The sequence below is a fragment of the Atractosteus spatula genome, chromosome 14 (assembly GCF_055471065.1).
Source record: "Atractosteus spatula isolate fAtrSpa1 chromosome 14, fAtrSpa1.hap1, whole genome shotgun sequence".
NCBI lineage: Eukaryota > Metazoa > Chordata > Actinopteri > Semionotiformes > Lepisosteidae > Atractosteus > Atractosteus spatula.
Window position 1 is genome coordinate 1,243,140 of NC_142719.1, and position 72,089 is coordinate 1,315,228.

General features: G+C 46.8%; 1 protein-coding gene across 1 annotated transcript; it reads right to left on the reverse strand.

The window, feature by feature from the left end:
• Positions 1–1,149: 1,149 nt before the first annotated feature.
• LOC148820358 (adhesion G protein-coupled receptor B1-like) lies at positions 1,150–54,520 on the reverse strand. The gene is made up of 8 exons (XM_088932400.1): positions 53,782–54,520; positions 13,254–14,016; positions 9,268–9,389; positions 9,017–9,080; positions 4,832–4,985; positions 3,721–3,877; positions 2,690–2,778; positions 1,150–1,222 (listed from the first exon to the last, which is right to left on the reverse strand). The coding sequence occupies exons 2-8, from the start codon at positions 13,999–14,001 to the stop codon at positions 1,150–1,152; spliced, it is 1,407 nt and encodes a 468-aa protein (XP_088788526.1). The 5' UTR covers positions 14,002–14,016; positions 53,782–54,520.
• Positions 54,521–72,089: the final 17,569 nt, after the last annotated feature.

Genomic DNA, 72,089 nt, shown 5'->3' on the forward strand with positions numbered 1-72,089 from the left:
CTCCACTCCAGCCCTGTCCCTGGACATATTTAAGCTGCAGATGAACCTGTCAGGATGTGTCTTTGATACCAGAGATACTCGAGGAGCACCTCTCCAGACTCAAACACCCCAGACCAATTTTCCTTCTCAGACACAGCTGGACACAGACGGCTCAGGGAGGATCGCCTCCTCGCCGCACGCGGTGCTGCAGGTTCCGCAGGCTTGACAGGCTGTTTTATTACGGAGGGTTAATGAATCCCAAGGATCCTGGCACATCCCAAAGGAAAGAATAAAATGATAACAGCAACTCAAATTTATTGATGAGTGCTTTTCAAAGAACTGTACAAAAGCACTAAAGAAAAATACTGCCTGGATTCGTTCCAGAAGAAATGAAGAGGATTGCTTCTCTAAAGAAGGGCAGCAGGCACAGGGTATACAGACATGCGCTGCCGCTCACCCCCAGAAAGACTCTCCGTGACCAAGATGGGACATTCCTTAGCTAAGGAGAAAATGGACGTCTTCCATCTGCTTGTGGAGCAATCTGCATTTTTAATTACAATAAAAAAAACCGGCGTGGAAATACAGGATGACAGTGATTTAAAAGAGTTCCAACTTCAACATTGGTTCCTGATGGAGACACTTTCATTTGCATTTAAAAAAAGAAAAAAAAATCAGATTTCCCATCACAGGAAAAAAGATCAGACCGGGGTAGACAGTATAACAAGCAAGTGGCTCTTTAAGGGAGAGAGCGTGGGCGATGAGTGGCACAATCCTGGCTGGCAGGGTGATTGAAGGAAGGGCAAAGGTCAGCAGACCTCTGCTGCAATTAGAGAGACGCTTCCTGCCATTCATCCTTGTTAAATAGCCACTGGGGACAACCCAGAGCCGACGGGGCTCTCAACCCCAGCAGGGCTGGTACGCAGACCTGGAGGGGGTTCGATCTGTCTTACTCCTGCTCCCTGCTCCCCCCCCTGCAGGCTGGAGGATCAGCGGTGCGGGGGGAGGGAGGGGGGCTGGCAGGGCACGCACGAACTTGATCACACGGATCGGATCGGATCGCTCCAATGTAGCTGGTCACAGCACAGTGCGAACCTGGAGCATCAGGACCTCCCCTGCTCCCCTCGTGCAGCTGCCAAAGGCCTGTCTGCGGACACACACAGGGGGCAGAATTCACACCTCGAACTGCCCCGCGGGCGGGAATGAGCTGCCAACCTGCAGCTGGTGTTTCGTTTCGTAGCAGCCCCTGGGTGAAGAGATTGCGAGTTAAATGGACTCTAAACCGATTGAATCAAGTATTAGCCCCCCAGGGTGGCCCTGACCGATCCCAAAAGGTAACCAATGCAAGGCCTGCCACAATCTCAGACCGCTACACCAATGCCCGCCGCGGACAGACTCTGGGCACATGCGATTTTAATCAGCAGAGCTAGCACGCCGCTCAGGGTGAGTGGGAGAGTCTGGGCCTATCATAGCACTCTCTTTCAGCCACAGCCCTCACAGAGATACAGAAGCAAGCAAGCTAGAGCCCGGTATGTTGCCTCTTCTATAAATTCAGTTCACAGCGGCCGTGGTCTTGTCCAGTCTCAAAACTCTCGTTCAGGCTCAGACTCAGCCCTCAGATCAGCGGAGGACACCCAGATGGGCAGGCTGTCCCGTCCAGCGCACATCAAGGCCAATTTTCATCTCAAGAGTAACAAAACCAGATTACGAGGACACATGCCTGGGAGGCTGAAGGGTCTATTAAGTGTCTAAGATACGTGTGCACAAGATGACACAGTGGTTTGTCATCTAAGCACTGCCACTTCCACCTCCAGGGTCCTGGGTTCAAATCTGGTCTGGGGTGGAATTTCTCCCACCACTCAAAGACTTGAACCCCAGCTCATGATTCTGCTCTGTCACTGATGTATGCATACTTTCACTGATGTACGCATACAGTACATACATTGCAGAGAGAAGGCCAGTGCCAACAAGAACAGGATAGTTATATATACAGGCGTAGACAGAAAAGAGGAGGGATGCTTCACTTCTTTAAAACATCTCACGGGAAAGTGCTGAAAACTTCTTTGCTGCCAGATTGAACTTTTCCAAACCTTCCAAAATATCTGCGGAGCGCCTCCTAACGGTGAGTGATCAAACCCATTCTGACCGAGAGTAGAGAGGGGTCTTTACTCTCCATGAGACCCTCATTGAACTCCTTCCTGAGCCTTGTTGGAAATGCACTTCCTCTAAGACAAAACAACAAACACCTCTCAACACCTCCCACGGTGAAAAACCAGCTCCCATCAGCGTGTCCCGGCCTTCTGAAGAAACAGGGATCGACACCCACTTCCTGTTTCTCGCCCAGTGTAGTATCGGCTGTTCCCCTTCCCCTCTGTACCCTAATAATATACTGGGGTGGGTCCTCAAGTCACTGGCTTCGAATTGCTCTTCTGTCTCGTGCAGTAGCCCCAAACAACAGAACCCTTCCCAGAAGCAAAACTTGGCGCTCTATACATTTCCAAGCTACATGGATCACCAGGCTTAGTGAACCAATATCAAATAAGCCAAAGGCAGAAACAACAGCAAAAATAACAACAACACAGCATTATTCCTTTGAAACACAACACACTTCAGCTGCAGTTCAAACTAGGCATTACCACAGCTGAAGTAAGACAGTCAAAACCTGTGTAACACTACACTCCTTTGAGCCATGTTCCCCTGCCTTCTACAGGACCCAGCCTGGAAAAATGACTCATTCCCCCTCTTCAGGTTGTAATTAAACAGGTTTCCAATAGGCCTGCGTGCTGCTTTTGGTACTTGAACCTGAGCGTTAAGTGAGGAAAAGAGAGCAAATTCATTCAATCAGAGAAAGAAAGGCTCAAGAATCGAAAACCCATGCACACTGGAAAATCGCTCGTTAGCGGTGCAGGGGCTTGTCTGCAGTAGAGCTCGGATCCTCTCCGCGGTCAGGAAGGCCTTTCTTGACTTTGAAAACCTGCTCGGTATTATGATAAATAGCACTGTCAATCAGGGAGTGCTCTGGGTAGCAAACAGATTGGGAAAAATCCACTTAATGTCAGAATAAATGAACATAAACGAGCTGCTAAAACTGCACGACCTGAGTGTGAGTCCAACAGATGTGACTGCGGTGAAGGACGCTGCCTGACCTGCTGAGACTTCAGACTGACGGCGGAATTAAAAAATGACTACATTCTGAAAACTGTGCCTGGTATACGATGCAGGGTCTGTATCAGGTAGATTGGCAGGCTTGACGTGTAGATGCCATTGGTGGAAGAAAAATTTTAAAGGAACAAAGTCCAAGAAAACATGCAAGCATTCAGCGTTGAAATCGATTAATCAAAATGTAATGTTGTCCTATTCACCAGGTCCTTTTTTCTTATAATGGACCATGAGATACCATATCCAATTCAGAATAAACCTTTAATCTGCTTTAATTCCAGAAACACTGTACTTTTATATTTGCTTAGCCTTGAAAATAATGAGTTTGTCGCTTTGAAAGGAAAACTCCTACGCACAGGCACTGTGGAATAAGATATTTTCTCAGAGTGGGATTAACATTTATTGTGCTGAACGTTCATCCCTTTTATGTTGTTATTTTAAAATTTGTTTAAAGCATGTACATGGCTTAGGACAAGTGCGCAGCAGTAGTGCTACAGGGAATTAATATGTTGTTACTGTTGTTGATGACAATAACGATCTGAATTTTCAGCACAAGGCAGAGAGATGTGATCTGTAAACCCCCACCGTCTGTGAACACGCGGTGAAGGTGTTCACTCCAGGTCGACAGCGTGGCGGAGGTCTTGGGGACCTGTCCCCAGTGAGTCCAGCAGCCTGCTCCTCAGCCAGGGGGCTTCTCTTCCCAGCACACAGCGTGTGAGTGTGCAGGAAACTCTCTGTCCCTCTGCAGCGTCAGAAACCAAGGACCGTGTAGTGGGGCGGCAGCTGTACAGTAGCCCAGCTGTAGAAATAACGACGCCTGCCGAGCGTGGGGCTATAATCCCAACACTTTGAGAGCAAGGCACGTGGCCAGAAAAAAAGTTCCAGGGCTGCATTCTGCAATATACTTCACCCAGCCCATTGAAAACACTGCAGGGAGGGAGTGTTATTATTTCATAAAATTTTTCATGGATGCACACCGGAATGAGAATGTCAGGCAAAGGACGGAGAAAAATCATGTAATGTTCTCCTGGCACAAAGAAATCTCTGTAGTTTCCACAGAGGAAACATGCTGTTCTGAAGCAGTTTTCGAAGTAATCCCCTTGCAACAGGCACTGTAATCCAATCCCAGCTGCCTACCTTTCAATGTTCAAGCAGAAAAGCTCCTCTCACTCTCAGATGTTCATTTTCTCCCCTTTCCTTGCCCTCTGTTTGCTGTGTTTTGAAATGCAGCTGTGGGCTCTTTTAGGATTTATTAAAAGGCAAGGAGAAACACGAGAGTCTCTCCGCAATGCCCAGACCCGTTTTGCCAGAAGAACCGATCAATAGCCTAGAGGTTTGCAACAGCTCTGAATCTGCAGTTGGCTGCTTGAAATCTTCATTAACTCTGGATGAATTGAATAAAAATGTAAATGTTAAGGCAGCTCCTCTGAGTGCGTGGTCACATATTCCTTGTTTCATCCTACAAATGAAATGGAACATTGCTGTTCATTAAGGAGTGGTGCCGTAACTTTACAGTTTGGAAATTTGTTTCAGGAATAGGAAGTGATTACAGTGTGGAATTGAATATTTCAAGGCACTTTTTGAGGGTTTAGTCAGGTTCTGTCAGGTCGTTAACCTTCCTGTCGAGGTTGGTGCCCTTCGTACCAGTAAAACTGAACCCCCTCTGTAGCACGCCACCGGAGAGACGCCACCGCACAACTCGAAGCAGGGAGCCACAGCGGTGCTGTGCAGGCTGTCCTGGCGTGCAGGCCAGGCCTGAGCGGGCCTGACCGGGACGGGCAGGTGGACGGGGCTGCCCCAGCTCTTACAGTCTCCTGGCCTTGAGGGATCAAAGCCTCTGCACTGGAACCCTGGGAAGGCCGAGGCTTGCGAAAATGAAAGCGCCTCATAAACCCTCTCAGCACTGAGCAGGGTATGGAAGGGACAGCGAGGAAAGGCGACGCCGGGTGAATACTAATCCAGGTTGCCAAGAGCAATCAAAAGCACCAGCACTTTCTTCATCTCGACTCCCTTTGTGAGACTCTCGCCTCCTTTCTCAGCTCCCCTCTCTCCCTCCTTGGCAGACAAGCATTCCCCCGATCAGCTTGGATACTGACGAGAACAAGAAACCTGGTTTTAAATTCCCCGTCAGCTAATGTTCCCCCAGATCAAACAGAGCAGAGCTCTGCAATTTCCACAATACTGTTTGTGCATAATTTACTTCAGGTGCTAATAGCACTAATGGCAAAATGTCAGAGGCCTTAGATCCGGCTTTCCTCGAAAGAGTAGAGACTTTATAGAATTGCCTTGTTTTGCATCTGCATAAAGAGGCTATAGATCACCAGAAAAGCTCTTTGTGTTCTTCATTTGAAGTGAGACTGGATCGTACTGCATATGGGATCCTCCAATGCCTGTTGCCAAAGAACAGAGCCTACGCTCAAAGAAAAATCTTTATTAAAAAAGTCAGTGGAGAGAAGGAGTAGCATTAAAGACGTACATGAAAAAAGTCACGCGTGATATAAAATTTTCAAGAGAGCACTGGGACTACGAGCTGTTCTAGAAATGCTGGTAAAAATTACCTACCTCAGCTGAACAAAATTAACTTTATTACTCATATCATTGCTCTGTGCTGCTTAGAGACGACAAAAAGATGCAAGCTATTTATATGAAAACAATGCACAAATGTGCTCCTGCTTCCATTTCATTGCGTATTCATGCCCGTTGATTGCAGCCATTTCATATTTTTTTACATCAAAAGGGTGGATGTGTAAAATCAGAGAGCGTGTAATTGAGAGAGTGCAGGCTGAGGGCTGCAGCGTGTCAGCTAGGACTGTAAATGAGGATTGATTATTGTTTCTCTTGTTCGGTAGCAATCACAGTGCACAACGCCAGGTGCAAGGCTGGCTCCACAGGCCAGGCTACTGCGTAAACACGCTCAACAACAGGAAAATAATCTCACGGCTGGCCCAGGACGTCTTCCAGACACAACTTCAGTGTCTTTCCAGCGCATCGTGCCGGCATCCAAGAAAAAAGATTTTTTGAACAAAATGATATTTATGCAGGCAGACTCTGAGCTTGGAAACTATTGATTTAGTAAGTGAGCTGATCCCCAAACGTGCTCCTTTTCATTGTTGTACTGGACATCTTCTCAGGACACTGTTCCACAGAGGACCTGCACCTCAGACCCTTCACATACTGTACACTGCGGTGCAACATTGTCGACAATCAATTCATTCACCGCGAACTGAGCCCAACAGCTTAAGTAAACAGCACAGGAGCTGCCCAGCTGACCCACAGGCAGTGGTTCCTCATCAGTGACATCATCTGGCTCAACAGAGTTGTGTTTCTGTACGCAGATGGAAACAGTGCAGAACAAGAGAGAATCTCTAAAAGCTCTACACTGCCGTGTGCATGCAGAAAAATAAATTAGGAAGCAGAAAACTGAAGTCAACCCTCCTACTGCTGCTACAGCCAACCATTTGTCTTGCTCAGACCCTGGGCAGTTAGTACCGTGTGGGTCTCTAGCTGTGATTTATATCCATCCCAGGGTGAACGCCTCTAAACTTGTCTTCTTTATGCACCAGACCCCATTTCATAGCAAAACGGCCACCAACTGCTTAAATTTACGAACTGTTTATCTAAGAGCGCCTTGAACTGTGAAATGGACTGTAAATCACACACGTTGTTCTGGATCTGGGAGTGTGTGTGTCGTAACCACTGTCCCCCAGTACACACTGAACAGACTGACTCACTGGATGGCTTTTAGCTCCTGTCCTTCTTCTCTTCTGCCCTTTGCTATTGTCATCAATCCCTGTGCAGAGAAGTTAATTTGTTTGTTAATTACGCCAGTTTGGGGCACTTTACTTCAAGGTGTAAAGCCCAGCGAAACAAGCAGGTTTAGAAGGCAGTAATATCAGGCACTGGAAAAGCATGGCTTCAGGGCCCTTAGCACTGCTGTCTCACAGCCCCAGGATCCTGGGTCCAATTTATGCCCTCTGTGCCTGTCTGTGTGGAGTCTGCATGCCCCTCGGGTGTCCGCTATGTGCCCTCGTTCCCCTCCGCCTTGCAGGGTGATTGGCTACAGGAAGCCTGGGGTCTCTCCTCCATGAGAAAGGAGGAGACCCCACAGGCAGGAGACCCCACAGCTGGTACTTGAACTCCCAGGTGTCCCACCTACCAGGAGAACCACAACACCTCCCTCTGCACCTCACTGCTCTCTGGGCTTTTGCAAAGCTAAGCAGCACATCGATCAAATCACAGCTTTGAGTCGCCCATTTGCTGCCAAATACCAGCAGCTCAGTGATCAAGGGGTTCCAGGAGGACAGACAAACAAAGACACCCACACTCTTCCTTTGTTTTCCTTGCAATCTCTTCTGGTGTGAATGTAAGGGAAGGATAATGGCCTCAGACGCTGTACGTTGATTTCTCAGCATCTCAGCTTATTCGCTTCTGTATATTAATTAATAAAAAAAAACACTGGTTACGGACAGGCTCCGAAGGGAGTGGCTCACGAGTCTCAGCAAGGCTTCTGTAACTGGTATCTCAAGGGACACTGGCCATCCTGCCTGTCTGGTGGCCGAGCTGATGCCCTCCTGCAGAAAGCAACCCAGAGCTGGGTCACACCAGCATTTCGCCAGCAAGAGAATTTTGTTTGATTGGTTGATGGATGTTTTCCTACCTGAGCCCTTCACAGCAAAGAAAAAAAAACACCCAGCACAAAACAGAGCAGATACAAACTCCTCCTGATACACTAGCTCAGCCATGTGCAGCACACAGGGACTGAAACGCAAGGTCGGGCAGAAGAGGCATGCACTGTTACCACAGGGGCAGAAACAGGGGGCAAATACGGATGGCCCCACAGCTGTGAGAGGGCAGAGGTGCTCTGTTGATACGAGTATGTCAGGGATGTACAACAGCAATAAAAACGGACATAATTTAGAAATAGGAGTAATTAACAAATTAGTGCAGGCGTTTTATCTGTTTTACACCGTTGCTGAGGGGGTGCTCACATCCACCGTAGTAGGTAAAAACTAGTCCAGCTGCCGAGACCAGAACGAAAGGAATGAATAAAAACAGGCTTTTTGCACGAGGCGCTTTAGTCTCCGCACAGCAGCACACAGAGGTCCACACCGGCTCTCCGCTCAACAAGATCCCTCGACACTCTCTGCACATACTGCAGGCAGCCATCCCCCGACAAGCCAGCTCACAGTCAAAGAATGATATTAAAATCTGCAACACCAAAGAAAACGTGGCGGGCGGGAGGAGTGGAAACATCAAGGACAGATACAGTAACTCTGCCCTGCTTAGAAAACTTCAAAGAAAAAGAGCTTTCAAGTGTTTGTGGCTGGTTTGATTTTAGGTCTGTTTAATGCAGTGGAACAAATGCTGACTACAGGGAAATAGATCAGACTACAATTGCAGGGCACTGTCCATCTATTTTGGGTTTTGCCAACTGTTGGTTCTTATATAAGCCAACACCAAGGACTGGGTAGTCATGAAGTTAAAATACTACTATATATTTTGTTGTTTTGCTTCCTCTGTGCAGTTTGTACAAGAGCACTGCATCTGGTAAAGCACAAGAGGGAACTGACTGCTGTGCATCTTCCTCCCATCAATACATCCCAACACAAGGAAGGAAGCAGGAGCTCCTGGGGGACTCAGTGTTCGTCCATCCAGTCCACTCCTGTGTGAACTGTCTTCCTTCACAGGACAGGTGCTGCAGTGGACCAGGACATCGGAAACAGTAACTATACTGTAATTGCAAGTAAGCGAATGAAACATGAGAAAAAAACACGATGGGCAGCAACATGGCCAAGCTCTTGGGGGAGATTGCTTTCATCTCTCGCACTTCGCAGGGCTGAATCAATAGAGGTAATAAAACAACAATTCTCTGCTTGGTTACGTGCGCTCGGAGCTCCCCTGGGGGGCTCGGGACCTCCGCTGTTCCTCACAGCCTCGAGGCAGGACTGGAAAAGAGCAAAGAGCAGAAAAAAAACAGGCCCAACAAGCCATAAGGAAGAAAACCTCCAAAACACCCTGTCACTGCCTCCCCTGCTGAGCCAGCCCACCACAGCCCCCCGCAGAGCAGAGTCACGCAAAGCCACTTCCGGAGTGATTCTCCCAGCCTGGCGTCAGCGCCCTCAGGCTGCGGACCTGATCGTCTGTGAAATCGGCCAGCCTGTGGCACTGACGCACACGGCGCGTTCCCCCCGCTCCGATCTGAGGACACTGCGGCAGACACACTGATGTCCGGAGGAGCCTGGACAGGGCTCGATCTGGACGGCGGCAGTCGTGACACGAGGTGCCCCGAGGAGGAGATGATCTCCGCCTGCAAACCCCCGGCACGCCACCTCTTTCCGCGCGTGGAAGGACGTTTTCTCTTTTCCAGCTTTCACAGTCCAAGTATGACTTCGAAAGGGAATGCGGAAATTATTTTTCCAAAGGTAATAATTGTAACCTGGCAGCTGCTTTTGTAACCCTGTCTTAATACTTATCTGAGCCACCCAGTAGCTACGATCACTCGCAGACACTGTGTTGGCTTGAGAACTACAATTCCCATAGAACCCACTAAGCAACTTGCCGACAGCATCTGCGTCACGAGTCCCTAAACTGCCAGGCTGTGGTGACGTCCTGCAGGCCCCTCTCACTGCTGACAGCTTCACCACTGGTAGTCTGTTTTCCGTGGTGAGTAGGCAGAAGGGATTCACACAGGATCCCCTTTTCAAAGTTTATTTTTTAAAATATTAGAACAAACCATGGGAGGAGACCTGAACCGGGCTGGGCACACCTTTTCCACATACCAGGGCCTTTGGGTTTAACCACTGGATGACCCCACGGCACTCCTGGCAGTCAGCTGATAGCACGCTGATCACACCTACATCAGTGAACTATTGCAAACCAGTGTCCGCCTGTGCAGGAGTTCATGACTGTGTGCATGTGCATACCACAGTACATGGCTGTAGAGACAGCGCACCTGCACGGCTTCAGGCCCAGGAACCCCTGACCAGGCCTACAGACAGAGCTGGGGGGCTGCAGCCAGGACCCCCAGCGATCCTCCAGGGGCTGAAGCCCCGGCACATGGGAAGCGCATCAAGTGAATTAATGGTGGATGAAATGAATTAAAGAGAGTAGTCCCGTGAAAACAGAGCTCTTGGAAATTAGCTGGGTCTGCGCGCTAAATACACACAGCGCCAGTTCCCACGGCCCAGGGCTTATCGTGCCACGGTCCATCACCTGGGAGCCACGAGGAACAAGTCCAGAGGGAGGCTCAAGGCAGGCAGAAGACAGAAGCAATGAAGAGAAAGAATAGGGAGGCTTAAAAACCACTCTGTCTCAGGGTCTCAGCAGACAGGGGGTGCTCGGTGTCATAGAAGCAGCGGAACCGGATCAGACCCCCTGTGGGGTATTTTCATTGTGGTGGGAAGTAAAGAACAGATGTATCATGTTTGTGTCATCCCACCATGCAAAGGAATTCCTGCCGGATCGCAGGCGCTGTGTGGCAGCCTGAACTCAAGCTAATATTTAGCGCAGTGAAGAGGCTGCTGACCTGCAGACTTGATGTCTTGCACAAAGAGCGGGCTTCAATCAGGCCTAATCAATTCGGTCCGGCTGGACCCGTATAAATCCAGCCGTGTTCATTAAAAACCGAGGTCCCCAAGGGTTAACTGTAACAATTCATCTTGGTGCCCTGCCATTAAACCAGCACAAGAAGGCTGGTTTGCATCTGCATAGCCGATGAGTGGAATTAATCTCCACCGTCACCCTCTGGATTCCAGCCATCTCTCTTAACCTTTCTGCTCCATCTTCTCCCTGACAGGTGATGGAGGGGAGTTGTCCGAGGGAGGGAACCACCCTTTTCCAATAAATAACAAAACTCCCTGCGGGACAGTGGTCTGAAAACACGGCGCTCGACTGGGGTCTTTCCCCGATCGGTGACGCGTTCCCATCCAGCTGTGCGTCAAGCGTCATGAAGCTGAACCGAAAACATGAAAAAACTTGAAAAGCACTCGATAGAATCAAGCATCTGAGTAAAAAAATAATACAATTTAATACAAGCTTAATACAATTTGTGTGTATTTGTTTCTTTCATTTCAATCAGAACAGCAGGAACACATGTAATATAGATTAATTCAAATGAAGGCTAACATGGCTGTAGGCTGTTGATAAGAGGACCTGACTAAACCAGTCTCGATGGCACAGGGGACAAGGCCAGCGACCATCAATGAAGTCAGCCTTTTAAAGGGTTACGAGTGCTTAACCCAGCTGGGACACATCGCCCAGGCTGAAGCATATCCAATAGCTAGCTCTCGCCCACGTGCCCCCTGCTCTGGGCTTTCAAGCACAAATTTCGGCCCTCGGCAAGGATCTCATCCAGACTCCAGTCCACCCACCACAAAGAATCTCCAGGAAGAGAAGTAAAAAGCAAACACCCCTGGCTATCTGAATGACGGGAAGATCCACCCGCCCTCACCGAGAAAGACAAACAGTTCCACTCTCACTTTGTTAAATACAAATAATAAAAAAACAAGTGCTGGAAATCATGCTGCATCCAGAGGTCTCACACAAAACCGAAAGCACATTTTCTGTAGAAGGTGTCTCAAAGCTGGATCAAACAACTGAACACCTTCATTCACACACATGGCGATTCTCACAGAACAGCTAGCATGTCTTCAGACTCCACCACGATACCTCAGTAATCAGTAGTACAGCAGGGAGCAAGTTGTGAGTTCAGTCCTTTCTCTCACGGACAGAGTGAAACACAGACCAGAAGACAAGTAGAACACAGCACCATTTAAAACTGATGGTGGTATGTCATTATGGAAGGGGATTAGAGGGGACTGGAACAAGATACCCACGCATGTTTTTAAAGACGATGCCCTAGCTTCTTTCCAAAAATTGACAGCTGAGATATGGGAATCGGTGAGCTCCTGACTACAAAATTGGCTAGTTGGGATGAATGGCCTACTCTCGTTTGTAACTCTTCCAATGTTTCCTCCCAGCTAGCAGAGGCTTCCCAAAGCTTTGCAGCACAGAAAAACACCAATTGGATTTATTTTTGCTGCATACAGTTCTCTTCTTGATTCCACAGAAAACTCTGCACTAATTGAATTTCAAAGATTTTCATGGACACCTACCAACCTCTCAGATCACGCTTAAAAAGCCATGAAGATAGCGCTCCTCCACGCAGTCTGAAAAATGACAAGCACAAAGAACAAATCTAATCTGATAGAACAATTTTCACACCTCAGCTGCAAGAAAAATAAAAGCTGCCTCTCCTCCTATCCATCTGTCTATCTATTAATCTAATCAAGGGCTTCCAGCTCAGCTGTGCAGAGGGCGACCCTGCAGCAGTGAGAGCTCTCCCTCTAGCAGGACGCCACCACCTCCCTGCAGGAACGAAGCCTGTTTTCAACTTGCTTGACCCTGGTGTGAGATTGGAGCCCACAGGCAGGTCCAAAGCCACACCTGTGTGAAAACCTGATGGTGAAGTCAGCATGCACACTGGAGCTGCAGAAGTTCCGGATGATTTAAAAAAGCTTCACGTGGCTATAGCAGGGTGTCACAGCACTTAGGAAGATTCCTGGATTGATCACCTATCTTGAGTTAATTGGGAGGTATTTTTGGAGTAAATCACACGTGTTAACTGGATATTTCACATACATTTGAGCCAACAAATTAGAAAGCTTTCCGAGCACCAGTGATACATGGGCATCACGCTGGGTTCTTAAAGGTTTGCTAACATGCTTATTAGTTGTTTTAGACTCTTAAGCTTTCAGATAACCTGGAAATCAGCTGAACAGCAGGGAAGGGCTGATGAAAAGTGGGTAAACAGTGTGAACTGAGAGACGGTTCTCCTCCTTCTTGGCATTGTAAATAGCTGATTCTCGCTGCTAAAAATACCTGTCTCCACTCTGCAAGCAGGGCTGCAACGTCTTCAGCACACCGGTACTGCTACAGAGTTTAAATTCAAGACACAGCCTTGAAACTCCCCTGCACGTGCAAAGACAATGCAATGAAGTGACCAGCCACAGTCACTTAATTTCTCAGCTCCTCCGGAAAGACAGCCTCGCTCTGTTTTTGAGAACACAGGCTCCTGCACTAATGCACAGCAGCCCCAGAGCTCATCTGCCTGGGCTTACCTTGCCGGACGTCTCTGGGAGCGATGGCGATGGCATTCTTGGAATGCAGCTGGGTGACGCAGCAGTCGCTGCTGGGCGGAGACAGGATGACGTTGGAGACGGTCTCGTTCTGCGGCGTGGCGGGCCGCAGGGGTGGCGGCGGGGCGGCGTCCGGGCAGATGCAGCCCGTCTGGGTGACCCCACAGCGCTCGCTGCTGCCGCTGGAGCGCAGGCACTCCTCGAACCAGCGGCACAGCACCCCGCAGGTGAAGTGGCTGGAGTTCTCATTGTTGATGAGCAGCACCTCCACCAGGTGGAAGTCCAGCGCCTCCCGGGGTGGGGGCTGCGCGGCCCGCGGCTCGGCCGTCAGGCACAGCTGCACGAAGTTCTTGTCGAACTGCAGGAAGGCGAAGGGCCCGCGCGCCTGGCACAGCTCCACCCCCTCGTAGGCGATGTCGTCCAGCTGCGTGCAGGTCTGGTTGGAGAGGTAATGGTCCAGCGGCAGCACCATGGGGGAGAAGCGGCGGCAGGCCAGCTCCTGGCGGTTGAACTTCAGGTAGAGCGAGTACTTGGTGGGGTCGGGGTTCTCCAGCGTCCAGGAGCAGCCCGCCGCCAGCCGCGGGAAGAGGTCCTTGACCGAGAAGGAGCCGTACAGCACCCCGGCCACCAACGACGAGCACGCGGTGCTCTGACCGAGCAGCTCCGAGCCCGCAGCCAGCGCAAGAAGAGACGACAGCACAGACAGAAAGAGGTGACGAGCAGTGTTCATCCTATGTCATTTGTCCTGCGGAGGAAAGGGGAGAGGAAAGTATGAGATGGGCAGTGCCAAGAGATCCTCCAAGGAGGTGCGTCTGCATGGGCTGCAGTTTCTCGGCTCACTCTCTCGGGGGTCCGCCGAGTCCAGGGCCCGTCCAGGTGACTCGCCGCCGCCGCTCTGCACAACAGGGGAGGGGGGAGAGACTGCTTCGCCAATCGAACTGCAGAGGCCAGACAGCACGAGCCCAGAGTGAAGCGAAGCTAAGCTAAGACATCAGGGTTAACATCTCAGGCAGCTCTGCGGGACCTTTCATTCATCAGAGCAAAACATTTCATATTAATAGAAGCAGTGAAGTTAGACACAGCCGAATAAAGATGTGAGATCAGTCATAATGGACACGTTGGCACAAACAAGTCTAAGTTGGCACTCCATTTCATTGACAAATTAATACTTGGTCGCTTACCAGAGGGCTATAATGGACCGGATGCTCTCCTCTCTCTTGTAACCATTTTCATGGTCTTAAAATCATTAATACAGATAAAACCTAGTTCACCTGCTTTATTCCTATATGGAATAATCAAATTATGATGTATAACTTTTTATAAGAAAAATATTCAGTTAAATGTGTAAACCAAATTTCAAATCACACATTAGCACTGAGAGCAGCACCAGCTTAGCCAATGGACTTCCTTGATCCTGTCTTGCTGAATAAACATGATTTTTTAAAGTATGTGTGCTTGGTACTGTATAGAGGTGCAAAGAGAATGAACATATACATCTCAGGATTTGTAAGATTAAAGATGAGGAAATCTTAAATTCCAGCAATCTCTCTTCTGGTAGCTAGGGAAAAGGGAGCAGTTATTTTTGGATCCCAGTGTTATATAAAACCCACTGTCCTGCCTGTGCTCCTGACCCTACTGACGCCACAGACCTTCACAGACCACAGACAGTCAGTCCAGACTCAACAGAGCTCCACTCTTCAAACACACTGCAGGCTGAGAGATCTGACTGCGAACAAGCAGCAATCACAGGATGGCCAGCATCTACACCTGGGCTGTCCAGAAGGGCAGGTGTGTCTGTGCAGGGGGTCCAGTCCAGGCGGACCCGTGCTACAGGTAGGTCTCTTTAAGTAGTCTTCTCTTTTAGCAGAAGCATCTAAAGAGCTGGGACAAGCTGTTCAAATTGTGTAGTTACGTCAGGATCCTGCTGGTTTAGCTCATTAAGATCTGAATGGGAATGAAAATCCGGAGAGACACCAGCGATCTAGAACCAGGACTGGACACCCCTGGCCTCCCCAGCAGTGGGCTGGGAGGAGCTCTGCACACTCAACACTGCTACAGCACAGATACAACTTTAAAAGCGGTCAACTGGCTCTTTCCTCCACAGCTCCACTGCTTTTCTGTTTTCCCAAATGGTGTCCTAATTAAGCACAACCACAGCAATGTGAAACAGAGAGTGTTAAAAAAGCATGGCCCTTTCCTCGTCGTCTGAAAGCTAATTTTTTAAAAGATCAGATCCAATTGATGTCCACAGATCTTTGCACGACTGCCGCAAGGTAACTTCAAACATATCCTTCGCCCTCCTTCACTTTAATGTAATCAACCTCTGAAACGGCACTGTACATCTTAAAAAAGAAAATAAAATGAGTAGGACTCTTTCTTTTCTTATTCAAATAGAATTCAATTCTGTTATTCATTTGTTAAGCTACCCAATTCAATATGTCTTTATTCCCTCTGGCATTTGGCAATTTTTTTTTCAGAAAGCTGAATTAAAAAAACAACATTTTCCTAATATCTCTATGGGTTTTTTTCACAGGTATGACAATAAGCAACTTTAAAACCTACGCCACTTTCCGCATCTGAATTACGCCTTTTCAATTTCAGAGTGCAATTCAGTCACCGTTTGCTTGGGAGAACCACATTAAAATAGAAGTGTGTGCAGCATCCTGTATGGGAATTGTGATTCTGAGTCATCTTCCAGAACGAGCATGGGAGACAAAATACACACGTCTGCAAAGGTCCTGCTTACTGAAGGAATTAATATTGGGCCTCTCCGCCTCCTTATTTCAGCTGATTGAACTGGGCGGTTTATTAAAAGCATCCAAGGACGCAGCAGTGAGGACATCTTAAAGTGACACGTGACTTCTCATCAGCTCGTTCACAGCAAGCACGCGGCCCCTCTTAGCTTGTTAAATGTTATTTTGGTCCTGCACAGAAAAATAAATGAGGAGGTCTAACGCTGGGATATAGTTGCTTCAGTATGAGAGTAAAGTCACTATACTGCTCCTCCGTTCTCTTCTCACATTTACCGTTTTTATCGCCCCTCCAGCCTCAGGCGTGTACCCAGCGTGACCTCAAGGTGTGCTGTGGGGAAGTGGGCTGAAGATTCAAACAAGCGAAGACTCTTTCTCGGAGGCTGGAGACACGGGTCTCTCGCTGTGCGCCAGGGAGTCTCTGGACTGCTGTTGCACCTGGGGTCCCAGCGGCCAGACCCGGTCACGCAAATCGTATTTATTTTTGCTTAATTAAAACATTCTGTATGTATTGTACTGCTTGCTTGCAATGGTTATGTGTTTTTCTAAAGCCGATTGAGATTTTGCTCAAAGTGAAGAGGACAGGCATGAAACTGACTTTGACTGGCTGATTTTACAGGAAGATGCAGTTTAAAGCACAAGTGGTCTGGACCAGCCTCCCCCTGACAGATACCAGCGGGCTACTCTGCAACAAGCCCGTGTAATTAAACACACAGAAGACTCCATCTACAGTGAGCAATTGCTCAAGAATGCAATTAAACATGTATGACAGGCTGAATAACATTCCCCCAGCAAATAATAATGGCAACGTCTATTCACTTTCTCCTGGGTTAAACAGGCTGGCCTTCGAATACTTGTTTCTGACAAGACCGATGCCCATCTATCACTCAGAAACGCAGCTGTGAGCTCTGAGAATTGATGGGGTTTATGTGTCTGACTGCCTAATTGCCTGTGTCCAGCTATTCCAAACTTCACAAGCCTAATTTGCATATGCTCCAGGGTCGCACGCACCCATTTCTGCAATTAGACATATTTCTGTCTGCTTTGCTGCGTGGGTTATTAGACTTACTGCACTTCTTTCATCGTGTGTTTATTAATTACGGCTCTAGGCTAATTATCCGTTGAGATAGAACAATTGCATTTAACTGGGTTAATCCCTGGAGCCACACAGGGCAAAAGAGCGATTTGTGCACAGTTGGGGACAAGGTCGCTGCTGAACTGAGAACAGAGAATCACAACCCTGAGCCAGTTTGCCCAAACTGTCAGACAGATCTGCTGGACAGATACACCCAGTTCTCATCAGTCCTGAAAGCGACTGGGTTGTGTAACTGCAGGGCTTCGTAGTAAAGGATCTGCTGGGCACTGCGGTCCACATGTAGCCCCTCTACTGCTCTCCATCACCGTGCTTCAGTACAGCCAGACCCTTAATCGTGCTACTGATCCTGCTATCCTGTTACCAATCCCTGGTGGCTTTTTGTCCAGATCTGCCTCAGGAAAAGGATTCCACGATAGCCTGGATGGGAACCAGGTGGGCAGTTTTCCTAAAGGCGACTGTTTCAAGTTTCAACAGTTTTTCTACCTGAGGAAAAGTTACTTGCTGGCTCAGTCCCGCGTCCTCTGTGTGAATCTTCACAGTGCCAGGCTTCCTCTTAGCCTTGCTCATATTGTGTGATTAACAAAGTGTTTCATCTTACTTCACTGCAGCCCTTCTTCACCAGACACTTTCAACCCGGATCGTTACAGCAGAGGAATAAACAACAGTGCCCCGAATTGTTGTGTGCATTACAGCTGTGGAGTACAGTACAAACAAAACATGAGTGATTGCGCTTTGACAGATGCGATGCTGAGATTCGCTCTTGTTTTATTGATGTGTAGCTCATTTTACAGCAATTTTCTTAAAGGCTGAGTTGAGAGTGTGGTTGGAGCGGGCGGCTCAGCGAGGAAGCACCAGGGGACTGAGCTGCTGTGTGCCGGGGCTCAGCGGCACCTCTGCAAGAACAGACGAGCGCTAGCGAGGAAACACACAGACATCAGAACCACACTCATGCCAGTACTTCCTTTACTGTTGTTTCATGATTTATTTTTACACTTGTTTCCTTTCCTTATATAGCAATAAAAGCACTGGGGCCAGATTACGTCCTTGTTCACTCACCTACCCACCCATGTCTTTATCTGCCATTCAGCACCTCATTTTCATTTCAGGAAATAACGACAAGGCCAGTGGGAATCTGTGTCACGCCCTCTGCAGCCAGAGGGCGCTCCTTCTGTCCTGTCTCTCATTTCCGGTCCTCTGCTGTCCTTCCGGTGTTTCTCTCTCTCTGGGGCTATATATTTCCGGGTCTTTCAGTCTGCCTTGACTCAGCATTGACGTTCGGATGTCCTGAAACCTGCCTAGCACCAGGTTGCCCCACGTCCGCTACCTGAGGGCATAGGTTTCTATACGGCATTCCCTGAACAGCTGAGCCCGGGCTAACCCCCGTCTCGCCGCTACGCACACGGTTTTTTCGCTCTCCTGCCATTCTACGGTTCGTCCTCTCCGACATCCGTGACAGTCTGGAGGCTCTGCTACAATCGCTGCAGACGTTCTTTCAGAGCTGCAGTCTAAACGCAGTGAGCGACGATGGAGGGAATAGACAGACACACCAGCCCAGCACTGGGACTTCCACCCAGAGCCGAGTGCAGAGTCTTTCTGTTCTCCCTCTTCTGTTGCTCATCTGAATCCAGTCTTCAGCTGTGCATGACCCCCCCCCCCTGGCCCCAGCTCCAGCCCACACCACACCGCAGGTATGAGCAGCGCGGCCCACGAGCCTCCGCTGCACTGGGAAGACTGGAAATGTCAGGAGAGGTCTGCTCTCTGCCAGCGATGTTGAAAGAGTGCGAAGACCTTTCTGAAGGAAATGCTAATGGACCTGCAGAAAAGGCCGTCTTCCCCCTGTAGCGGAGCTTGAATATTAATTGCAGCGACCTGCTTGTTTGTCTTCCTGTTTTTTCCCTGGATTTCAGCAACGGGACTCAGCTTAGGTAAGCCTGCCGTGGGTGTTTTAATGCACACATTTTATTTGCTGCCTGCGAAGCCCTTTCTTTGCCTACAGTCAATTTACTTAAATAAAGAGCCTGTCCTCGGCCTCCCCCACCATAACCACACCCACAGCAACAGAATTAGCTCTCTTCCTCCACTGCTCAAAGAGCACCTGTTGGGCTTCTTGAACGGCCCATTTCATGTTGGAACAATCACTTCTGTGAGGGACTATTAAGAACAATTACAACCTATTACATGCAGGCTTGCTTCGGCTCTCTGTAACAGAGCAGCGACAAAAAACAAATAGTAAGAGAGCTGCCAAAGAAATCAGGAAACTCTGCAACTTGTAGAGTCATGTGATAACAAATTAAATCTTGACTAGTTATGCACAGAACAAAAAAAAAAGAATTGATACCATTTTATTCAGTTGTATCTCCAACTGTGGAGACCTGGCGATTTTAAATTGCGAATTGAAGAAAGGTGCATTTGGAAAGCGTTGGAGAGCACGTGGTAGCTAGTGTGCAGGAACCGGATTCAATCTTGCCCCTGTGAAAGGGGCGGAGCTGAAAAAACACAGATCTGCATATCTAGGAAATGTTCACACTCCTACGGATTAAAGAGAAAACTGTCTGGAACCCTGCTGCATCTGTGACAGATCAGTATTTATTTCACAGTGTTGCAAAATGAGTAACGGCAGTAATTCCTGTTACTACAGAGGCAATGCAACCACATATGATCCTACAGAGGCTACGCTATCTTTTTTCTTATAACAGTGTCTACTAAACATTCCCAAAGTGAGATTCTCATCGTAAAACACCCATGAGCAGTTTAAAAACTAAAGTTGGCACCAGGTCCACGCCTCGCATGACAGTGCCGCGCGTTTCTTTCAAGGCATGACAAGGGCACGATGCAGACCAGGCTGTCCAAAACCAGCGCGCTTTGTGGTCACCCCTTCCTCGGTGCCAGCGAGGACCCAGCATTCCTCTCGTACTCCCCACAACACCTCGATTCGCAGACGAACCAAAAAAGTGGCGGGGCGACTTGCACACCGCGCTGACCTTGCTCAGCGCTGGAAACAGAGGATGGGTATCATCTTAATTTAATGGAAATTAGTCAGGGATAATTTAAAATATGCATCCTGCGCCGCGGAATATCTGCCGTGCTAATCCATCTCCGTGCAAACTTAATTCCACCTTCGGGGAACATTAAAATCTTTACGCACCAGTAATTCAATATGATTTATCGACTTACTTGGAATTAACCACCCCTATGCTAAAGCTCCTTTAATATTCTTTATTGGCTGAATGGATACATGTACATATATAAATTATTCCTCATCATTCTCGAACGTTTATATATACCTATCTGCGGTGCGTAAAGGAGCAAGAGGTTAATTCCTCGCTCGGAATGAAACGGAGTGAAATATTTCAGGGGTGCGGAGCCGTGAGGGGGAAAGCGGGGACAGGAGGGGAAGATGAAAGGACAGAAGGACGGGGATTTGTCGACCTCTGAGCTCTGGAGGAGGGGGTTGTACCAGGTCCAAGGATAAATCTGTCTCTCCAGCACCAGAGCCTTTCGATCCAGGAAGGTGTGAGCAATCGTGGCCGGGATAAGTGACGTGGGGGAAGAGTGCCTCACTGCTGGCCAATCTTCCCTCTTCACCGATGTAGAGGGCCGGACACTTCCTGTGTGAAATAGCCACACAGGTCTGATGCCCTGTGGGGGACCAGGCCAGAGGGGATTAGATAGAGTTTTGCAAGAGAAGCAGCAGTATGTGACACCATGAAATGCCTGTCGTGGACATGAGCCTAGACGAGGGAGAAGAGAATGGAGGACAAGGCCAGTGGCTGGCGGTACTGAGATGATTGTTGAGTCTGGCAAACAGGTTCCAGTTGAGGGTCATCCTGTTAAACAAGCCTTCTTATGCCCCTGGGAATGGCAAGGGTGCTGGGTTAGGAAGGGAGGAATGTGGTGCAGGAAACGGGATTTTCCCCTGGGCTTGTCACAGCCGGGGGTGTATTTCAGCTTGGGCGAGGCCCCCTCAAAGACTGGTCTGTCCTGTCAATGAAACAAAAGACTGCATTTTGAAGGTCTGATCTTGTAAGTGAGCTTTACTGTTGCGTAAAATGATTAAATCTAAACCATGAACCGTGAGAAAGGTATTTTTCGGCGTAGAATTAACTGCTGCTTGTACATTTGCAGCTCACACAGGGACACGGCTCCTGGCTATGGCATCCCCACAGCATGTGTGCAGGGGTCCAGGACTACAGCAGTAAAACCGGCACGGAGCTCCGGCCGCTGCAACAGGAGAGGAATCTTACCCAGGGGTGAGGGAGGGGGAATTTGGAGGATCCCTCTAAAATGCACTGTTATGGATACAGGTATATTCTGATGAGTGAATCTATTTCAGACTTCTCCAGGAATTTTATTTTAGCAGCAGGTATTGACCCACTGCGTCCTCTGAGTTTATCGCCCATTGTCTTCAGACTTCACCTGCACTCATTCTCTCCTTCCCCTCAGCTCCATCTCCTCACAGGCACAGAGCTCACCGAGGAGAGGGTGAAATGAATCAGCTCAGAGAAACCAATTACTGGCTAACATTAGGGCAAAATTAGAGTGCAGACATAGATTGCAGAATTTATCCCTGGTTCTGAGAGAAATGAAATGCAATAAAGCTTAAATGGATCTTTTCGTAAAAGGCTGTAGCTGCAGATTCCCTTGACGTCACAAGCTTGCTCACTACCCTCTCCTCTAACTGCACGCTCACCTCCATCATCCAGCCAGGGATTTTATCAGCAAACAACTTATAGCCCCTTTCCAAATTGGTTAGCGTTATCTTTAAAAATAATAATAAAAAAAAGCTCTTAGCAGGACCATCATTAGCCTTTACAGAGGCCAAGAGCAGTTTACATGCCAGCAGCCCATTTCTGGAGCCCTTTGATTGGAAATACAAGCTGTCCTCTGTCCCTCACTCAGCTGGGGGCTGCTGACGATGAGCCACGCTGAGCTTCTGGGGAAGGAACCCCCTTATTCTAGGAAAGCAGCACTGTGCAAATTTTAAACAACTTGCAACAGGAAAATGAATGCCATTAAAAAGGACTTGTAAGAAGGCAAGCAACGTCTTTATGTTTTATTGAAAAGAGCGAACTCCAAATCATACCTCCCCTACAACCGTGCTTTTCCTCTAGACGTCTAGACGTAAACATTTACCCACCGATGCCATTATTAAGGGTTCGGTTCTCACAAAGGCAGTATCATCGCTGCAGCAAAATCAAACACTTGTTCAGATGTGCTTTAATTAAACAGGCAGACCAGCACTAGCGTTTATTGGCCCCTGCATGCCCACTCCAGCCAGAGGAGTGTACAGACTCTCACTGCACAGCTATCCACAGCGCACACAATGCCTGGATGGGTTTTGAAAAGCTCACCTTTACCAATGCTGTGCTAACACCATATTGTTTTTAGTAGACACAAAGCTCAAGCATTAGAAATGGCCTCTCCTCCTTCTATCTTGCACTCCGTCTCTGCTAAAGCAGCTCTTTGATGTGCTGCCAGAATTTTTCTTCACTCTTTCTCTTTTTTCTGGAGCAATCCAAAGTCTTAAAGTTGAGTTGCTTCAGCTGAAATGTGCGGAGCTGACTGTGCAGCTCTTTCTGTTTGATCTGCTCTGAGCAAGACAAGACATCAAATCGATAGCATCCTTATTCCATCTCTGCATCTACGCTGGGCAGATCTAGTCATTCATCTCATTTAATTTTTTTTTATATTTGATTTCATTTATTTAGCTTTAAATCTCCAACCGCAAAATGTATCTTTTCATTTTTTCTTCTCAAGAGGAAGTTAAAAGCAGGAGTGCAGCAGCACAAAGAATTTGTTGCTAAAATAATAACTAATAAGAAAGCATCAAATCTGTGTAAAGATTTCTTTCCTACCCAAACTGCGAATTAGTTTCATTGCCTCCTGCTTTGCTTTTTTGAAGGTCAGTCAGCAGGGTCTTCATGCACTGACAGCCATGCTGTAAGACATCCCAGCCAGCAGGGGTCTCTGCAACATATTGCGAAGCCTACACAGTGCATGGATACAAAGCTCCTGCCCTGAGTCATAGTGCAGGGTATCCCACCAGCTCGCAAAAAGAAACTACGGACATAAAACTGGAAATAAAAAGCAGGAAGTGGCTGCTTAGTAGAAAGACTTGGGTGTTAATGCAGACACCTTTTCATCTTACAAAGTGCAGAACCAAGAAAAAAGGGAAAGAGTCTCAGGATATATGGTTGAGTGTGGCACAGAAAACAAGAACTATTATTTCATATGCTATAATGAAAAAATGTTCTCTCATTTTGAATATTCAATATATTGAATTTTGGTCACCATCATACCAAAAGGATATTGGTGTCACTCCAGAGAATAGTGACCAGGCGCATCCTCCGATTGAAAGGAATGCTCTGCACCGACAGCCTGAAAGAACTACAGCAAACCCTTTTAGTCTGAAACAGAGAAGACTATGAGGGCACCCAACATGACATTATGTTGGATTTAATGAACCAGCGCAGCCACCCGAATCCTGACAGTGCCACAGATGTGGTCTGGAGACCTTGTGACCTTCTCTACCTGCTCACACCCTGAGGACCGAACATTGACAATGACAACGCACACTGCACACACTGCTGCAGGCGCCAGCATCTTAAACACAAGAAGTGAGCTGAACCTTAGCTACCATTTCCTAGTGGAAGAGTTGGAAGAGAAATAATGGACGATCAAGGGCATATTTTACACTTCAACTGCTACACACAATAATGCGCTCCAGATAAAGTGTTTGTCTATGTCTGTCACTGCTTAACAAGTACAGTAAGTCATCTAAATCAGGGGGTACATGGGAGAGAGAACCGATATATTTTGTGTCATTGGGAAAGGAAGACTGCGGGTTTCGAGAAAGTGTGGTAAATACCCAGCCTGCCAGTCAGGGCTCTGCACGGTTCTTCCAGGTTGTTCCATAAGACACCCTTCATTGCTTGATCTGAAATCATAGGTGAGATTCCTAACAGGACACTACGTGACAGGTAGCTGTAGCAGGTGGACCAGTAAGTGGCACTCCTCCCTGTGGCCCACTATTTCCAGTCCAAGTGCTGTAGGTGGAGCCATGCTTCAGATGGTAAACTGAGGCACTGACTACTTAGTGATTAAAGATCTGGCATTGTTCGTAGGGGAGCAGTCTGGATTCCCTGAAGCTCCTCCTGGTGCAGCAGTTTCTCCCCCCCCCGATCTGCTGTGCAGTGTGGCTGCGCCTCAGTGGTAGTGAGGTGATGTGGAGTGTGTAGTGATCCTCTGGGATGAAAAGCGATATATTAATCCAATAATTACTTTAAAACAGCAAGAGGATTTGCAAGCACCCAGGTGTTGTTAACTCGAATGGAAAACGGCTGAAGAATCTGGCTGATAAGTGGCCTCAGGAAAGGGGACAAAATCATTAAGTTTAACAGCGGTTACGGTATAACGTGTTTTGACAACTTCTCAGACTCCTTGACTCTGTACCGACAGTTTCTAACAATGAAGTTCCTATCCTCCTGGGGCGTCCGACTAGTTGCCAAGTGCTGAGCCTCGGACTGACAGCTTTTTGAAGAGCTTCTAACAACGCCTGTTAGATTTGTGCCTTTCACTGTTATTTGCAGCCCTTCCCTTTGCTGCAATGTTACAAGCAACACAGTCAACCCGTTCACCCCAGCTACAGAAAAATAAAATAAAATTACCCCTTCTTTCCTTGTTAACTGTTGGTTTTTAAGCTTCCCGTTTCCCTTGTGAAGTGTGTTGTCCTTAAGACGGCGATTCTGTCCGTCTGCTGTCAGTGCTCTAGGCTTATGGGAGTCCTGCTAGCTTGTTCTCTGGTTTTGTGAAGTGAAAACCCTGTGAAAACCCTTTACATTTCCAAAAACTCATCCAGATTTAAAGATCAAAACACAGAAAAAGACTATTTTGGCAGCTACAGTGAGCAGTGGCCAAAATTGTCAGCCATGCCGAATTTCTGGCTAGTTGCCTTTTCTGTTTTTCTGGTTCGCTGCATCTCTTTGCATTCACATACTGACTGGTAGCGAGAAAAGAAAATATGATATCATGTCACGAGAAAACCAGGAGATAGCGGTAAATGATCCACAGAAAGCAGTTCATTGGATTAATGGGGGGGATATTGTCAGGGAGGGATGAGGAATGCAGGAATATTGATGTAACGGGTTGAATTGTCTTGCAAAAGTGAAACATTCCTGCGTGCGCACACATACAACTGAACTAACCTGTACACACACACACGCACGCACGCACACACACACATGCACACACGCGCGTGCACGCACACACACACGCTCACACCACTTGCTCTCTTTCTCCCTGCAGCTTCACGAGCTGGTGGCACTGGCAGCGTTTACTTGCGGCTGCAACCTGAGGTGCCGCCGCTGACCCTACACAGACCCCGCTGCTCCCCGGCCTCAAACAGAGATCATAACACAGAGCTCATGGCCGCCCATAGTGCCGAACTGGAACAGCATCGCCACGAGGACGGGCACGGTTAACAACTCCATAGCAACAGCAGTCGATGTGTAAAACAATACCTTATTCCCAAACCTGTCAAATTGCAAGCAGTGTTAAAGAACACTGAAACCAGTAACGGAAAACAATTTAACTGTTGTAAGGAAGGCACAAAATATTCATGCAACTTCTGCTCTTCACACATGTTTAACCCATTAGCTGCATTAGTAGATACAGTCCCAGGGCTCAGGTGTGTCCTGTCACATCATTTTACCTTCTTGAAAATTTTCTAACAGTGCTTTTTGAACAGTGATTCCTGGTTGAACTGCAGCTTCCTGCTTCGCTGCACTAAGACCAGTGGTGTCTGCCAAGAAGAGCACCCCCAGCAGGTGAGGGCTGGCCGACGGAGGGCCTGGAATGTCATGAAGGTCACTGTTCCTTTCGAGTCTTCCAACAGAAGTACAAGAGAAGCTGCAAACGAGTTCAGCCCCTCTAGTCTACTTCCTCATTAGTAGCTAATTGGTCCAGAAACAATAAATTCCACCCAGTTGTTGCTGGAAAGAATCTAGAGTATCGGCTTCAAAGACACGGCTGGACAGCTTGTTCCACACTCCCACCACTCATTGGGTAAAGTCGTGCCTCCTGTTGTGGTTTTCCGCTTGCACCCTCTGGGTCACGCCTGCTAGCGGCAGACTGGTCCCACACTGGGCTGTACCACGTCGCCCCGGTCGGCTGGTCAGAGTGAAATATGGGAGCTGTTCCAATGTCCTCGCGCCTGCAGCCCCTCTGTTACCATAGCAGAACGGCTTCTGAATGTCCAGGGTGTCCAGTAAACAATCAATGGAAAGCAAATGCATGCAACAGGAATGGACATGAATCCGTTCCGGCACACAAAGCGCCCAGGGAAGAGCACACCGTTCTTGTGCCAGAGCGGCGCTTCAGCCTGCCCTGAATTTATGGCTCAGTCGGATCTATAAAGTCTAACTAGACCTCAGATAAAGCCATTGGGAGCTGGGCTCATAAAGCTCACTCTACCTTTTCACGGCATGCATGTTTCAGGACAGCGCGCCGCTATTTCTCTATTTAACTTGCACATCCAGACACGGCAGGAGTCAGAGACTGCCGCCGGAACACAGGGGTCAGCCGCAAGGTGGGGAGGTTAGGACACAGGGCTCCTCCAGACACAGGATGGAGAGTCCGGGCGGAAATGGAACAAGGACAGCCTGCTGGCCCTTGGGCTCTGATTTCAAGGAAAAAGATTACACTGGTAAACAGGGCCTTTGCATTTAATGACAAACAGCCCTTCTTCTCCTAGTTTGGAATGTTTAATACAGAACACCACGTAAGTTGCACTCAAAATGTTTTTGCAGCTAGCTCGGCTTACCTTAATATGACTGCAAACTAGCCTAATTGAGCTTCAGCCATGAAACCAGAGAGAGACAATCTCCCGCTTGCTCCTGAAAACCTCACAACGCTGTACTGAAATAGAGGGAAAGGAATGCGAGTGCAGCCTACAGCAGAGATAATGCAAGGCAATGAGGCTGCATTCGCTGTCTTCAGTCGGAGATACCCCAAGGCTCTCAAACAACAATATTAAAAGTGCAATTAATCTACATTAAATATTGGAAAATACAAATTTGCAATAAGCTGGTAAAGAGAGGAACCATGGAGTGCTCGGCTCTGAGTGTTGCAGACAGGCCTCTGCTGACAAGGCTGATGGAATTCAGATTCAGGTAAAACGCAGTTGATCCAGCTCTGCTCTGGTGCTTGACCTTGTGCTGTATCTCACCTACCCAGTCAGCACCTTATCTGCCTCGAACAGCTGACCTCGCTTGTTTTCCAGCTTCCCATACAGTCGACTACAGTGCGGTCATGCCCCCCTAGCAGGGCTCCATTAGCACAATACCCTCGATAAATCATCACGAGACGGAGGGGCGGTGGGGATAGGGCTCATCCAGGATGCTTCTCCTGAGACACCGTCACGAGTGTGCGCCCGTGCAAGATCAGGCAGGGCTGGAGCGATCTGAACCAGGCTGGGCCTCGAGTCGGAGAGGTCGGAGCCAGGCTGGGCCTTAGGTCTAAGCAGTCCAAACCAAGCTGGGCCTCAGCTCAGAGCAGTCGGATCCAGGCCGGCCCTCGAGTGTAGAGGTCCGAACCAGGCTGGGCTTCTGAACGCTCTGAGGGGTCTGAACCAGGCCGCGGGGGGGGACCTGCAGATCAGATGCATGAACTCTTATCTACTTCTCAGCTGTCAGAGAAGTGTCCCAAGCTCTGGAGCTCAGAGGAGTATCTCTGCTCCCCTCCCTGCCTGTGCTGCAGCATCTTCACTACTGAGCAGATTCTGTAAAAATCTGGTCTAATTCGCCAGAAAATCCATCCATGAAAGGAGGTCTTCATGTTAGCCCAGAGAATAGCAATTCTGTGAGAGCAGAAACGCAAAGCCATCGTTTTTACAACTTCACTTTTTCAGCAGAACTGCGAAGACATTCTGTCTGGGAAGAGACATGATGCCTATTAGCATTAAATAGATTGGACACATGAGAAAAGCCGGTATGAGTCAAAACTAATAATAAAAAAACATTTTGAAAGAAAAACAAAGCCCCTGTCCCCTGAGCGATGTGGTGCATCCCTTCACACCGCCCAGCTGTGTGAGACTGTGCTGAGCCGGGGGAGGACAGAGAGAGGGAGCTTCTGTTGCTCTTGTTCTTAATCAATGGCACATATATTCTAACAGATCTGCAACACTCCATCTGCAATACATCTCATGTATAAAATCTTTTGTGGCAGACTGATGTGTTTCCTCAACTAGACTGCAGAATTAAACCACATTGATTCCAAATAAGATTGGATTTACAATCTATTAACTTCCCCGATGCTGGGGAAATGCATGTTTTGCGCCACCAGAAGAAGTTGTTACCAAGAAAAAGTCTATTTCTGCACAGACTCTGCCCTTTACTAAGTTGCACAGAATCACGTCTTCCGGCCACGGAGACTGAGCCTTGGGTTGTAATCACAAAGATCAGCAGCAATTTCACTGCAAATACCAGCAGACAGAAGGCGTTCAATCCACAAGACCTTTCATTTTCATGTGGGGGCCTTTTTTGCCTTTTCATTTTCTTTTTTTTTCTTCTTCTCCATAATCATTAGACATTTCAACGCAGTGTATAATTGAAGTCCCATTTGAAAAGCACATTTCACTGATCTGTGTGGTGATTAAAGAGGATGCACTTTAATAAAAGACAGGGATCAAACAAAATGTCACTTAGTCACAGCCACCAAACCTCCCCGATCACTTCACTAATGCAAAAGAACCATTGAATGATACCACTTCCGGTCCAATTCCTCCAGTGAAGCACCCTACCTTCTCTGTATCTTCACTGTCTGATTAGCATTTTTTCTCTTCCTGCTATCATTTGGAACTTTCTTAAATAAAAATTCACCTAGCTAAGATTATTCACGTGTATATCTGTGTATTTTCATCTTATAAATATTTATGGCAATCTCCTTGATTTCAGACTTGTTGAGAGTAAATCTGCAGGGAATGCTCTAAAGATCACGCCCACAGGTTCTATTCCAGCTCGGATTATTTTTACACACAATATTCCATCTAATCTACCAACAGACAAATAAGATCTGATCTAAAGACATCTGAAGGCTGTTAGGCACAGGTCTTTACTGCAATTAAAAGGAAAGAAAAATCTGGTTTGGCTTAAACACCAACAAGACCTAATTAAAATAAAAAGGATAGAGTATATTCTATTTAAATATTCAGTTGTTTCCATCTGCCAAACCCTAAACAGAGCTCCGTTTAGTTTTCTTTATTAGATCACAGGCCTATACATTGAGATGAATGAGGTTACTAACCTCTGATTGCTCTTCCTAAAGAGAACACACACCAGCACAGGTGGAGTGTAGAAGGAGATCCTACCGAACTTTAGAAAGGCCACACAGCTCCACCCATCCAGCCTGCTTGGTACCTGGTAGTTAATTGATCCAAAGATCTCACTCAGCTGTTTCCTGACAGAAAACAGGACTTCAGCTCCATCAACATGGCGTTGGGTAAGGAAGTGCCTCCAGCTCTTGGGTTTAAAATGCATTTCCATGTCATCCGCTGCAATCAAATGGAAAGCAATGGAATTTTTCTCTCTGGGACACAAGACCATTCCACCCCCATCTTGAAGGGCCCAAGGACGTCAGTTCACAGCCTGTGGGGCAGTTTGTTCCAGACACCCACGGCCCTCTGAGAGAATCTATGATCCTCCACCCTCTCCCGTCCTTCCACACGCACGCACGCACGCACGCACGCACGCACGCACGCACGCACGCACGCACGCACGCACGGCCTGTCCGAACAGCTGCAGGCTCAGCGAAGCCAGCGGACAGCCTCCACATCCAGACAGCCGCTTCCTTTAACGAGGGGTGCCGAGAGGACAGAACCAAGCGAAGGGGTCATCGGCGCTCCGTCTCGGGAGAGACACAGCGAAATAAATCAAAGCCCCTTAAGTTATCGCATCACAGCCGCGCTGCCCGCTTTGCAATGAAAAAAAGCCTTTATCGCTGTGCATCAGAATGGTTTACGGCCCTGCAAGGGAGAGCAGAGTGGCTGTGTTTATGAGGGCCATGCAGTGGGGTCACCACAAGGAACTTCTGCAGTACACTCCTTTTGTCACAGTGTTTGATCAGAAAACACAGAGGTTTTTACAAAGCTTAGCCAAGGCCTGTGTGCCACTGGGCTAAAGAATAATTGATTTTTGAGGAGCTAAACCTAAGAACCTTTCCTTCAAACAACAGGTTTATCCAATGTTTCCCCAGAGCACTCCCTGCCTGCAATCAATGCAGGTTAGAGCAGTTTTCTTTGCATTACTCCCGAGCAATCTCTTGAGCCAGCTCAACACAGCAGCCCACTGCGCCCTCAAAGGGGGCGTGGCTGTTGCTCCTTGGCGCGTATGGGAGTGTGAGCACCCCAGCGGTTTAGGCGGGGGGTTTGTCTTACGCTGAACACATGGCACAGTTTCAGCAAAGCCCAGCGCCCCAGCTTGCGTTCGGGTTTTGCACCTGAGAGGTGTTTTTGTGTGCGTGCTGCGAGCCGGACGAGGTGGGGACGCGGCTCCCCGAAGCGGCAGAGGCTGTTGGGAAAGGGAGAACACAGCAGCAGGGAGACATTATGGGATTAAAAGGGGGGTTTTGGGCACATTTCCGTGCTCTCTTCTCTCCTTTCCCTCCCTGCTACAGTACTGTATGTCCCCTCTCCTGTCCTCTCTGCCCTCCTCTCCCCTCTCCTCTTTCTCCCTGAGCCTCTCTCCTCTTTTCTCTCCTCTCTCCTCCCCTCTCCCCTCTCCCCTTTCCTCTCCCCTTTCCAGGCCACAGCTGCCCGCAAGCCAGGCTTCACGGAAGCTTTAAGGTTCCTCTTTTCCTGAGGCTTTGGAAGAAAACCTCGCCAGCAGTGAGGCTGCAAGCTATGAGCCTGCTGCCTTTCATCCTCTCCCTCCGGGTTCGCGTACAGCGAAACCTAAACTCTGCACAGCTCACATTAAAAGCGTCTAATCTCTGCTTCTGCTTCCGACACGAGCTTTCAGGTTAGGACTAATGAACCTCCTCCATTTAAGATACAAAACAGAAAAAAAGAAACCTGATAGCTTGCCTTCTGCACTGGGTCTGGAGAGAAATGTGAAAGGATATGAGAAGCGGGATTCTTTTGTTGTGTTAAAAAAAGCATGGCAGAACTCTATTTTTTTTTAATAAATGAAGGCAGTTTAAAGAAATTAAATGAATGGTATTCAGTTACCCAGCTGTAATGCATGGAAAAAGATTAAAAGTCAAGAGGCTCCTGGCTTCAGTCTGATCGGAATGTAACGGCAGAAACGTGGATCAACATAATCGTACCACTGTGTCCCATCCAGCAGTTTTTTACGCTATTTTAATGAAAAGTTACCTAACAAAAATAATCAAATTAAAGTAGAACGCAGCAATCTTAAAAGGCAAGGGTCTGGCAGTCCACCTTCAAGACTGCAGTACAAGGGCTTGTGCCACAGCTGGGAAACACACACAGCTTTGAGCAGAGGCCGAGCGGACATGATACACATAAGGATATATACATAACCTAACGGTGATATCACTTTGAAAAAAGGGTTGTGATTGAATCTGAACTGCAACTGAGGATTAATAAAAAGAAAAAAGTTTTTTTTTCCCCAGAACACAGAACAGGAAAAAAACCCTCTCATTCATTATTCATTTTAAAATTTCTAAAGGTACGGATGTTGGAGTGACAGTTAAGCTCTGCTGATCTCCCTTGAGGTTTCAAAGGTGCCTCTTCTGGAAAAGTAAAAGAAACGGTAAAAAAGAAGCAGTCAAGGTCAGCGCAAAAAAAATGGACCATCCGACACTAAAAGTGTTATTTTATTATCGCAAGCTAAGAGACAAACTGTTTATTTGGCTGGTGCTCACCGGGAGAGCAGCGCTGTGTCTCCTGCGAGGGCCCGGACTGGAGCTCTGAGTGACACAGGCACGCGGCTGCCCTGTCAGCTTCTACACTTGGCCTTCTGCAAAACAGCTCTGCTTTAAACACCAGCAGTAAGCACCCATTTCACTCCTCATCAAGATTCATATCACCCAGAGAAAAGGGGAAGCATTCAATTAAGAAGCAAGCTTGAAAAATTTAAAAAAAAACTCTTTGAGTAAGGCAAACTCGTGCTGCTTTAAAATATTGTCTCATCACGAATTCATGTCTTGAGAATGATGGCTGAATAACTAACACTTTAAGCAGCTCATCTGAATGCAGTCCAGTTAATGAATGTGCATTTAATTACCAAGATGTTAATCTTACAGGAAGGAAAAAAAAGCTCACAATTTTTATTTTGTTTTCCTATCCAGTTTTCCTGTACTAGTGAACGCAGTCAACAGGTCTACTTTTAACAAAAGATTGAACTGACGCCTATCCAGTATCACTCTGACAGCTTTTTCGTTCACAGTAAAAAAAATAATCGGAAAATTAAACAATATATTTTAAGGTGCTTTGGGATCCTTTGGGATAAAATGAGCTCTATAAATGCAAGGAATATAGTAGTCGTACAGTAAATAAACAGTGAAGAACGCTGGTGGTGGAGGCTGGAGAGGTCTGCCCTAGCGTCTTGCTGGCTCGAACCCTGGCTGGGAGAGAATCACGTGTCTCACAGCTCTACCAGAGTCCTTCTTCAGACCGTGCGCAGAGGGCTCCTCCCCCCCGCTGCACCCGTTCGAACCCCGACACCCCCCACACCCCCCAGCACCACACACTGGAGGGGACGAGAGAGGAGTCGACAGAGACCGCAGGAGCCCCGTTACTCCCAGTAGACTGACGCCGAACCAGCACGCCATGCTGACAACTCACACAGCAGCTTTCTTCTGGATTAAAGCTCGTTTCCATTCGGATATGCATTCATTACATTCTGCTCACATTCAACCTTCACAAAAAGACGTTTAGTTGAAACCAGTGATGTATGGGATGCCAGATCCCCCTTGTACAACCATACCTACAGCATTAAAGCACGGGTTTCAATATGGGAAACAATTACTCACACACCACGAGATTAATGGGCAGATCCTGCAACCACAGCCTCATATCCTTAAGCACAGCTGGCTGATCATTTCGCCATTCTGTTGCTGCAAAGATACTTCACGAGGCTAACGGGCTTCTGAATTAACCCATCTGAGGCCAGAACTGGTGGGCGGCTCTCTGCTTTTTTTCTGGAAATGCCAAAGCAAAAACAATCATCATTTCTCCTAGTGTTGTGATTTCTGGTCAATGGATCTCAATTCATCCCCGTCAATTCATCTCCCTGCGGCTCACGGTTGGCGCTTCTTGTCCTAGTCTAGCGGCCCGGGCAGAGGAGCTGCCCCTGGGCTTCCTGCAGCTCCGGCCCTGCGGCGTGTCCGAGGCCAGGCGCCCACTGCGGACACTGCTGCTTTCAAATCTTTTCAGGGCATGAAATGACGGATGCCAGGCGTGTCCTTGTGTTTCCACATGACAGAACGCTCGGCGTTGACCTGCACAGCGAGACTTTCCTGCTCCTTCAGGGACAATTAGACTCTGCCCTCCTGAGTCAGTGCAAGTCCACTGATGTCATTCACTCTTTTTAAGGGCTAAGATGTGCATCCATCTTGCTAATATCATACCGGAGAATCCACATTTGAAAGCAGGATCCGCTCCCACCTCTGCTTTTGATCTCCCCAGAGTTTCGAGCCTCGGCTGTGAAAGCTGTCTGCTCCGACTCAAGACTCCGCACTGCAATTTTTCAGCTGCCAGCCTACTCTTCTCTTTTGTTTTCATTTTAAATGCCTGATATCAGAATTAAACAAAAAAAAAACTTTATGTTCAGCTGATAAACAGAAAAATGAAAAACCTGATCTGGAGCAGAGCAGAACTCTGATGATTTGCTGGTGTCTAAAAGATTTTTATGAGAAAGATAACACAGAAAACGCTGTATAAGAGGCTTTGTTCAGCAGGCTGGCATGCATAATTTTCTCTAGTGTTTATGTCTTGTCTCTCACTGTGACTAAAGTATGCTTTAAAAAAAACTATACAGAGTAACAGACAACCAACGCACACGCAGGGACAGTGCTGTGTCTATGGGATCACAGGTCTCAAGATGGCATGCCTGGAGCGGGCAGAACTAACTCAAGGTTGCATCATGGAAACAACGTCTTACAGGTGCATTGCACTCAGTATCAGAGCAGATCTACTGTCCATGTGCGCGCCCATATCTGAGCAGAAAGTCTCAGATACCTGAAACTGTGTCTCGGCAGATTAATTAGCTGGAGCGCGTGAGCTAAAGATTACGTTAAAGACACTGCGACAGCTCCTAGCACACAGCCAGCAGAGAGGGGAAGAAGAAAAAAGAGCAGGCAGATGAAAAAGAAAAGCAAAGGCCTGACGTTCTTTAGATCAAGCCTCCCGCCTCTGGAGAGATGCCTCTTTTGACTGTGCCCTCACATGTGCAATCAGCGCTGTGTGAAAAAGGGCATTGCAAATGAAGTGGCTGCAGTGCATGTTGATCACGCGCCGAGGACATGAATCTCTGACAGGATGGCACGAGGAGACGTGTGCACGCCCAGGCTCGAGTTCATCAGCGTGCAATCTGGCTCCTGCGCTGTAAAACAGCACGTTAATCTGTGCAGGTCATGCCAAAGTCAACGCTGTAACAAGGAGTCTTTTTAACAAAAGGTTTTTTCAAGTTACAGGATAACGTGCAGAAAAGGAAATATTATACACCATTTTTAGAGTAACATAAGCCCAAGACACTCAAGGGGTTATGTTTGATTTTCCCAGGACTGACATTTTCATACAATGCATGGTTTGTAAGTGGAGCAGTTCAGGGGATTCTGCAGTCTCCGACCTGCAAGCTAGACAAATGCAGCGCTGCACCTCAGGAAACCCACACAAGCCTTTCCATTTGCCCGACTTATCAGCTGCAACATACCAAGCAACACTGAATGAAGGTGGTGTTATGTATTCAAAAGTTACTGAATCTGCCCTGAACTTCAGAGGAGACAAACTCCCATTTTATTGCTTATAATTCTGCTTCAGCAATTGCTAATTCACCATTCATGCATTGTCTTTGTCTTCAGCTTCATGCCTAATTACAGTTATTGTCATTAATTAATATTAATATATCACACTACATGCAATGGACAGTGCTGGTTAATAATTGCTTTGCAACACATCTACAGTACGTCTCTAGGTCTCAAAATCAAACAAAGACAGTCCTGGTCAACTCTGCTTTGCTAAGCTGTATTAGATGTCTCCACCACAGATCTCTTTGAAGCCTGTCCCCTGGGGAGAGACTCTGACATGAAAAGGATATGGCAGAAATTAAAACATTAAGCTGCTGCGTGAATTCTGTCTGACCAGATCTGCCTGTGTTCCTCTGGATGCCGCAATGCCTACAGATAAGCAGCCCCACACTGCTGTCCTGTCCCCAGGGCTACCAGCCTCATTGCTGCGAGTCTGTGTCAATGACAGAGGGACCAGCATTGGGAAGGAGAGGCTGCTGGCTCATTTTATAGTTCGAAGCTAATCTGAGGATCTCATTCCAGCTATTGCTTGTAAGAAGCCAGGGTTTCCTTTTGCTCCAGAATGTCCCAACCCTTTGTGTAAAGAAGTGGCTTTAATCCCCCTCCCTGTGTTTTCCTCTTGTGTACCGGCGGTATGTGCTTCACTGTTGATTCAGAAGAAGTCGGATGGGTTGACTTCGTCTGGGCCTTGCATGTTTCTGAATACTTGAATCAGGTCCCCTCGCAGTCTTCTCTGTTAAAGACTAAAAGATTCAATCCCTTTCTTTCTTTAAGCCCTGAAATGTATCTGACCATTCTTTTCTGGGTTGATTCCAGAGCACCAATCTCATTTGTTAAACTGGGTGGCCAAAATTGTACACAATATTCTAAATGAGGTATTTCTAGTGCATTGTACAATTTCACAGACCATCCCTTGATTTAAATCCTACATGTTACTGTACATTATATATCCTAACACACTGTTTTCTTTTTTTAATGCTTTCCCACTGTCTGGATACTCAGATTTAATGTTTCCCATTTTGTCACCTTTTCCCATTTTTGCATCATTAACATTTCTTCAGTCTGCATGCAACACTGGGCAACCTGTCATTGTCACTGTTTGTCATGCACACGTTTCTCTGTCCTCCATCCCCTTAATGCCTGATGACAATAGCAGATGTAGATCTGGCTGCATCGTTCTCCATTTCAGGACAGAGACCTTAGCATGTGATCCGCAACTTCAGTCACCTTGACACACGGAAAAGTACAGAGAACAGTCTGCCTACTGCCTCTCTGACAGCCGTATTCTTCAATAATGTAACCCTGAAGTCAGACGCCAAAGCACTTGTTAGCAGACTAAGCCCCTTCTTGTATTATCTTCTCTGCACTGCGCTTTCAGGACACTAATGGCACCGTATCCAAACTCATATCCCAGGGATGACCCTTGTTCGCAGGGACAGAGGAAGAAGGAAGCTGACGTTTCGACAGGCTCTCTGACAGTACATCAGTTCTGGCATGTTCCTGCTCTTGATGAACGCTGGCTTCTGTGAGGGCTTCCCAGGCCTGGCATATAACCTGTTAAGTCCTCCATACTGAGAAGAAGCTACCATTGTTTCCTCAGTGCTGAGCCTGCAGCATCTTGGAGAGTCATGTACTACATTGGCACTAGCAGATCAACGGATATATAAACATCTGACCATCTGGACCCGGCTGACAGAAAACAGCGATGCTATCAGCATTCACGAGCACAACAGAGAGCAGTTAATAAGCACAGTGCCATTACCAACATTGCAGACTATTGTCCCAAACAAGATTTCCCAGGAGGACCCAGCATCTTGCACTTGTAACTGCTATTCAAACCTGCTCTCAAATGACAGATCTGAATGGCTTCCAGTCTTTGCCTTTCTAAACGGTTTAAATCACTTTAAAATACTACAAAACGACATAAATGGCTCAGGTAAATGTTTACCTAGTAGTAAGGTCATTCTACTCGAATATTTTGTCTGACACAGGGTTTCTTAAGTCAGCAGGCAGCAGGGGAACAGAGGTGGATGGTTCTGCTTGCCACACAAATCACACCGACTGTCCTGAAACCCATGAAACCAATCAGCTGCAGCCCCCTTCTGTTCACATGAAGTGACTCATCAGTACCCAGGCTGCACACGTACAGTACTAGCTGCTGTACCTCTGCTGTGATGTACTCACTACCTGTTTCCTGCATTCGCTGCCCAGATGTTGGACTCATTCATCTGCGGGGGAAACGTGGCTACAACACCCAGCTAAGCAGAAATCTTCCATTTAAATGACACATTAGGAGGGAGATGAGGCATGCGGGATGTGCATGGATGACAGAGTGACTGTTGCTACAGATCTCTTCCAACATGCTTCCAATTTCTTGTTCTCAGATTTTTTTTCTGCATGACCAGTTTTAACTAATTTCTACATTGAAAAAGCATTATGTTTTAATTCATTTTTATTACAGATTTACTTTGGATTGATATCACTTCTAGGAAGTGCATGAATTATTCAATGGCCCTCGCGCTGTGACAAAAGCAAGAGTACAGAGATCCTGCACGAGCTGAAGCTGTGCAGTCGACTTGTCAAAAAGCATTTTCAGCTCTGCAGCCTTCTTGCCCAGTCCACACTACCTCACACCGGAACTGAAAGGGTTCCTGCAGTAAACGCCCGATATATCTACAAGAACAGAACATTTTGTTTAAAAAAAAACGGGAGGGATCAAGAAACAGCTCTGCTGGACTATTTGTATGAAGAACATCGGAATTCTGTTCATCCCGTGTAAGAAGAAAAATAAAACCAAACCCAAAAAATTCAGCAACACTCAAAGGCCTGTTCCCTCGGCTTTTTTCCTCAGCTCCGTCCCCTGGTGTCCACTCAAGATAGTGACCAGAGCCCACTGGACCACAGGACTAAGTCATCAGCATGAGCTTCACTGGACAAGGGCTCTTGGATTCCGCTGCAGTGTTTGGACTGGCCCTCCTCTCACTGCATCCCGCACACATCTTCACTCTCTTCTGGAATGAAGATGGAAGTTAATAAGCCAAGGCCCCCATCTGGGTTTAACAAGCTCATTTTCATCAGGTGCTCTGGCCCACCAAAACCCAGAATTCAGACACGAGTACAGCACAAACCCCGCAGCAGCAATGTTCGCAGGAGAGCCAACATCATTAGCTATTTGAACTTAAACATCCTCCCAGCCATAACGAAGTCCAGACATCTCCTAATTAAAACCACATAAGAGAAGGAGAGAGAGACACTTGGCCAGACTCAAGCAGGTTTAGAAGTTTTTAAAAAGACATTTCAGCAACACGAATGGAATAGGAGTTTCAAGAAATAATAAAGCTATACTGCTGCATAATAATAGGGAAATTTGTTCATGCAGCAGTCATATCCACTCTTAATTAAAACACTTTAAATTTGTCTATGACCCCGTTGTTAATGGTTAATGGCTGTTTCATATCGAAGATACATTCCTAAATGGTCATTACCAAACCCTCAACCCACAGGCTGGATTATAAAAGCCTCCCCTAAGAACACAGAGGTCAGTAACGAGATAGGGATCTTCTGACCGGCTTTGCTCGTTTGGAAATCGGTGGCTTATTGATCCAGGAATCTTATCCTGCCATGCCTTAAAAAGACCCCAAGGAACTGGCTTTAACAGCATGTTCTCGAAACGTGGTCCAGACACTCAACACCCTTTGTTTAATGAAGCATCTCCTGTTTTCCTTACATCTTGTCTTCCTTGTTTAACTGGAGAGCATGGAGCAGGCTGCTGCCCAGCTGGATTCGGACTCATATTAAGTCCTCTCAAGCACCCCTCTGTTTCAGACTAAATCAGAGAGGTCCTCTCTGCACCCTTTCCACAAGGCGGAGCAGAGTGCACATGTTGTGAGCAGGATCTTGCAAAGAAATGGTGACATGACAGCGGCAGGAGACATTCTGAACAAGAAATACCTTCGTTATTTTAGAAACCATAATTAATTAACCAACAGGGGCTTCAGTTTAATAAACCAGCAGTAGTTCAATGGTTGGCAATTATTTTCTTTTTTTCTCTAACGCAATAAAGAAACAGAAAATAATTGAGACGATGTGAAGTTACATCTGTTTAATCCTCTTTTTATGTTCCTCTGGTGACAATTAGCATTGTGTGTGCTCATTACTCAACCTCTTACTTCAGGCCAGGAGCTCTTTCAAATTCACTAGAAAGAGCCACAGTGGCAACAGGGAATGAATCTCCATTGCACTCGCTAGACGACACAGGGGACATTTGCACAGGGTCTTCAAGCCCATGATAGAGTGTGGGAACACACACCACGCTTGCATTGTGATTGGTTAACCGCCTGGGACAGGAAAATAAAGATCACGCCAAGAAAAAGCATGAAAATTCCTGTGATGTGTAGCTTTAAACAAAAACAATACCCTTTTCTCCCATAAAAAACAATCCCAAATCCCATTATATCAAACTAAATGTAGCACAAAGTCACTAAGCCCTGTTTGACAGGAGATTTAGATAAATCGCCACTCAATCTGGCCGCACGTGTTAGAGAATACCTTTCACTAAGATTGGGAGCTTTTGCTATAAAACGGTTTTTCAAAACTACTGTATAAAATATAATTGCAACACTATTTTACAATGAACGCAAAATTGTATTTAAAACCCTGATTAAAAACTCACTTTTCAGAGTTATTTGCACGTCATTTGCAGCTTGAAAAAGCTGGTCATCTGTAGCCTCTTAACAAAAACAAACCACCCAGTCTCTAACATGCACCAGTGGCAGCAAAAGTGTCCATCTGAGATGCAGGCTGGAAGTCATAGTCCCAGTATTGCTGGTTCAAATCTAGACTATGCTACTATAAGACCACTAGCCACCTGGCCACTCAACCGTGTCTCGTGGACACAGTTGTTAGCTCTTAGGTGGTCGATCCCAGAATCTTGCCCAGTTGTTTATAAGAAGACCACATGGTTTGTGCTATAACAGCACACTGTAAACATCCTCTGTGTAGAGAGGTGCCTTCTGTTCTTGATCCTCAAAGTCCTGCTATCCATTCCCATTGGTGTGCCCAGGCGGTTTCACTGCTGATGCTGAAGCCCGTTCGACTGACACTGTCAAATGCCCTTCAGCAGCAACCCCACTGTACACGTTAGAGACTGAAGTTCTTTTAACTCATCTGTGTATAACTTTCCAACCCAGAATTAATCTCATGGCTCCTCCTTGAATTCCCTCAAGAGCAGCAATAATCTAATTCTAACTTTGTGGTTGAACACAATCTATGAACTGAAGCCTGAATCGTGCGCTGTAATCATCAGCATATCACATCCCTCGATTTAAACTCACTCAGCACTCGTGACTATTTCAGCGGTGGTCAGTCTTGACTCGGAGAAGTCACAGTGCCACAGGTTTTATGGGTCACCTCTAAATCAATTTCCAATCCCTTGGAACAATTTCGTTTCAACCACATAGGTACATGATTTGTTGAATTAAGTACTTTTGGAAATTATCCATCCGTCCATTTCCAATTCAGGGTCGGGGTGGAGCTGGAGCCTATCCCAGCAAGCAACAGGCACAGAGAGGGATACAAACTAGGCAGGATACCAGATCTTTTTCATATAGACCATTTTTCAGGTCTCTGCAAAGTGCAGATTTTAGGAAGGGCTACAAGCCCTGCTAGGGCTTGGCTCTCCAGGAGCAGAATTCATTGGTTTAACATTTTGAGGACAATGATGACTCAAGAGACTGCAAGAAATGTAGCACAGTGTGATATGAAAATTCCTCCAATATGAAGCTTTAAAAAATAAACTTGGCTACCTTGCCTAGTGTTTTTGCTACATTTAGCATAATCACCTTGCCTAGTGTTTTTGCTACATTTAACATAATCTTCCTGTACCTATTAATACATTATTAGTATACAATACCACCTTTCCTTTCTATCCCTGTTGTCAAACCAAATGGTAAAGCTGAAAAAAAAGTAAATGTACTCTTAACTTATTATGGGAAAGGGCTCACACGACAGGGTTGTGTTCATAGTACGTCATTTGATTGAAAGAGCTTCAAGAATTTGCACTCTTTCTCCCATAATTCATCAACATCCATCAGTCTGGGGTTCAGTGGAGAGCTGACCTGTCGGTGGAGTTAGAATGAGCAGGTGACATGATCGCGCGCCTCCTAATGCACAGACACAGAGGGACAGAGCAGCACAAAGTGGCTACAGGTTCGGTTTCTGAGGGCGAGGGAAGAGCTCCTTGGCTTGCCACGCGTTACTGGGGATTTACGTTTGATCAAGACCAAGATTCAATACCTGAGAACGTCTGGAAAGCATGGACAGCTCTCTTTATCCTATAGCAATAATCCACCTGTAGCCTTACAACTGTACACAACACAGTCACACTCTGTTGCTTATTTCCACCAAACAAAAGTGCTGATCAATCAGGAGCAGCTCTTTCAGCAGTTTCCACGCGCCAGCTGTCCTCAGGAAATGTCTTTGCTTCTAACCTCCTTCCTAGGGAACACCCTCTGAGCAATCGAGTCTATAGTTTAAGCTCTTGTAAAATGTACATGAAATCCCGAGCATTTGCTTCTCACACACAGTGTTTTAGCTCAGCCCTGGCTCCTCTGTAAATAATGGGATGCTGGAAGGTTCCTGCCTGTGAAGGGCATCCTCTCCCATAAGGCAGCACTGAACTGAAGCAAGGCGCTGTGATTTGCATTCATGTAAACTGTGACAAGGAGCCTGAATCCACACGGGATATCTGGAGCAGAGCCATCCGTTGCATTACAAACCGCCATTACACCGATGCATCTCACGAAGCGTTCCAGTAATCTGCAGAAACAGCCCACGTCCGTCTTGAAAACATCCAACGGCTGGCAAAAGGAAAATAAAACAGTTCTGGATTCCATCCACAAAGGACATTACTAGAACAATTTATCACACCCGGACTCTGATCTGCACTGTTCTTTCAGAGGGATGGAGGAAAACAAACCGAAAGTTTTCTCCGTGGGCTCTGTTACTACTTTTGCAGGCATCCAAGAGGAGGATGGAAAAACACTTCCACACATGTTCACAGTTTGCAAATTACACTGCAGAAACTTGCAAAGTCTGCTTTCAAAATGCTTTGCTTCAAAACAGATTAAGGCTTGAAAGTTGTGTTGTGTTGGGAAAAGGGTTTAAGATGCAGTTTATAATTAAAGGGTTTATAAATTACTGTAGTATTAGTCTTCTTCAAACTGTGTGTCCTTCTAGAAGGGTACAGGAGGAGCAGAACTTGCCCCGTGCTGCAGGTCCTCCACACACGCAGCCCATTACTTCGTCAGCTCATGTCTCTCACAGGCTGGACTGATGTGGCCCGGCCTGCAGCTCCACGGACAGACAGACACACCTTCCCCGTCTGGCCTGATACCGCCGACTGTCTGCAGCTCCAAATTAATCTCAAAACGAGGAGCCCTACAATCTCCTTACACATGCTTCTTTCTCAGGCTTGACCTGAATCTTCAGAAAGCCAGCCGCAAAGACCGATACAGGGTTTCTTCAATTTCTTTTCGTACCTGATATCATGTAACTGACTGAAAAAAATACCTGCTTAGCAGCGCTGATATTTCTTTTTGTTTTTGTTGTTCTGCTTCTGGGATGATGGCAACAATTTGCAATTGTTATTGATCATTAATTTCATTTTTCAGTGGTAAACTACATTTTGAAGCATACTAACCTTGGTCAGATTAAGGTATCTTATTGTGAAAAGCTCATAATTGACTTCATTAGGGTTAAACACCAGGTTTTGTTGTTGTATCCAACTTAATTCACAGTCTAGTTCAACTGACTGTACAATGATGAAATGTAGTTCAAAAGCACAGCATGAATGAACATCAAAACAAAAATCACAATTCAGAAGCTAAAACAAACTTCTCAGTGTCACAAGAACATCTCCTTCCCTTATTGGAAGCATAAAAGAACAGCCAGTATTAGCTGTAGTATTGGCTCTATTACGGGCCAAGAAAATCTATCCCCCAGCTTTGTGCATTCTGGATGAAATGCTGGAATTTTTTTATGTCCAAAAACAACCAGAATTTGTTGTGTTATGGTTCATGCAGCTGCCTCACAGCTCTTGGGTTCTGGGTATGATTCTGGGCTGGGGTGCCTTCTGTTGATATTCTCTCATTGGTTTTATCACAGTGCTCTACTTCTCTCTGGCCTTTCAAAGACATGGCCAGGTTGACTGGCATTCTGTCTAGGATCCGGGACAAGCTCTGGTCTGTGTTGACTCTTAGATGGCTAGATGATTCAGCCACAGTTAATCCGGCCAGGAGAGAGAATGGAATTCTATCATATTTACTGAATACTTAAACATCAGGCTTCATAGTGTCCTTGAGAAACAGATCATATCAAAGACCTTCTTTCCAAAGTCTGTAGATTTAGAAATACCATTGTTGGGCACTTCTATTGGAGAACAACAAAAAAGACAAAACAAAACCCCAATGAGTTTTGTAGCTCAAAGGAGAAGATTCCTCTATTGCAGAAACAAAAAGGTCAATAAAACTCAAGTTATCAGAAGGTAAAAGTATCATACAAACAAAATAGAAGACTTACCAAGCCACATCCAGCCTCTATTGGGATGTACAGCATGAACGAGAACTCACTGCTGTTTGAAAACACCAGAATCCGATGCTATCAGCTGCCTTGTGGTCTACCAGTGATACCAGTGCCCACTGTTTATAACCAGCCTGACCCACAGCTTCATCCCGGAGTGACACTATAGTTGGCATCCACAATTCAGGCTGATCAACCCTGGTTATCTGAACCAGAGTTAGCTGGCACAAGGAAAGCAGCGACTGGTCCCCAGTGCTCAGTGTAATTCTGACAGTTCGCACCCTGCAACCAGTCTGCTGCAGCTGCCAAGCTGACTGTGACCTGCAGCAGAACAGCAGACGAACAAGCACTACATAAACTCCCACCTCCAGATTTCACCTCCCTCTCCCCTCCCACACACTGACACTGTTGCACACCTCCGTCTCCACACAGCAGACACCCCTTTTCAGCAAATACCCTGGCGACCGCGACGCTTTCGACTTTAGGACTGATTAACTTGCAGTGTCTGTTCCCTCTGCACTGTTCTGTGACTGGCAGTCTCCGTGTCGAGTGGAAAGGTTCAAAATATTGCTTGAAAAAAAAAAGAGAAAGCTTTCATCAGACTTTTCACTGCAGGCTTTATTAGGGGTTGTGAATAGTGCGGCCTTCTGGAATTACAATGATCTGCCTGCTTACAGAGGCAGGCAACCATATCAAATCCCGTCCTCCCTCCAGCCAGACACCAGTTTGTCCTTCTCCCTCCAGCCAGACATACCATCATCCTCCCCAGATCTGACCACTCTCTCCAGGCCTCCTGCGGCAACATCATTGCAAAGGCCTCACCCCACACGACTCAGAGCGATTAAGCCAGTGAACTCTGAAGACCTGCAGTGGCGACACAGACTCCCAGCCCCCCACACTTCCAGCTGTCGCCCAGAGTAGTGGGACAGCGGTTTCGGGGCAATTGAGAGGATACCCTATTTCTTTTCAGAGATAAGAGCCCTGAATCGTGTCTCGTACTAGATGGATGACTGACGCTCAGGAGACCAGAGAACAAAATCATGCCTTGGGAAAGCAGGAAGGAGCAGAATCTCAGGGGGAGCAAGGCATAGAAATTCCTTTTCTTAATAATAATAATAATAATAATAATCTTTATTTTATACAGCGCCTTTAAAGGTGGCTTCTCAAAGTGCTTTACAGAATGACAACAACAATGAAAGAATATACAACACATGCACAATGAGAGGAGACAGTAGAGGGGGCAGTGAATACAGCAGGAGCAGAGGGGTGAAGAACAGAGCCAGTTCAGTACAGGCTCTTCTGAAGAAGAAGGTTTTGAGTCTGGATTTGAAGGTGACTCTCGGATAGAGTTCCAGAGCTTTGGGGCATAAGAGGGGAAGGCTTTGTCACCCCTAGTGTGTGGAGTGGCTTGGGGCTTGGGGTGCAGAGAGGAGACCAGAATTAGGAGAATTTCCTTCCATGTGTGCTCGGAGGAACCTTCCCGAAATTGGGGAGATTCCTGCTCACGTGAGCCGTGACGTTGCTTCAGCTCGTTTCCTTTTTTATCCCGGTGGTGTTAAGCCGGTGAATTAAATAAAGAAATCCCTTGATCCCCCTGCCAACCTGCCTTTTAACAGCTAATAAGATTTTAAAGTGCCGGTAATTACAGTTTTATCAGCGGCCTGATCCGTTATATTGCATTACATAAACGGATCACTGGGCCCTTTGTGTGGGCAGAGAGCCCCCCCCCGGGCCTGACAAGGGGTCGGGGGCCGTGTGCCGTGCTGTCAGACCGAAGCGGGGTAACGGAGTGGTCTCCTCGTGCTCTCGTTAGGCACTGCGCTTCAGAACAGAGAGAGAAACCAGCCGTGCGTTCAAGCGCTTCCACAGATTGTCGTACAACATCATTACTGGGGCCCTTTAAAATATAATACTGGTTATAAATATTTATGGCATGTGGCAATTTATTGGCCATGCTGGGATACCAGATAGATTAATACAATGTGTGATGTAACATATTATTACCTTTTTCATCTTTCTGTTATTTATTCTCTCGTTTTGCTCATCCATCCTGGGGGATAGGACATTTGACACCCTGCGTCCAGCCTTAACACAGAACAAACGTTCAATCCCAAAGAAACCAGGAATACAGTCAGACGCAGCCTGGTGTCTTGATTAAAGATAATGTGCCTGACTGCCAAAGAAGCAGTGGCAGAATTGTCTGGGCTCTATTGTGTGTTGAATGATAATTCTCCTAACACTATACCTCTAGCGATAGAGAGATTGCATTCATTCCTGCTATTTTATTTAGCAAAACAGGGAGAGAAGGATCCAGCTTTTCTTCAGCCCCCATGATATTTAAGACAAATTTGCTGTTCTGTGATCACGAAGCTCTGCGCTGGGAGCAGCCTGACCCCTCTCAAATCAGGGCACCTAACCTGCAGCAGATCCCTTGCTTGGACAAGAACCGGCAGCCCATCAATTACGATCCGCTTTACGGCGCATTATAAATTGTTCTTCAATATAATTTGTTTCCTGCCGGGTATTGATTAATTGTTTTGTTCCTGCACACTGTTGACTAAGCTTCCCTTAAAACCAACACAAGCCTCGGAAGGCTGGCCAGGACCAGAGCCTTAATTAACAAACTATCATTACGTGTAAAGAGCTTATGAGAAAATAAAAGAATAAAAGAACGTCTCGTCTTAGAGAAGAATTCTGCGCATCTCTATAGCAAACTGATTATAGAACAACAGATTCAATCACAGGATCATCTCTGCTGGTCCCTTCGGCAGCTGCCTGCTAATCGGAGCTCCACTCCTCCCTGCGCCGTCTGCTTATACAATATGTGGTCTGGTAATTAATGTCTCCTTGTGTTTGAATAGGGCTTTTTCTGCTCTGGAAATACTTCTTTTCTGCACCACCATTTCAGGTATAATATAATAACACCGAACTTAAATTCCAATGTTTTTTTTTTTATAAACGTTTTTGAAAAACAAACAGGTTAACCATACAGAAAGGGAAACCGGGTCTTATTGAATCAATGCTAAAAATTGTTACTGTCTTACTTTTAAACATGAACACAACAGTTGAGGACTGTTGAGGAGTCAAGCCTCTTTGCTGTGCACAGCCTACGCTGAAAAGACCCCCACCTCCTATCTGTGCAATCTTCTTCTGAGCAGCAACAAAGTTCAGGATGCTAATCTAAGAGTTAAAGCAGTTCTGAGTTAAAAAAAAAACACTGGAACGCCAAATTATTTTAGATACCTACAGTTCTATTCAGAATGCCAGCACTGACTCCCAGACCCGGGACGAGGAGGGCAAGGAGCACCTGTAGACACGCCCACCTGTCATCTCTGATATGCTGCCCAATGGGGCGTTCAATGCCAACTCATCATCATTGCCAGCCTGCAGATTCCCATCATGAAACAGGAGTGCCCCCAAATACCCTCTGCAGGCTCTTCTTTCCATCATTCTTCTGCCATCTAACTGGATTGGGAAACAATGGACACAGACTGACGTGTTCAATACTGAATCTGTAACACAGGGGCCACCACCACCTCTCATTAACCGGGGGCGCCTCTTTAGCACATTGATGGCTCTTTTTGGACTTCTGCTTCCGCCTCTGGCGGTGGCACTCAGTTCCCAGGATTATTCTGCTAAGAGGAGCGAAGAACTGGCTCCCTTCTACATTCCGCAGGGGGTTAACTTCAGATGGGAGTTCTGATCCCAGAAAATGCCCCAGCTTGGGCCATGTAGCAGTGCCAGTGTGAACACTTTCAAGCACGCCATCAGTATTACCCAGAGCATACGAAGAGCAAGAGCATTTATTTACTACGGAGCAAGCCGAGAGTCTTTAAACGCCATGCTCATGCAATCGGCTTGCACTTCTCGTAGCCTCACCACACACCCCTCCCCCCGGGCTGGTGGACAGCACACAGCAGCCTGCTTGCCAGCCCGGGGACACTGGCACAACGGTCCCGGCAGCGGCACAGACACAAGAGCCCACACAGGACTGGAAAGGTTTGTAAAGGGGAACATCTCCCTGCAACAAAGCTGCCCTGGAGATGAAACAGAAATAAAGAAATTAGGTGCCTTTGTTAATTTACCCTGCTGCTGCTGTCCGATACAACAATTGGGTGGATAAATGCTTGCAGTCGATGGGCCTTGCTGAGGGATGTCAAGGCCGAATCCCTGGTCTTCCAGCTGCAAGCCGAGATCTCAGTACAGCTACCACACTTCAGGGTTTTTCCAGGACTGGGGCTAAAACTGCTGAGCTAACGCCACAGAGTTGTGTGCACAGCTAGCACATCACATCACGTTTAACACAGCCAAGCAGTGGGTTTGTTTTACTGCCAAACATGACACAGCAGAACGGTCACCACTGAAAGACGCCATAAAGCACAGTACATTATTGGGATGTGCTTATTTCTCTCTCCTGTCGGAGCTCTTCCGAGCAAGCCCTGGAGTTCTGCTTTGGCCTTATTCTTAGTATTCACAGGGTGCTCTCTAGCTCTGAGGCCATTTTATTTTGTTGTCACTGCTGCTCTAAGAAAATATTTACTGATTTCCCAGCGAAGGAAAGTGTGAAATTATCACAACCCCTGCACAGACTGAGAAAGTCTGGAAAAGGACAGATCTTGGTGCATCAGACAAAGAAAAAAACAGGAGACAGTTCACCGCTGTTTCTCTCACTGCATTCAGGAGAGAAAAGGGAAGCTCAAAGCAATTCTGTCCTTGATGTTCTTGGAAAAATAAATTGTGTATAAGCAGTTTAAAAAAGTAGCAAAGGATTGCAAAGTAAGAAGAGCACATCGATTCCATTCCTGTATGATTAATTAAGGGCACTGCAATTTAAGCTGCCGTTCAATTCGAACTGTTATACTTTAGGTATCACAGCAGGAGGGGACAACACGACACGCAGGACCCAGTCTTCCAGCGAGCCACATGGCGACTGTACACACACTACGAACTTACCAACCCCGGCCGCTTCTCAAGTCAAAGCGCTGTCAGTTTGGCTAATTGAGCATTCCAGCACAGGCCGATCACACAACCACCTGCATGCAATCACAGGGTGTTTGTTTAGCTGGATAGGCGGTTGGTTACTGTAAATCCCTGCACCACTCTGCATACTGACAAAACCCAGCGAGCAGGGAAGAGAAAACCCTGGACATACAGTATTTCTTTGCAGTATTTTTTAAATTTCTACCAATATTTTTTACCAAAGAAAACAGGCCTACCACTATGCAGGTCTCAATGCCATTTATTTTAAAAAGAATGATCCAAGATCAATTTTAATGATAATCTATAATTCTTCTTTACAAGTACGCTATGTTTTCCGTGTTCGTTTCTTGTAAGGTTTGGGCTGAAACAGGATGAAGCCTGAGGGCAGAGGCGAAATCTACGTGGACGTGCGTTAACAACCGAGAACAGACTTCTTCACCCAAGGGCTATGGGAGTCAGGCTAACCGGCCGAGCTGCTGAAGCTGCTACCCTGGTTTTTTTCAAGAAGGATGAGGCCCTGAGATCTATTATCTACTTACAGTAATACCAAACGAGCTTGATGCACCAAATACCCCCCTTTCATTTCTGACGTATCCTCTGATATCCTTATGTTATGGTGCATTTAAAGCCATCTTGCAAAGCCAGTCCGTGTGGTGAGTGAATATCAATAGCACTGTGAACCTGTCTCGGAGAGCTGTCCACAAGGAGCTGACACGGAAGCCTGGCGTTCGTGCTCATCTCCCAGCTCCCTGAATTCCTCGGGGTCACTCACGGCATCTGGACAGTTGTAACGTATTTAGAAAGAAAAGCAAAGCTCTCTGAGCATGCTTTGATCACCTTTAATCTTTTTTTTAAAAAAAACAAAACAAAAAGACTGGGTGACAGGGGGTGCATACACAGCATCAGGAAGCACGACCAGCGGGCTGTGTGAGCACCGACGGGGCGCCTCAGGTCCGCCCAGAGCTCCAGAGGAATGGGCTGCCATGAACAGGGCAGTGGAGTGTGACCGCAGAATGACCCCCCCAGCTACCCCACCGCTCCTGTGGGAGTTCTCCTGCTCCTCAGCAAAGACCAGCACTGACTCTCAAGCAGGGCCTTTGGACTTGCCTTAGGATTTGCAAGTATACATATACATGTAACTGCGCACAGACTGATCCCTGGCCACACTGAACCCAGGTGGTTCAGCTCTATCACAGACACAGATAAGATGCAGAGCCTGGGGCTCGTGCTCTCCACTTACAGAAGGTAGTTCTGAATGTACTGCTGTTCCATCTGCTTGGGTGACAGTGAAATCGCAACAAAACTTAAAACTGTTTTTCAACAACAACCTTAGGCTTAAGGAATCAACAGAACTTCATGTGATTATCAGAAAAGTAGATCAGATAGACGTCAGAAAGCATATGGTGAAGGATTAATTTGATCTAAAGGTTCTTCCCCTAGGAAATCTGAATATACTGTACATACAGTACATCTTAAAAAACAATGATCCAAAGTGAAAAAAAGCACTCGTTAGCAGTTAAAACCACTGAAGGCCACAGCTTTTCATTTACTGGTATACAAGTCAATTTCTTTAATATGTTACAATTAAAATGAATTAAGAGTATACTGTACTTCTTATGCAGTTTTGTTCTGTAACTTTCTATTAATGGAATCAATTTAAATCAAATTGTGGATTCTTCGGAAACACCAAACAATTAGCTTTTATATTCCCTTAGTGGCTATCCTGCACTTTGCTGAGTCTAATGCTTTAATTAATTAGCAATGCCCTCCTATTTTAGTAATATTTATTTTACATAGGCTGCTCACAAGAGACTTGATCCTGCCCCTCCACTTAATCTTAAAGATACTTTGAACAATTGAGATTTGAAATTTTCATTTAACAGATGTTCATGAGTCTATGTCAGATAAACACAAACCTTTACTTGTTCCTATGTCAGATAAACTACTGTTTTCTGAACATTTACAGTAAATCAAAGGTCTTCATCCACATTTTAACACAATGCTCAAGTCCAAACTGTATTTTAAAACATTGAGTACAACATTCTTTACAGATTATGAATGGCACTGTATGACATTTCAATGTTTTGCAAAAATAAATGAAGTAGGCTGTACTGTATACTGTATAAATATATATCTAGGCTTCATATACATTATATTTATCCATTCTCTAACTGCTTTCTCCAATTCAGGGTCTCGGAGAAGCCAGAGCTAATCCCAGCAAGCAACTGGAGCAAGGCGAGACACACCCTGGACAGAACGCCAGCCCATCGCAGGGCACAAACACACACAGATCCCAGAACACACAACCCACACACCAAGGCCAGTTTTCCTAAAAGCCAGTTGAATGGGATTGAATTAACCTTTATTGTCCCTAAGGGAATTTGTCTTGTACATTGAGAGCCCATAAACATATAGCATATACAACAACAATACAATAACAGTACAACGCCATTATATATAGCAACATTCAACAACATCACTCAGGCAGAATTATTCCAGTACCATAAGATTAAAAAACAGACAATTAGCTTGTAAAGAATAGAAAAACAATAATACAGTAAAGAAATCCCTATCTGCAAACATTTTTTCACTGTTTAACCTTTGAATGCTTTTACAGTAGGTATAAAGGAGGTAAATGCTGTTTAGTCTTAGTCCTTAATCTTTATACAGGGGATCTGGCACCTCTTCCTAGAGGATAGGAGAGTATATTCTAAAGAGAGTGGATGACAGGGGTCATCTAAGATTTTATCTGCAAGATTAATAATATGTCACTCTGTTGGACAGGTTATTGAGTCCAAGGGATGCACCAGTCCTGATCTCTTAGTTCAACTTATTTTTGTTCTGCAAGGACAAGACACCTCCCAAGCTCTGAATACAAAGGTGAGTTGTCTGAATAAATGTATGCCTGTAGACAGTGGGATAAAACTGGAGTACCCAAAGGAAACTCGTGCAAACACAGGGAGAACATACAAACTCCACCCAGACAGCACCCCAGCTCCACAATTGAATGCAGGTTCCCAGGGCTGTGAGGCAGCAATCTAATACCCTCTATGTTTTACTCTGTGTTCAACTACAACCAGCATTTTGTGAGATTAAAAAAAAATCCATTGATCCATCATCAGAAAACAGCTTATTCCTCCAGAAGACACGACGCCAGAGCCCAGTCCGGCCAACATGCCAGGCCATCGCAGAGAACAGAGAACACACCCACACAGGCATCACCAATTAGACACCCTTACACTCTGCAGGTGACAAGGGAGCGCAGGCAAGGCGTTTAACTCAACCCAGCAGATGAACAGTGAGGCACCGACCTGAAGACACAAGAGGAAAAAACCTGGGAGAGCCTGGACCAGTAAATAAAAAGGAGCCTCTCTCTACGGTCTCAATTCCCTTGTGGGGGTGCACGCTTAGAGTGTTTTCTTGGGTCACAAAAGGCAATCCTTTCTAACAGCAGGATCTCCATTTCCAGGAGGGCTTCTGCCATGGTTCACACTTCTGAACTGGACCGGCAGCCCTTCCTGCTGGGAACACCGGGAGCACAGCTTTAACTGGGAAGACACTTTCACGACAAGCTGCCCAGTGACCGACCTGAAGGTGCTGCTGTTGTCACTACGATACTCCTGCTGTACCTATATTTAGCCCGTCCAATTCGGAATAAGGTGGGCTCCATGGGAATGTGAACGGATGTGGTTCAAGTCTGAAACTGCAGCAAACAAGAACATCTGTAAACTCTGCATCATGAAACGGGAAAAAAATTCACACGCCCTGCTGAGAAAACATGCACTCCACTGTTGACTCAATTCCAGACTTAAATCGCGATAATGAGTAACCTAGCGACAAGAAAGTCTCAAAATGACGTGCAGCCCGAAAGCTTCTCACACTTTTTATCATTAATAATACCACCGTGGTATAAAAGGGTGTTGATACCTTATAAGAAATTAATACAATTAAATGCGAGTTCAGCGTTTCTTCTCAATTGAAAGCCTTTCTTGGGCAGTTGGAGAGGACACCTTCTCAGGATAGCAGCACATACTGTACAACCACATCGCCGGCTCACTGACAGAGAGGAGCGGCACGCTTAACATCCTGAAATTATTTGGAACTATTGTCTGGAATGACTATAGTGGGCGCCAGAGCACACACCTTTCCTAACTATCCGTTCCTGCCCTCCGCGGAACCTTAAAATATAGGCTACCCTTCTCACGCTTGAACCGTGACACGGCCTTATTGCGGATGGGGCATCGATCACTATCTTAAATCTGTGATTATGAACAACCGCCTATTATACTGAATCAACCCCCCCTTCACTTTCTGCAGTGGCAGACGAGCGCGGAGCGCGGAGCGCTGCGCATCTTCCCTGACCGAGCAGCTCGATCTCAAGCAAGACTGATGAACTGCGGGACAAGACGCGCAGCGCGGTTTGCGTCGTTTCTGAACTGAATCTCCGGCGGTCCGGCCTCGCACCCGGCATCATCGATCACACCCTCTGCGAGGTCACGGCGCTTTTCTTTCTGTGTGTTGTTCGACCGGGCTGTAGCAGCAGACGAGGGGGATGGCACTTGTTTTCTCGCTGACATGAGGGGGCTCTGCGGACTTCAGACTCCAGACTTTTAACACCAAGTCTCGTACAGCCCAGTACATCTTCCAAATCACACCTCTCTGGCTCCGCAAGAGCCGCGATGTCAAAGCACCAGGGCAGCACACACGAAATCAGCGCGGTGGTGATGACGGTTCAGCTGTTTCGGCGGAGAAGCGACCTGACATGAACAAGTTAATCCCCGGCGACTCGGTGGGCAGGGGATGACCGCCCGGGCAGCCCAGGGGCGACCCTTCCTTCCCCGGGAGCCGCCGCTGACCAGGGAGACACAGGCGAGGCAAGTCTGGGACACGGGGGAGTAACTGATCGGGTGATTAGTTCATTCCGTCCCCCCCAGCCTGCAAAGCCTCTCCGCTTCATTCGCAGCCCTGTGACCGAGCGCTCTGATCAATGTGCCTGAAGTGCACACAGCGCGGCATTAATAAACTGACATCGCAGCCCGTCTTGCTGACGGAGTGCATCTGTTTAATTTGCACATTAACAGCTGCACTAACGAGGGGAAGACAGGAGCGGGTGCCCCCTTACCTGATCGCTGTCAGCAGTAGTTATTGGGTATTTTTCGGTCTGATGGGTAGACCCAAATGAACTTTCCCATGCCTGACCCGTCTCCGCCGTGGAGTGCGAAAACGATGTGGAGACCCGCGCAGGCACAAACCTCCAGCTGAGTGCAGCGCCGTGTCTTCTCCAGCAACACGCACGAAACACGAGTGGACAAAACACAACAGAAAATAAAACAACCGGGGGAAACGGAATCGGGGAATTAAAATAGCTAAGAAAGCAATCGGGGGTAAAAAAAAAAATATAAATGTGTTGTTGTTGTTGTTGTTGTTTTTAGAAAAAGACGGTTTTGTTCAAAAACTGGAGAAGTAGTGAGATTTGATTAATCCAAAAAGCGTCTCCATCGCCTATCGCACTGTATTCCACATCTGCTGAGGAATTGTCTCCGTTTCAGCCGCCGTGACGGGAAACCGGTCCGGCGTTATTCCGCGACTCCAAGAGTCTGCATCTCGGGTCTTCCAGGCTTGAAGACAGCCGCACTTACAATAACTGCAGCAGGAGCCGTGACTCTCTCTTTCCTACACTGGCGTTCAAGACATCCACAGGCAAGCGCACACAGGCAGGCAGCTGCTGGTAGCGCACGCCTCGGCCAGCGGAGGAGAGGGAAAGGAGCGTGCCCCCCCCCCCCCCCCCCCGTTTGGCCATCGCGAACGCGCACCGTCTACCTGACGTCAGCGCGCCCAGGTTGCACGGACACTCGCAGGCACTTTGAGCTCTCGGGAGTGCGCTTTTACCTGGGCATCGTCCTCAAGCAGTGGAATTAGAACCGCTACATTATTGTCACCCGCAGAGCTAGACAGTGGAAACTGATATGGTCTGATCTTAAGACATCTCCATTTCTTAAGCATTAGGAGTAAATTTGTACAGCCCATAAAACACTAACACCTAGTAATACACACTAGATGAGCGCAAAAGCAAAGAAGTCGCCAAAATATATCACATTTATGTACAGTATATACAGTTACAGTTATGTTTTATGCATTTGTCTACTTCATTTAAATTAATCTTAATCCATTGAGCTCATTCTTTCACTAGCACAGGATTTGGGAGGCAGTATTTCACACACTAGACTGTCCTTACACCACCAGGCTTGATTACCGCGCGTTTAGAACTGAAATCATTTTTTTTTCTAACTCATCGCCTGCCCTGCAAAGGAAAAAAAAAGTGCCGCTTTGAATTTCGAGACTTCGCGGCGAGACACAGGTTACTCGGGTGACGTTTCCGCCTTCAAGAAGTTGGCGGAGCTCATGCGATTCATCTGAATCTTGTCATGTTCTGTGTACAATGTCTTCACCGTCTTTCTTTGTGTTTATTTTAGGACCTGTATTAAAACAAACACGACGAAGATGTTTTTTTTTTTTTATCCGCGGTTGTAAACATTTTCAGTGCTCTACACGATTCGTACAGTATGCTGGGGTTTACAGAGCAGTGCTCCAGACGTGAAGCGAGAACATTTTGCACTCCAGGGCTGCTCGGAAGCCCCCAGCCTCCTGGTCGGAACACACCCCGAGCACGAACCCACACGCACCCCTGCCGACATGTCAGACGGAGGGGGAGTGAGGGAGAGTGAGGAAGAGTGAGGGGGACTGACGCTGCCTCACAGCGACAGCAGCTCCAGTGCGAGCGGCGGCGCAGGCAGGCTGAAATATATACTGTAGTACCACACAATCAATATACTTACAGTATACACTGGCATGCCACGCTCTTGAGATATTTACCAGCCAGATGAGTTTTTACAGAAGCAGTTTAACACAAACCGGGTGTCAGTATTCCTATTGCAGGGAGAACTTGGAAAGGTGAAGTGTGTGTGTGTGGGGGGGGGTGTAGCCTCCCCCTGGCCTGTATGTTTTACTTTTAGGGATGACATCGCCTCAGGAATTCAAATTCTCAAATCCTCCCTCAAAGGCCAGACAGATGGGTATATTTCTCATGCCAAATATGGAGGAAAGAGCTCGCAGGGTTAATATAAAGGTTCCACCTACATCCACCGCATTATGGATGATAACCCATAGTATTCCTCCACAATGTGTTCCCTCACAGAAGGTTACTGCACTGCACCCTGGTGTGGTCACTGAAAACAGATGGACAGTTTATCTCAATCTGTCTCGGTGAAGGATGGAAACTGTATTTTTAGTTTTAAAAGGCTTCAAGATAGAGGGACCTTTTCAATTATTTCTGCAGAACTTTCAAAACAATGGTTTCAAGAAATGTCACTAGCAAAGGGTGCAATTCAGCGCCATCTTTATAATCATTAGTATTTATCCAAATGTCAAGCAAACTGAAGGAACTCTACCTGACGTGAAAGCACTTTGTTCACTGCCCACTTGATATCTGGGTGGGGTGAAAAGTGTGTAAGGACCTGTTCTTTCTGTTGTTGCTGAGATGGGCTTTGGCTCCCCTGTGACCCTGAATTGGATGAAGGGGCTGGAGAATGGACGGACAGTCAGTGGCTCTTACTGTATGGTTTTCAGATGCCCAGCATGTTACTCAGTGGAGGTTTCTAGTATTTTATCCAGTGAGTGTATATACAGTAAGTTCTTGAGGGTTTGAAGCAGACAATTTCAAGTGCATGTTTATGTGTGTAAGGGGTGAGGGAAATACAGTACCTACAGTACTTACAACTCTCTAACACTAATTGCACTGCTATTAAGAAAACAGAATTTTAATTTGTGAGTTTGAAATGTTTCTAATTTGGCTGTATTATCAAGTTTTGTTGTCTTTGTAGTGCCCAGCAGTGTGTGAAGAGTAAAATGCATTAGTTTACACAATTAACATAACTCATACCTCAACAGAACTTTTTATACATTCAACAACATATTTAACCAGTCATTGCTCTTCATTAAGAAAAGTTCAATCGCATTGATTGGTTACTCACGGTACCAATTACATCTTTAAGATGCAAAAAAAAAATCCTTTCTATTGAAAACACTGACATCCCAATGCTGCTCGCTACCAGACTGCCATGATGGTTCTCCTGCAGACCCTGTTCCTCCTCCAGACCACTGTATCCTCATCTCCTGACCACTGTATCCTCTCCTCCTTCTGACCACTGTATCCCCTCCTCCTTCTCCTCCTGACCACTGTATCCTCTGCACTTCTTGACCACTGTATCCCCTCCTCCTCCTCCTCCTGACCACTGTATCCTCTGCTCCTCCTCCTGACCACTGTATCCTCCTCCTCATTTATTTTACATGCCAAGTACCAAAAAAAAGAGAGTATCACGGTTATTATATTATTTACTGTAGAAACTAAACACAGTCACAAATGGACGTTATTGCAAAGACAGTGCGATCCAGATTAAAATTTTGTTTTAATTTGTTTAATTTGTTTTAATTTATTTTTTTTTATTTAAAAACATATGTTCTGATGGTGAATAGGTAAAACATGCATTGAGCGGTATGAATAGAAATTTGAAAAAAAATACAAAAAAGAAAAGCTGTGTAATCAACGAAAACTGGGAACATATGGATTATTTGAAATTCTAGATTTTTGTGATAAGGCAAAATAAAAATTCATGTTGAGTGCGTCTCTCTTTTTCGGAACAAATGCTTTATTTACCAATAGAACCATTCACTGACGCTAATGCAGGATGTGCTGATAACCACAGAGCTCTAGCTGCACAATGCACACTGCACTTTGAAAGCTAATGTGCGTCTTGGAGATTATTTATAATATTCTCAGAGTAATGGCTTTTGTGATCTTGGGCTCCTGTGCCTGATTTTCGAAGCATCAGCCAGCATCCTCACACTGAAAAAGACATCGGCTTTGTGTTTCAAATCCACTTGAACATTTTATTCCAGGGAAAATCAGGAGCCACTTATGGGTACCTGTAATGTGCTTCATTTACAGAAGCTGCAGCACGGTCCTCATTAAAGGGCTTTAATTCCATACTGGGAATTGCAAACTGCTAGTCAGCTCAGCTTTACCGTTCAGACCCCTGTGCGGACACGGCAGAGGGCGAGGAGGGTGTCGATGTGCGCGGCATGTGGCGAGCCCTGCAGTACCCCAACTCCCTGAATGCGGCGAGTGGTGCGGTTCGGCAAACCCACTGCTGCTGCCTTTGCTGTTACCCCTGAGCCCTCCCAGCATGGCCTTAGCCTACTGCAGCGACAACAACAACAATAATAATCCTTATACATTTCTGGACATTCCACTCAAAGCACTTCATGCTTTTCATCGAATAGGTTGTAGCGGCGAGGCTTAATAATAAGGCAGAATTAAGTGTTTCTGAGCTTCCCAAATGAGGCCCCATTTCTCTGTTCATCTCTGTGGTGCAGCCACAGAGAAACTATTCATGCAAGATGATTTAAGGTTTCCTAGGACAGCTCCCAAAGGGGGATGCACTTAGCTAAGTCTGGCTATCATGATCAATGGTCATCCACTGGCGCCTATCAGTCTAGGGAGTGCCGGATGGACATCTGGACTGCATTACTAGGTGTCAGGACTAAGTGACTCATATCTCACCTTGATCAACCAATCAGGGACTGGTAGGGCTGAGTAACCCACGTGGGACTCTGATGCCCATGGAACTTTCAGCCAATCAACAAGCTGAAGTTCCTCCAGGTAAAAACAGGCAACACAGGCCTGGAGATTCAGATTCAACAAGATTCAGATTCGGGAGATTCAGTAAGATTCTGGAGAGGATTCTGTGGACTGTTCTAAAGGGAGTTCAAAGGAGAATTCCAGGGCAGGACGGCCCAGGAGCAGAAGGCTCCCAAGGGCAGGACATTCTCGCAGCGCGCCTCCTGACCATCCCGAGACTCAGCCCGGACAACCACGGAACGGCCAGTGTGTCCGAGTGCCAGAACTTTCCTTTGTTCTAAGAGTCTAGAGTGGAGGTTGCCAGAGAGTAACCAGCAGCAGGCCTCGTGGACAGGTCAGAACTGTGGACAGCTGAATCACTATTCAGAACTAGCTCTTCATCAGGAACGAACCGGTCCTCTTCCTGACTTGCTGGGATCCACAGTCATCTTTTCTCCTGTGCACAAACTTTGCTAGTTAAAGCCAACACTAACTAGCCGGTCAGTGAGCATCAGCAGCGCACCGTCGCAAGCCGCACAGCACAGCCTGGCACGGAGCCAGAGAGCGCGGATTGGACAGCAACAAGCCTGCAGCTGATTGTTTGTGCCTGCAGGAGATCTGAATCCCCAGAAATTGGATGAGTATTCAACTTCAATGCATTACAGCTCGAGAATTCAATTGCTATCCCAACCAGTTGATATCAATTTAATTCCTAAGAGTTATGTACTTGTTTTGAGTATCTAATGTAGAAGTTGTAACCAAGTTCACTTTACGAAACGGTCTTAATGAATGATATACTGAACGTATGTCCTCTTGATGTGTAACACTTCGTAACTGATTGAATATATACCTTTTGTATTCTGATAACCCTCTCGATAAGATCTGTTAGGTTTATATGCATATTCTATGTATTAATAAATTTATCCTCGTGTATTAGTACCTGTGTGTGCGCGTTGTTTGAGTTATGTCGCGTGGTTGGATTCTAAAGCCATCAAAAGAATCAACTTTGTGATTTACTGCTACAATTGATAATTGTCTCAGTAAATGCCCAAACCCTACAGAACTGGTGCCTTCAGAGAGCCACTATGATTACATATTTGGCGTCCCTGAACGGCTATGAAACACTACATTTATTTGGCGTCCCTGGGTGGGCGTGGCAAGACTGAAATGAATCAACCAAGCGGAATAATTCATATAAAACGCCGCGGGTTTCATACACGATAATACAGTGTGCTGAAAGCCGAAAGAAAAAGTTCCCCTTGCTCTTTAAGCAGTGCTTGAGTGTTTTGTGATCTTTTGCAATCTACCGGGTTGATTGCATACTTGATCTTGTGGTTTTCTGTGGTAAAACTGTGATTTCGTACTTAAAAGTAATACTCTTTAAGTTTAACGATGGTTGCTAAAAGGTCTGAATTCGAGTCGCTATTAAGCACTCTCTCTAGCAGCGACAAGTCTGACCACGATCTCTTCCATATCTCCGTCAGCGGAGAAGCTAGAAGGATAAATCTCCATTCTCTGAGAGAGCTAGCGAAGGACATAGAGAGATTTGACCCCGCAGTGTCAGAGAATAATATCGAGAGTTATATTCAGGACCTCAGGTATACCCTGCAGTACCTGCCAAACGCCACAGAACAGGAGAAAGTGTTTCTGGTCAGGAAAACTACCAGCAGAGCTGTACATGAGTGGATGGCTAGGCAGATGAAAGAAGTCTGTAATGACTTTGAGCAGCTATGTCAAGCACTTATCGAAGAATACAGTGCGTTTATTGACCCGACTGCCGCGATAGCCGCCGCCCTTAACATTAAGCACGAGAGAGCAGAGTCCCCTCGCGAATATTACGAGAGACTTAGACGAACTTATTTTGCAGGGTGAAATGATGAGGGTTGCGAAGAGAACACACATTTCAAGGGTTTATTCATTGCGAATCTCCACCCATCAGTCAGAAAGATGATCTTAATGCATACAGATGCACAGACCATGAAAATGACTGATATTAAGAGATTCGTGCAGAAAGCCTGGGAGTATGATGTCCAAAGTCGCTCTGAGCAAAAAGCTGCTAAAGCGACCGTGTTCGCCGTCAGAGCCAGCAGGGTTAATTCCCTCCTGCTCGAAGGAGCACAGGCTCCTGAGCTGGCTAAGCCCCGTTCCAAAGCAGGCACACAGGACCGCACCCAGCGTCCTAAGTGCCATGAGAACACCGGGGGAGGGAAAGGGCTAGAAAAGGCTGAACAAAAGGATTCAGTAGCCGCCCGCCTGGCCAGGCTTGAACAAGCTTTATTAGGACAGGGACAACCGCTCCCCAAGGCTGCCGGAAGCGTGAATGAGCTGATACTCTCCACTGGAGGAGGCGGAGACCCGCCCCCTCCCACTCCCTCAGTCTATCTGATTGAGCGGAAGGGTTCCTGCCTGGATGAGGTCAGCCACTCCCAAGTGAGTGCTGACTCCACCCCTAAAGTCACAGAGCAGGCAGTAAAACACAGAGGAAAAGCAGGAAGCTTTTACCTCAAGGCTGCCATGGGAGATGTCTTACCCAGTGAGACACTGATTGACACTGAGGTTGAAAGGTGTTTGATGTCACACGGCAAGCTCAAACGGGTTGAAAAAGAAAAGGGCATGCGACTCAGAGAGGAACCTTTGGTGGATCACAAGAAAGGCAAAGTGTGGAAACAGGTCAAGGCTCCTAAGCCTTCTGTACAGAAGGAAAGGGGGGCCAAGAGGCAGACTGTGCTCACACAGTGCCCACCGAACACAGAAGCCTATGCGGAGATTCCTTCTGTTCCCTCTGGACAAGAAATAAAAATATTATCTTGTTTCCCAGATATACAGGGAAGTCGTGCCCTGGCCAAGGTCACAACAGCCTCCATGCCACAGGAGCGGTGCTCCAAGCAGCCGCCTGATCCACCAGGTAAAGCACACCCCTTTTACATCCCTAAAGAGGAGCAGATCTCCCCACCTGGCGATGAAAAGGAGCTTTCCCTGTGCACCCTGGCACCCAAGAGGGGTCAGGACCACCACCCTGCAGTGGTGGAAGGGATCCAGATGGCAGGAGAGCAGGTTGGTGATGTAGCCCTCACCCTTAGCCCTGAGAGGTCCTCTATCAGTGAGGATCTGCTTGAGCAGCTGTCATGGGGCCACCGCCAGGTGCCCCTGGTGCAACATTCACAGGTTAGACAGGAGGTCCAGCTGGACGCTGAGACTACTGCGCTGTGGACACACCTGATCCCAGATGCCGATTCCCTCTGCTGTGACCCAGGGAACCTGCAGTCAGGTAACATTATTTCTCACAACTACCAGGTAGTGAGTGAGACTGACCTGATTGTTCCTGCCTCAACGGCAGGGTTGCCAACACACCCAGTCCCCCAGAAGGGACAGGGAATGAAAGCCGAGCCGGTTTTCTTACAGCCACCAGCTCAGTCTGTCAGTCTGAGTCTGACCAACAGTGGTTCAGCCAGACTGGAGCTGGATGGTCAAGTCACCCGCCTGCCAGTGCAGGACATCGCAAAGAGGGGTGTCAGAATCCCCGCCTGCACTGACATGGGCCTGGTGGGTGATAGCGAGTTCGAAGACAGTGAACTAGCTATCCCAGTGCTGGGGCAGCTCCCTGAACCCCTAGCGAGGGAAGGGGGGAGCGAGCAGGTGTCCTACACCCACGCCCAGCGAACGATTGTAAACATGCCGATAGAGGGATTCCTCAATCAGGAAGTGTGCAGGGTGGACCTGAACAGTGAGAATGGGATAACAATCCCAGATCACTCAGGTGCTCCAGATGACCACTCAGCCGAGGGTCAGGTATGCTCCACCGCTGCACCGCCCCCTGCAGGGTTCCTAGAGCACAGGCATGAACAAATCGAAAAAGCAGATGCCCTGGAAAAGGAGGAGCAGCATCAGCAGCTGTGTCAGATCTCCCCAGATTTCCAGGATGTTGGTGCCCAAGATGCCACATGGCATACTGAGAAAGACACCATGTACACGCTGCGCCAGCTTAGAAAGGCAACAGTCACTCAGAAGGAGATGACTGGGATCAGCCACCCGAAAAGACTTTTGGGAAGACTGATTGCTGCCGCCACTGTTGCACGTTTGCTTTTTCTGGTAGGTTTGTGTGCTGCTGGCACTCTCACCCTGACTGCCCCAAGAAGGCAGGTGTCAGAGATGCCAGAGGGTAGTGACAGACTGTATCGACAGCAGCAAAAGTTGGAAAGCTTAGGGAAAACCCTACAGGCAACTTCCTATGCAACAGGGTTAAACCTTATTCCCCAACCAGTGGACATGATTGTTGGTGTTATACAGTGGGTTTATGCTTGTGTGCAACAGGCCAGAATGTTGACACAAGACCTGTTAAGGGAGTTTAGTGCCACTGTAGCCAGTCTAGCCACGGCACAATTCCCAACCCACTTGATTCCACTCTTCTCAGTAGAGGAGTATGTGACATTAACCCCATCGCTCATAGCTCACCCAGAAGGCAATCCAAGATTGAATTCGGTTCCAAATCTTGAGATGGGTATGGCTACCAAAGCTATCCATTGGCTGTGTCTAAACGATTCACCAATGAAGGGTGTAAAGCTACTAATGGGCAGAGGGAGGTTAATGAACCCCATGAAGAGCAGGTGGGACGTAAATGGCTGGTCAACACACCACATTTAACTGACACTATGACTTGTGACAGGCATGATACAGCTACCGCAATGCAGCTACCTAATCAAAACAGTTTTCCTGCAAGTTCCTGAGGAGGCCATAGTACAGCATGGTAAATTAACACTGTACAGTCTGGAACCAGACAATATAAGACCAAACTTGAGGTCGTGGATGCCTTCAGATGCCACACTAAGGAATTGGATAGAAATCCAAGAAACAGTAAGCCCTGAAGAGGTACAGGTAGTTAGTTTGCTTTAATGGAACAAACCTCCAAACCACCCTAGCAGATACCCAACACAGGTGTTGTGGTTTATCGGGGGGCTGGGAACAGGAACTGGTGTTATTGTAACACTGCTGCCGGGTAGCTGGATCATGACTGACAGTGTACTCTGAATGATGTACTCTTACATCAAGATGTACTCCGGGTAGCATGAATGAGTCAAAGGTAGCATGCCAAAAGAAAGGAAGTGACTTCTCCCCAAATATCTACCACAGAGGTATCAGATATTGACAGTGAACTTCCTGATGTGTAATTCCTAGACTTAGATAATGTCTCCTACCGTGTTTATACATACTCCAGATGTTATTCATCCTGTTTGTATCCAATGCTGGTTCCGGTATGAATTCTCGAGGAGTAATGTAGACATTTAAGATTAATGTTCTAATGGCAAGGGACATCACTTAACTCTGTTTTGTTTTGAAGGCAACAACGCCTCAGGACCTCGTGACCTTCAAAAAGGGGGGATATGTAGCGGCGAGGCTTAATAATAAGGCAGAATTAAGTGTTTCTGAGCTTCCCAAATGAGGCCCCATTTCTCTGTTCATCTCTGTGGTGCAGCCACAGAGAAACTATTCATGCAAGATGATTTAAGGTTTCCTAGGACAGCTCCCAAAGGGGGATGCACTTAGCTAAGTCTGGCTATCATGATCAATGGTCATCCACTGGCGCCTATCAGTCTAGGGAGTGCCGGATGGACATCTGGACTGCATTACTAGGTGTCAGGACTAAGTGACTCATATCTCACCTTGATCAACCAATCAGGGACTGGTAGGGCTGAGTAACCCACGTGGGACTCTGATGCCCATGGAACTTTCAGCCAATCAACAAGCTGAAGTTCCTCCAGGTAAAAACAGGCAACACAGGCCTGGAGATTCAGATTCAACAAGATTCAGATTCGGGAGATTCAGTAAGATTCTGGAGAGGATTCTGTGGACTGTTCTAAAGGGAGTTCAAAGGAGAATTCCAGGGCAGGACGGCCCAGGAGCAGAAGGCTCCCAAGGGCAGGACATTCTCGCAGCGCGCCTCCTGACCATCCCGAGACTCAGCCCGGACAACCACGGAACGGCCAGTGTGTCCGAGTGCCAGAACTTTCCTTTGTTCTAAGAGTCTAGAGTGGAGGTTGCCAGAGAGTAACCAGCAGCAGGCCTCGTGGACAGGTCAGAACTGTGGACAGCTGAATCACTATTCAGAACTAGCTCTTCATCAGGAACGAACCGGTCCTCTTCCTGACTTGCTGGGATCCACAGTCATCTTTTCTCCTGTGCACAAACTTTGCTAGTTAAAGCCAACACTAACTAGCCGGTCAGTGAGCATCAGCAGCGCACCGTCGCAAGCCGCACAGCACAGCCTGGCACGGAGCCAGAGAGCGCGGATTGGACAGCAACAAGCCTGCAGCTGACTGTTTGTGCCTGCAGGAGATCTGAATCCCCAGAAATTGGATGAGTATTCAACTTCAATGCATTACAGCTCGAGAATTCAATTGCTATCCCAACCAGTTGATATCAATTTAATTCCTAAGAGTTATGTACTTGTTTTGAGTATCTAATGTAGAAGTTGTAACCAAGTTCACTTTACGAAACGGTCTTAATGAATGATATACTGAACGTATGTCCTCTTGATGTGTAACACTTCGTAACTGATTGAATATATACCTTTTGTATTCTGATAACCCTCTCGATAAGATCTGTTAGGTTTATATGCATATTCTATGTATTAATAAATTTATCCTCGTGTATTAGTACCTGTGTGTGCGCGTTGTTTGAGTTATGTCGCGTGGTTGGATTCTAAAGCCATCAAAAGAATCAACTTTGTGATTTACTGCTACAATTGATAATTGTCTCAGTAAATGCCCAAACCCTACAGAACTGGTGCCTTCAGAGAGCCACTATGATTACATATTTGGCGTCCCTGAACGGCTATGAAACACTACAAGGTAGAGGGGGATTTTTAGGAGGTCATGACTGATAAAGGCCAGGGAGGAAATGTGGCCAGGACACAGGTTAACATTCCTACTCATTTTGAGAAACACCTCTTTTTTACGTCTCTTCCAAGGGTAGTGCTTTTTTTTTTTTTTGCAGTATAGCGACGCCATCACTATATTGGTACTGTACATTAGGACCTACACAGACCATAGGGTGAGCGCCCCCTACTGGTCCCACTGACACCTCTTCCATCATCAACCTGAGCTTTCCCAGGAGGTCTCCCACCCAGGTGCTGGCCAGGCTCCCATTTTCAGTGGGCTGCCATGGTAATGGGATAGCTATGGGGACAGCCTGGTTAACAGCAGCTAAAAAGCGATCTATAGACCAAGGAACAAACTGACCTGCCTGCAGCCAGCAGCTGGACTGTTTTCAGCATGGAGGAAAGAACTGCAGTTGTCAGGCTGATAAGACCAGCCCCTGCTGTACGGTTCCTGGCCTCAAATCAGCTGTGAGGCTCGGATATCCATTGTATGTTTTCTGTAAAGTTTAAGTGCCTCAAAATCACCACCTGACCTTTCTGGGATATTTTTTTTTAAATAAGAAACCCAGGAAACCACATGGAGACATTTCTGTCCTACAAGCCAAGGAGCCTCTTGCTAACTGAAGCCCACCTGACCCTCTGTGGTCCTCAGCCAATTCTCGTTATGGACCACAGGATGAAAGAACAGAGCCAGGAGTAAGTCAGGCATGAGCTCTGCTGTGATCAACTGGTCCAGGAGCGTACAGGCCTGGTGCCTGAACATGGGAGTTTTAATTCTGATTATCAGAGCTCCTCTTATTCCTGGCAAGAAGCCTGTTCCAGAAACACAGGATGTGAAGTGGGACTACACTCTGGATGGGATGCCAGCCCATCACGGATTTCAAAAGTTAATTGATTTAACGCAATCACAAAAAGGTCAGCTGTGGTCCCTGGGAGCTACAGGATGTTGAGACTTTTCATTTCATTTTCTCCTGCTTGAGTGGTCAGAATGAAATTGTTCAGTTTTTCTAATTGAGCATTTAAGGTTGACCCATACAATCTGCTGGACTCTGGCCCCACAGGACTGGAGTTGACCACTGCAGCATTAGTGAAGCTGTTGATCTTCCCCACAGACTCTGGAGACAGGTCCATCGTGGGACAACAGCAGTGCAGGGACCTCAGGTCAGGGTCCTGTCCGTTACACAACACCAGTCAATACCATGCAAAAAAGAAAAAAATAACCCTCCACTACTAACTCTTTAATAAACATATATGAAAATAACAAGGAAAAATGCAGCATAATTAGATGGCAAAGAACAAATAAAAAGGCTCATCATATCATTTCAGCAGAGCTGAGAAACTATTCCACAGTTCTTTTTACATAATAATTTATTTTGCATTGCTCTAATGAATGATATGGTAATTATGTAGCCAATGCAGTGTCAGAAAAAATAAAATATGAGCCATGATTTGACTCAAAGCAATGAAAGCTCGGAATCCCCTCACTTGCTCTAAGCAGCGTTGTTCCAGAGAGCCTGTGTGACTCTCATGAGGCGCCTCCTATTAAACACAGGCAGTACCGGCTGACCTCTGACCCCGCGGAAGCAGAGGCGCCTGTGCCCACAGCGAGCAGTGCGGGAAGTTCGTCAGAACACTACCAGCCACTCTTCTAATGAGATGTGAACTGAGCCTTCAGGTTCAAGATATAGCTTTTAGTGCTCTTATTACTGCAAGATAAATCAATCAAACACACGAGAAAGGCATAGAGAGAAGTGGGGGATTTATCTTTTGCTCATTTACCAACTGCATGAATCATTATATGCTTTGTCAGTGAGCCCCAGGAGCAGCCCTGCCTAGTCAGTCTTAAACTCTTACCGCTGTCCCTGTAAAACCCGGCAGAGATGTCTGTCTGCTAGTCGGGAATGCACACCTTCTGAAAGGTAAAGAGCACATCGGAATAAGGTGACTGTGGAGCACTGAGGAATGACGGAGCGTCTCTCTCTCTCGCCTGAGAATGGAGAGGCCTGGGCGTGAGGAGGGTTCTACTGTGGCGGATGCAGTGCCAGAAACCAAGGGGCAGCCTGGCATCGCGCATGGCCTGACATGGATGCTCGTGCTGGAGCTCCTGCTCGTGAAAAAACTCCTCTGGGCAGTGGCTGAGAGTGAACCAGGTGAACCAGAGCGAGGGTTCTGCATTCGAACTGATTTACAGGTATATTACAGACTGAAGATATGCTCACAATATCCTCTTTTCTTTGTTCTCTACTGCAGTTCTAACACTTTATGTACGGTATATATGAACTGAGCTGAATGGCCACCTCTAGTTTTAATATTATTTTTAATCTTGCATTCAGCTGATGTATTCAGTGGGTGCAGGTAATGCATTAATATAAACCGTTTCATCAGAAATGGGTGGAGGAGAGTTGACAAATTAAAGCACTGTCTGCAACTATAGATCACAGATGTGAACCCCTGAGACCCAATATTCTTCACAGCTTCTGAAATCCCAGAAACACAGAAAAGCATCCATTACTGAAATGACTGTAACCCTGCCTGCACACTTACCGTTCTGCTCTCTGAGCAGCCTGGGACAGGTTCACAGATGAGATGCGACACTTCTTAAAGAGTTTCTATTGTGGGGGGGAGAGTTATTTTAATGAACACCTGAGTGCATAAATAACACAGTTAACACAGCAGCTTCATTTTGGGGTTCTCATAAATCATCCTGGGATGTTCCAGTGAGCGTGCAGCATGAGCGCTGACACCATTAAACCCTTTTCAGCTCTGAGCAGACAATCACAGGAAACACGTAGTTAAACCATTTACAAATACTAATGAAACATGATGTCCTATAAAGTCCATGACACCAGTGGTCACCAGCACTGCTTCTGGATTCCAACCAGCCCTGGAAGTTCTGGAAGTTAGTCATCAATTAGGGGCCAAAGCGAATGTAAATCTTGACCAATTAAGTCAACCTTTGGTTCATTAAACTAATTAAAGCTGGAATGTCAACCTGAAGATCCTGCTGCTTTTCAAAACCTTGGTTGCAGACACTTTATTGACTCATTTTCCAAAGAGGAAACAAAATATTTCAAAGACATCAGCAGAATAGTTAGCACTTCATTCTAAAGTATGTTTGTTGGCTGGCCAACAGCCCCAAATAAAAAAAAGCATGATAAAGAATATTAATATAGCTTTTCTAGCATTTTCTACCTCAGTAGACATACTGTATAATTTCATACTTTTATGGACTTCTCCTCATTTTCAACTTTGTTACTAAAGCTGATTTGTAAATTTGGAAAGTTGCATCGCTCTCAGGAGTTCAGTGCGAGGAAGATTCCCTCACCGCAGGGGCCTCTGACCCTCTGATCATGGCAGATGACTGAAAGAGGAGGGATGGACTTGTGCCAGAAACACGTTTCTGGTACATTTGCTGCAGGAGTCAGGGGGTCCAGACCAGAGTCAGCTATGCTCTCTGGCTCAAGCTGTTCAAAGTGCTGAGAGACACGCTAATAATCCTAAAACAATGAGAAGCCAGGTATAGAAACTACTCATGTGCACAGATTGGAAACTGTCTTCCACTATCTTGAAAACACTGGGCAAACCGAGCAAATAATTATCTCAAATGAGATGCAGTGCAGCCAAACACAAGTACTGGTATACTTTTAAAATAAAATTACAGTATTCACAACAAATTCCTCGAGCATAATGAATATAATATACTGAGAGGCATTAAAAAGCCCAACCAGTGCTATTGTTTCCAAAACTCTTTTGTCGTGTTTTTAATGGCTCTCATTACAATATTTGCTAAACCATATTTATGTTGAACTGATGCTTCTTCTGAGCATCGTTCAGGCATGCTAGTGAGTTGTCCCAGGTAAGATCCAGGTGTTCTTACTTGCGGCAGCAGCGCAGGAGCATCAGCGAACCCCTGGATACTGCAGTGTACTGTATGGACTGTTACGGTTTCGGTCTTGACCACCCCAGTTGTCAGGAACAGTTCTTTCCGGGCCCTATGCGGACGACACGATCCGAACGGTGAAGAAACAATAGGGAAAAATATCATGCAGGAGTCGGTCAGGAGACAGGGGGGCGTGTCCATGCAGTGCTAGTGTCCGGGGGGAGTGAATCCAGGGCGAACAATCCAAGGGTAAATCCAGAGGGGGAATCCAAGACGGGAGGTTTAGTCCAAGACCAGGGGATCCATCCGTAGTTAAAACCAGAACCGGGTCGGGACCGGCGGGGCAGGGAATCAGGAACAGGGAACTAAAACCATAACGGAGCCAGACGCGGCAGGACCCCGGGCTCTCATGATGCGGAAATCAATGAGAAGCCCCGGGCAAACGCCTGCGTCTGGCTTTAAAGGTGGAACTAAAGAGGGGCTGGAATAAGGAACAGGTGTGGGGAATGGGACAGAACGAGGAAGGGCTGGAGCGCCCTTAAGAGGAGGAGTAACGATCGTGACACCAGTCAATGAAGACGACTTCACTGTCTGCTGGGAGGAATGAGCCAGGGAGCTGCAGTAAGGGTGCAGGACAGGGAGGAGACAGAGAAGCACTGGGAAAAACTGTTTATCACCTGGATTTATAGGAAGAGCCTGACTGTTTGTCCCTACTTACGTTGCGGCAACCATGAAGAATCCAGGTGACATGAAAGCCAAAAGGCTGTAAAATGATGTCATAAGCACTGGTGACACAACCTATGCGCTTAAATAAAAATATATAAAAACAGAAAAATATATATGGAATTTTCTCACAACCTTGTTCAGCAGCGCAGCGCCTGAACTCAGGCTGACACTCCTGAGTCTCTGGTATCGATCTGCAGTTTAAAAGCAAACATTAATAAAAAGAAAAAGGAGAGTCTAATGATAAAATACTCAGGCCCAGACACTTCACTGCGACAGCGCGGCAGGGAGCGGGAGAACGACAGCTGTGTGAGTGGACTCCTCATACTGGAGTTTTAGCACCGCGAATGTCCACACTATGAGCATGTGAGGGAGACTGAGACATACAGGACATTGTGAGCCAGGAGAGGGGTGTTCATGTAGTGTTCCCCCCTTACACACATTGATCACATATGCACCCATTCTGTGTGCTTTACCACAACTGTTGTGTAACCCCAAATTCACACACGTTAGACCCTTTCTTTGCTATTGTCTGAATAAACATAGGGAATTACTGTACCATTCATGATAGTTCTAAATGAAAACAGTTTGCATAATTAAAAAAAAAACTATAATTTGACTAAAAACCAAATATACTGTAGCATACACTTAAAATCTACAGCACATTAAATAATAAATGAAACACTAGAGAGAGAATTGCCTTTTAACAAATTGATAAATTATTATGCTATAATTTCATTACCCTGCACTGTACTCCTCAGACATTAAAATAAAACACACAGGAAATAAAAACAATAAAACCTAAAGATCCAGAAAGGACTGGTGAGATGGCACACAGAGGCTGGCACTCATGGCGAGAACGGCACGAGGGCGCCCCGGTGTCACCTCACTCCACCTCCTGCACCTGCGGGGCGAACTCGCCGAGCTGCTCACTCGTTCCATATGGAACAGAAACTCGCCGGAACACAGAAACCGACGAGAGGGTTTTACGTGCAGCTGAATTTACTATGAGGAACGTATCCTGGTCGCTCAGCACAAAGGCAATATCGCTAGCGTGCGGAGCCCCAGAAAACGATCCTGTCAGACTAAAGCACTGCAGAGAATGTGCTGCTTAGATACACACGGGCTCACCTTCCTGAAGACCGGCACATAAAGATAGTTTCAGATGTTAAATAGAACATGAAGGTGAGAACCCTGCTGGTCTTCCTACCCGCTAATAAAGTACAATAAACAAGAGAGTCCTTTACAATAAACCACTGGATAATTTAAATTTCGTTTAAAATAATGTTTTTGAAAAGGGACCATACCAGGGGCTTGATAAGCACATATCCATATGCAAATAACATTATTCCAGACACTTGTAAATGTGTGAGATTATCTTTCATTTTCTGTAGGTCTATAAAGGTTTAATTGAATGCAAATAAAGATACTGTCACTTAGGCATGTTATTATAAAGTGGCCTTGGGATTTTAATACACCCAGGAGAGATGACCTCAATTAAACCAGGGAAGACTGGACTCTGTCGTAGGCTGTAACAGCAGCTCAGGGGTCCGCAGTCCTGGTTCTGGGGCGCCCAGCAACAGAGGGCTTTCCTTTCCCCAGAGCTCCGCATCTCCAGCGCCAATTGGTGACGGCATCTGATCTGCTTGCTTCCAGCGTACGGAACCTTAAGCTGTCTCTTCTTCACAGGGGACTCCTGGTGAGCAGACAGTGTATCAGGTAGTCCAACCAGGCGGGTCTTGTCCCCAATGTGAGACATTTCAGAAATAAAAAAAAAACACCTGAATCAGAAAAGTCCTGAAACTTAAACTGATGAATTTATGAGAATTTGTGAAACTGGAGAGAAAGAAATCAGGTGAGGGAACAACCGGAAGACACAGGGGCCCCTTTGGGATGATGCTTAGGAGCCACCGGCTCGCTCCCCCCAAATCTCCCCCAGTTCAGCGCTGCTCTACCTTCAGGACTGGGCGGGGTTACTCTGGGCAGGACATCCTCGGCTTGTTGCTCAACAGCGACCCCTGTGGCTTGCTGGGTACCTGCACGCTTGCAGTGCTGCCGGGGAGAGCCGATCTGCTCCAAGTCTCTGCGGGACTGAGAGTTGGCGGGAACGCTGGCACGCGGCTCTGACATGCTCACGTCCCGGGAGACAGCAGGCTCCTCGGCCCTCCCTGGTGGGAAGGTTACAGGAGTGAGCCAAGCTGATTCACAACCGGCCGTTTGACAGGCGCTTGGATGAGGAGTCTTGCAGACGTGACCGAGAACCTCTGAAAGGCTTCC

Excerpts from the sequence above, each read along its gene's own strand:
- LOC148820358 (XM_088932400.1), bottom strand. The coding sequence starts at position 14,001 with ATGAACACTGCTCGTCACCTCTTTCTGTCTGTGCTGTCGTCTCTTCTT. Across the intron at positions 9,390-13,253 it reads TCCCAGAGACGTCCGGCAAG|ATCGAGCCCTGTCCAGGCTC; the intron begins GTAAGCCCAGGC and ends GCCGCCGTCCAG. Across the intron at positions 3,878-4,831 it reads GTGGCTCCCTGCTTCGAGTT|AGGGACAGAGAGTTTCCTGC; the intron begins GTGCGGTGGCGT and ends CTGACGCTGCAG.